This window comes from Apis florea, unplaced genomic scaffold (genome assembly GCF_048593485.1).
Source record: "Apis florea isolate Af1SG1 unplaced genomic scaffold, ASM4859348v1 contig_3571_pilon, whole genome shotgun sequence".
Taxonomy (NCBI): domain Eukaryota; kingdom Metazoa; phylum Arthropoda; class Insecta; order Hymenoptera; family Apidae; genus Apis; species Apis florea.
In genome coordinates, this window is record NW_028256783.1 from 150,775 (window position 1) to 211,722 (window position 60,948).

The following is a 60,948-nucleotide window of genomic DNA, read 5'->3' on the forward strand; positions in this document are numbered from 1 at the left end:
GTAATATAGTATATATAGTAATATAGCACATTCAAACATTTTAATATGTTCGTATATACTAAGATATATATAATGTTACATACTATTACATATATTAAGTGTGTATGTATATGTGTGTATGTAATACATAGTTTAAAAATTATATATATATAAACAATATATAATACATAGTTGTATATAATACATAGTTTAAAAATTATATATATAAACAATAACTTTTTTATTATTTCAAAACTCAACTGGAAAAAAGGATTTTAATTCTTTCATTAATGTTATGTTCTTTGAATATACTGTAATCATGACAATCTCATCTCAGAACTTAAATAATTCTGCATTTATTGTACTGTATCTAGATCTTTTCCAATAATGTTTTATTAATACTATAATTCTGTTGCTCTGTAAATTGCATGATATGTTTTTTAATAATAGATTTTCTTGGATTTAAAAAATTCTTCAAAATTTTATGAATTTTCTACATTATTTAAACCGTTATTTATGTTCTTTAATCATTTATTTAGTCAATTTTATATCAAATAATGAATATATTCAAATTTATGTAATCCAAATCTATGTAATTTGTTTTTAAAAAACATTTAGGTCGAAACTGTATATTTATCACAAACTATAGCAAATTCCATGATATTCGACTGTACGATATCGAATGTACGATTATTACACAATATTTGATTTAAAATAATAATTAAATCGTTGTATTACACTCAATCTGACATCGAAATGTGAATGAAATAAAAAGAAAATCTATCGAAATTCAAATAAGAGAAAATCAAAATCCATCTCTGTAAGATTTTGAATTAGAAAAAAAAATACACATTACATAAATATTTATAAATATTCATAAAAATTGCATGTATATACTATTGAAATTAAAAAAAATAAATTTTATATTTCTTCGATCAAATTTTTCCAAAAAAAATGCTATGAAATATGCCAATTTCAATATAATTTGAAGCATATATATATATATGCTATATATATATACACAAATTAATGCAGGTCAATAAATTTTGGTTAATAAATATCAGTTGACTATTATATATATACTCTATCACATTCACAATTTATTTTTTCTCTTAAATCATTTAATGAAGAAAAGTGATGGAAGAAATTACAATTGATTTACATATTGTTTCATAAACAATATAAAATACTCACATTTATTGCAAATTTTTTTCTTGTGAATATTTTTTACATTTTAAATATTTAGCACATATTAAAAACAAAATTCATTTCTGATTTTAAAATATTCTTCATGTTATTGTAAAATATAAATTGTTAAATTGTAAAGCAAAATATCTTTGGAATTTTTTTGAAAAGTTTTCTGTGTAAAAATTAAATTGGTATATTGATGAATTTTCTTTTTATTTCATTCACATTCGATTATTTTTAACATATACAAAAAACAAACTAATTATTTAATAATAAGGAATGGTTAAAATATTATAATCACTATTTCTATCCCCTATTTCACATGATTTCTTTCGCACCTTGTAAAATTGTATGCAATAAAACAAAATATTTATATAAATGTCTCACTTTATTAATCTATTTTACGAAAATAATTTTTTAATTTCACAAACTTATTTTTGGTAACGATTTCATTTCGAAGTAAAAATTAACGAATAATAATTGTAATGTAAAATAATGCCAATGTTAAAATTTGTATAAAATAAAGTTTTATAAAAAATATGAAAAAAAATATATAAAATTCATGTTAACACTACGAATGTATTTTTTCAACTGATCTACTGTTTCAGAATTTCTCGCGTGATCATTTATTTTGTTTCTCAATAAAAAAAGACAAAGAACAATACATGTACAATCACATCACACATTCTCATACGCATACTGTTCAATATTACACATATTCACACATCATTATAATTATTTGGTTGAGTTACAATTTTATTTTGCATAACGAATAGAATAAATTCTTTATTGTCTAATAAATATTAAGAAATAAATTTTGTAGAATAAGATATATTAATATCGAAATAATTTTTATAAAATAAAATATAATCAAAAATATAAGAAAGAAAATTGAACTCGTGCTCTCTGTTGTCAACATTTTCGTCAACAAATTTCTCATGTAATCTCTTACATTGTTTCTCTACTCATATACAAATTCGTATACACATACTTATACACATGCATTCGTACATTGTATCATTCCCATCGTAACATTTTTCAATATGTATGAAATAATTTTCCAATTTATTTTTAATTAATTAATTGTTTATAATCTTTTACATGATATTTTTGTAAAAATGTGATCTATATTCAAATTTATTATTATTTACATAACATTATAATTATATATTATAATTATTTACAAATAAACTAATTTATAACTTTTAAAAATTATTTATAATTATATTTATTTATTTTTTAACATGTTTAGAATTTACTTTTAATATATTTACAAAAAATGTAGTTTATAATTAACTTATATTTTACAAAAAAGCATTTTTTAAGAAAAAAGCATTTCACCTGAAATATTATTGGAAAAAAAACTTTTACGAAAAGAACTTATTGTATTTATATCATATATGAAAAGATAAACTTGTAAATATGATATCAATTATTCACGATCTCTTTATCAAATCCACTAGAAAGCAGAAGAGAATTATATGAAAGATATAATTAATGCGTGTATATTAGACTATACAAATACATAAAAATCGATCAAGTGGACCAATATTTGGCGAACAATAGTAGTATTTTTCGAAAAAGTGATATAAAATGATATAAAAAAGTATTCTTTTGATGAATTATGTTTTATTCAATATATTCAAAATTTATTGTAATTACAATATACAAAATAAAATAAGATACAATAAACTTCTATTAAAAGCAACTAGAAAATGGTTAATTGTTAATTCAAATGAGTGCACAAAATCTGGCATTTCTTCTGGTATTTATAAGAGTTTCTTACATTGGTTTACTTTTTAAGCTTTAGAAACAATTAAAAAATATTTAAAAAAAAAATCACTAAGAAAAATATCCAACGTGTAAAATATGCTCTTCAAAAGGAAATTATAGCGAAACTAAATACATTTGCAAAACTTGTTGTGTACCATTATACGTAAGTAATACAGTTTATCAAAAAAATTATTAAAATATATATTATATATAAGAAATATAAAGTTTTATTTAAATTCTTTCTGTATAAATAAAGTATATTGAAGTTTATTTAGATTATTTCATTTTCATATTGTGACATGAGATATCTTCTACATAAAATTGTCAATCAACAATATGATAAAAGATGAAAATCGAATATATAGATACAATAGAGTGGCCACATAGATCTTTAGCTCTTTATTCGTTAAATTTTTGTATCTAGACTCATTTAAAGAATGATATCAATGATAGAAATCAGTGATGAAAAGAAGATCTTTTTAATATATATTATTTTCTTTTTGATATATATTATTATCTAAAATACAAATGTAGTATCCAATGACTAATCCTTTCGCTTACTAATATGATTATGTAAGAAAATGTTTAAAAATTATATCATAATAAAAACGTCTTCGTCACATAAGATTTGAATATTATATGGCACAGTGTACGAAAAATTTGATTTATGATATGATATACGGACCAAGTAACAAATATAATTAATATAAATATATTTAAGATAATTAATTTAATTTTGCTTATCGTATACTTCTTGATACTATTTGCTTATCATGCGTTCGTAGAATTCCATTTCATCACTATTTCATTATTATTAAATATCCTATAAATTAAATAATTTTATTTTTTACTTTTTAAATCTTAAAATAAATATTCAAAATGTCATCTTTTTTCTTCTATATATAATGTTTTTTTTTCATAAAATTTTGTCTTTTTTTTTTTATTATTAAATTAATAATAATGTTTCTATCTTCATATTTATCAATTATTGTCATTTTCCAAAATATTTTCATTGTTAATTTGTATTTTGTATGCTAAATTTTTCAAATGTCTCCTCCATACACAAAAATCTAAAAGATTTAAATCTGGAAATCTCAATGGCAATTTTATTAATTCTTCATTTTATTAGTCTTCCTATCTGTTATTAAATTTATCATTCGAAAACTTCCTCACAGTGTCTCGTTGTGCATGAACCAATTAATTTTGCATTAAATTAACTTCATTAAAAAGAGACATGGAAACATCTTTCATGAAGAAATTTCATATATCTCTTCAGTTAGTGTGGCTACAAGAAATATGGTATCGATTTATTATATAATATTCAGCCATAGAATATATGTTCATAGAAAATTGTTTTTGAAAATTTCTTTATACTATATTCTTTATACAACACGCATTTTCATCTGCCCAGATATGGGTATTATATATATTAAATATCCTATCTCTTATATTCATTCGTAAATAATATTCGCTTACTAAAAGTTGCATTTTCAGTACATTTTCTTCGTATTTATAACTCTTGTATCTTCTGCCAATGTGGCAGAATAATCCTATCTCCTTTAATATTTCTCATATAGTATAACATATTGAATCCCTTGCCTTTTTTCTATTTCTCTTGTATTAGATTGTCTTCTACATTCCGAAGCATTGCTTCTTCTGTAATAGAAGTTCTCAATATCCTTGATTTTTCAGCAACATTCGCATCCTGTATAGGATTCATCATAAAAGTTTTATGCATTCGTAAACATTGCATAGAAGTATTCCTTAAAATGTTTCTTCGTCCGATGTTCTACGAAATGGATATATTCTTGGAATTCTATATATATTCTTTTAACTTCAAAATAGTTTTCGTTTATTTTTCCATAAATTTGGACCATATCGGTTATTTCTTCAGAAACATAATACGTATACGTAATGAATAATATGTATATTAATAATATTATGTAATATATTAATAATATATAAAAAAAAAAAACAAAAAGACACTAACACTAAGTTTTTATTATAACATTTTTTATTATTATTTACATTAACATTATCTCATTATTATTTTTCTTATATTTATTATACACTATTATAATATATATATATATATAAAAATAACATATTAAAGTCATAAGCATGAATAACTTTGGATATTGCACAAATATGATGCTAAAACTGATATTACTGTTCAAAGGACCATCTGCTACCGTAGGAATTGTATAATCGTATAGTCTTATGAACTTTGAATGAACGAATTATGTAACTTTAACTCTTTTCGGCTAACTGCATGATTCTAACTGTACGATGAAATCTGTCTCTGTCTTCTATGTCTGTTCTAACTCAACTCATCTTCTAGACTTTCTCTTTAGATACTCTCTCTCTCTAAAACTCTTTTCTTTAAACCATTTCTCTACACTGTCTCCCTAAAACTATTCTCTTTAAATAATCTTTTTAAACTGTCTTTCTAAACTATTCTCTTTAAACCATCTCTTTACACAGTTCCTGGATTGTTAGATATAAAATAACTTCGATACACCTCGAGAATAGCCAGATTGGCTAAGGCCTCGACAGTTCGGCGCACATTATTAAAAGTCACTACATATGGATCAGGACAAAATTGAATCCATGAAACGTTGCTTACTTGGTATTGACTGGTCACCAGAGATGACGTCTGGGACCTCTGTCCCAATAGTTAGAGGAACAAATGGGCTGAAGTCAAGGTCTTTGAACCTAAGTCTAACTGTAGTTTGGAAAGAAAGTCTAAAGGATGATTGAATTAGAACAAACATAGAAGATAGAAACAGATTTCATTGACGATACAGTTAGAATCGTGCAGTTAGCTGCAAAGTGTTAAAGTATCACTCATAAGATAAGATAAACGATTATATAATTCCTACGGTAGTAGGTGATCCCTCGAACAATAATATCAATATTAGGCACCACATTTGTGCAATATCCGTTCATGATTTTAACAAATAAATTATTTATAAATTAGTAATGCTTCTTTTTTATATTTTGATTTCATATCGACGCTTTTGAATTTGGATTTTAATAAAATAGTCTTTCATTTTTAAGACGATATGAGATAATATAAAAAAATGTAATCAAAAATTTATTGAAAAAAATATCTTAACAACGCGAGTTCGACATATTCTATTTTTTTTTTCATTTGTTATTTTATCAAACTTTCTTTTATCAGAATATAAACATTAACATAACATTCTACAAATTTATTCCTGAACATTTATTAGATAATAAAAAATTTATTATTGAATAATATATTGATAACGTAAGACATTTATACAGATATTTTATTTTATTATGTTAATTTTTAAAAGAAATAGTAAAATTAATAATAATAGTAACATTTTAACATTATAATGTTTTAACAATTATAATTATAATACTATATATTATCTATTGTATATATTAAAAATGATAATAAAAAAAAATTGAATGTGAAAAATGAAATAAAATGAAAAATTCATCAATACCAATTTAATTTTTGAAAACAAAAAATGGAAATAGTGTCTTAAATAGGAGTTACAAAATTTTTCAAATAAAATTGCTAAAGTATACTTTTGAAATAACATGAATAATAATTTTTGAGAATGAAATGAATTTCTTTTTAATAGATTACATATTTAAAAAATTCATATAAAAAAAAATTAATAATAAATATGAATATTTTATATCTTTTATGAATCAATGTGTAAATTAATTGCAATTTTCCATTATTTTTTTTCAATTCAATGATCTAAAAATAAAGAAAACTAAGTATGAATGAGATAATAGTTAGTTGATTTATTGATCAAAATTCACTAATCTATATTAATTAAGATAAATTAAAAAAAATTTTTTTTAATTTAAAATAATATGAGCAGTTTTTCTGAAAATATAAGATATTTATGTGGTGAAAAAAATTATTTAAATATGTAAGTTGTATAAAGAAAAATACATTTAATCTTTTAAATTTAAAATTCTATAGAGATAGCTCTTGATTTTTCTCTCTAAATTTTAATAAAGCAAATTGAATATAATACAATAATTTAATTATTAATTTAAATCCAATATTGTGCAACCATTATACGATCGATATCATAGAATTTGCTATAATTTATTCGAGAAAACAAATTATATAGATTTTGATTGCGTAATTAAAAATGATAAAATTCTTTATTTCTAAAATGATGAATATATTGAATTATTACATTTTTATGTATAATGTGTTAAATTATACTAAAATTCGAAAATAATCATTTGTATTTAAAATATCGACTATTTACCGAGAACCTCTGTTACACAAGCGACACTGTAATACACTACTGCCACGCATTTAATTCTGTGTTTTTCTTTCACTCTTTCTAATACAAACTTAAAAGATTTATAACTCATTAATTAAGCTTTATTGGATATATATTTGTATATGAATTTTTTTCATCGTTTTGATGTTGATGATCAATCTTTCAAACGTATCCCACATTTTTATTTATGAACACTCTTTTTATGTATACATGTGTGTGTGTGTGTATTTATTAGATAAAATGAGACGGTGAAAGAATGCTGAGTTATGCTTAACAATAGCAATGTTGCTTGCGTAACGGAATCCTTCAGTAAGTGGTTAATGTTTTAGATATATAAATGATTATTTTTGATTCTCAATATAATTTAATATGCAATATATGTAAAGATACAACCATTTAATATACGTTATCATTTAAAAAAAAAAAATTTTTTTTGATTACGCAAATTACGTAAATGATTACGTAAATTGAAAAAAAATAACGAAAAAAAGTGGAAAATTTCAATTGATTACACAATTACACATTGATCCATAAACGATATAAAACGCTCGCGTTTATTGCGAATTTTTTTCATGTGAATATCTTATAATATAAATATACAAATAATCCATACTAAAAAGAAATCCATTTTACTCTTTAAAATTATTATTAAAAAATATTATTATTAAAAATATATAATTTACATTATTTTTATATTTATATTTATTTATATTTATTATTATATGATTATATATTTGGAATTTTTTTTGAAAAATTTTATTTTTTTATTACTTAAGACGCATTTCCATTTTTCGTTTTTAAAAATTAAATTGATATTGATAAATTTCTCTTTTTATATTACTCGCATTCGATTTTTTTTTTATTATTTTTAACACATGCAAAAAAAATTATTAAAAGCTAATTATTTAATAGCATCGAATTGTTAAAATTTTGTAAACACTATTTCCATCCCCACTATTTCACACAATTTCTTTCACACCTTATAAAATTTAACGTAATGAAACAAATATTTGTATATGTGTCATCACTTTATTATCAATTAATATTATTCAAAAACAATAATAACCGTTGGAAAATAATTCTCTGCACAAACTTATTTTCAATAATAATTTTATTTAGAAAATTAACGAATAATAATTGTAATATGGAATAATTCTAATGATCAAAATTTGAATGAAATAAAATTTAATAAAAAATATGAAAAAAAATACACAAAACTCACCATTACAAACGTATTTCTTTAACTGATTTGTTGTTCCAGAATTTCTCACGTAATCGCTTTATTTTATTTTATACAAAAAGATAAAATAGATGCTCTCACACTTGTTACATACATTATTTTATTTTATTTTTACACATATTCATATTGTATCATACATTATTTGCTTTTATTACAATCTTAATTTGCGCAACAAATAGATAATAAAGAAAATAAATTCTTTATAATCTAATAAATATTAAAGAATAAAATATATTAATATCAAAAGGATTTTAATAAAAGATATGAAAAAGCCATTGTTAAGATATTTCTGTCAAATTTATCATATTTCCAAAATTTTTCGCGTAATCACTTACATTGTTTCTTTATTTTACTGCATTGAATTATAATTCTTTCAATATTTTTTTATAATTATATTTTATTGTATAACATAATTTTTCAATAAATTTATTATTAATTTTTTTATATGTGGTTTCGTATGAAAGTTATTTACAATTACTTTCAAGTTATTTCTTAACATGTTAAAAATTGACTTTTAACATACTTACAATTATAGTTAATTATAATAAATTTATTTTTTAAATATTTTGTAACGAACACTCATGATACTTTTATTTAGAATTTTTGGGGATTGAATAAAGTTAAGAAATAAAGTTTATAAAGTGTTATGTTAATGCTGAAATAATTTTCATGAAAGAAATTTTAATAAAATGAAAAAAAAATAGAATCTACCGAATTCGCATCGTCAAAACATTTTTTCAACAAATATTATCATATATTATTATATATTTTCATATACTATCTTATACTCCTTAAATAGAAACAAAAGATTATTTTATAATAAAAATGAAATAGCATCAGTATAAATGTAAAAGACAAACAAGAAAGATCACTATCAATCTCTACAATTTATCTGTATAATATAATTTATAATAAATAATATAATATAATATAATTCAAAATTTAATAATAATTTTTAAATATTTCATAATTTTTAATAATATAGTAATTTAGTGTATAGTTAATAAAAAAGTTTAAATATAGTGTTTTATTATTACACATATTTTTTTATTATATATTCGAATAAAAAATTGACATGATTCAAATTTACGGTAAGATGGATGGAAAATCATTTCGAAGCAAGGAGATTATATACACAGAAATTTGCTTCTCGGAGAGGCCCAAATAAAAAAACATTTCAAAGAGTGATCGAACGTCTAAGAACACATGGGATTTTTATAAAAAAAATTCTACTAATGCAGGAAAATTTACTTGTAAAAATTTAGTGTAATAAAAATGAAATATTTTAAAAAGAAGAATAACTACTGAATGTGAAAATATAAAAAATAATTCAAGACTAATGAGAAAAAATTTAAAAAAATTTTGTGAAAAGGATATCATTATCTATTGAAGAAAATGGACAACATTTTTTAAACATTTGATATAAAAATTAAAAAATAAGTATAAAAACAATTCAATTACTGTTAGTATTAATTTTTCATTATTTTTGTTTTATAATAAAAAATAAAATTATTTAATTTATAAGATATTTAATGATGGTAACGATGAAATCTACGAATCTAGGAATGCATGGTAAATAAAATTAAAACTAATTAATTATTTTAAATATTAATTATATGTTAACTCTTCTGTTATTTGATCCAAGGCAAATTAAATTTTGCACATACATTATACAATATTCGAATCTTATACTGATGAACCATTTTTATTATGATATAATTTTTAAACATTTTCAATTTTACATAATCATGTTAGCGAAAGAATTAATCGTTACCATTTATGGACACCGCATTTCTATTTCAAATAAAAATATGTATAAGATTTATTTTTCATCACTGATTTCTATCATTAATACTATTCTTCAAATAATTTCAGATACAGAAATTAAATAGATAAACATCTGGAAATCTATGTTGGCCACTTTATTGGATTTCCACGATCGATCCACTCTATTTTCACTTAATCTTTTCACTTAAAATTTTTCTGATGTTACTATAAAAATGGGCCGATGTTCATGCATAAACCACGCATTTTGTAATATATTTAAATTTACTTCGTCAAGTATAAGTATCAATTCTCTTCAAAATACAATAATTTAATGTATAATTAATAATAAAGTGTAAATATAGCGTTTGTGTTTTATTATTATACATATTTTTTATTATATATTCGAATGAAGAAATGGTTCGAAAAACCGACATGGTTCAAATTTATTAGTAAAGCGGATGGAAATCATTTTGAAGCAAGAAGATTATATGCAAAAAATTCCCTTCTCGAAGAGGCCCAAATGAAAAAACATTTCAAAGAGTGGTCAAACGTCTAGGAACGCATGGGATTTTTATAAAAAAATTCTACTAATGCAGAAAAGCTCAGAACTTCAAGAACTTTCTATAGAAGAAGCAATGCTTCGAGATATAGAAGAAAATCTTAATTCTAGTACCAAAGAAATAACAAGAAGAGAAGGAATTAATAATATCTCGGTATGGCGAATGTTGAAGAAAAATGATTTACATTCTTACAATGAACAGAAAGTGCAAGAGTTAATTCCAGCCGATTATGTGCAAAGATCGTTATTTTGTTCAGAAATACAAAGAAAATATAATGAAAATACAACTTTCATTAAACATATATTGTTTACGGATGAAGTCATATTCACAAGAAGTGGAATATTTAATACACATAATATCCATATATGGGTAATTGAAAACTCACATTCTATAATACATCAAAATTTTCAAAAGCAATTTTCGGTAAATGTATGACTGGATATATTAGACAATAAATTAATAGGCCTGTAATTCTTGCCGCCATGGTTAACTGGAGAAACATGCAAGATATCTCTTCTCGACGAAGTAAATTTAAATAAATTACGAAATGCATGGTTAATGCACCTGTCCATTTTCAGCAATGTGAGAAGAATTGTAAATAAAAAAAGAGTGAGCACTGAGATCCCCAGATTTAAATCCGTTACATTTTTGTATTTGAAGATAAATTTATGATCTGATATATTAAACAATAAATTAAAAGGACCACATTTCTTTCTGCCACTTAATTGGAGAAGCATATGCGAGATTTCTGAAAAAAAATTGATACTTTTTGATGAAAAATTAATAAATTTAAATAAATTACAAAATGTATGATTAATGGATCAGTTATGTAGCACTAATAAAATGACTACCGAGATTTCCTGATTTAAATCCATTATACTTTTGTATTTGGAGTTATTTCGAAAATTTAATGTATAAAAATGAAATATTTTAAAAAGAAGAATAACTACTGAATATGAAAATATAAAAAAACAATTCAAAGATAATGAGAAAAATTAAAAAGAATTTCATAAAAAGATATCATCATTATGTATCCAAGAAAATGGACAACATTTTGAACATTTGAACATTTGATATAAGATTTAAATAGTAAGTATAAAATGTTGAAAAAAATTCAATTACGTATTAATTTTCTATTCTTTTTGTTTTATAGTAAAAAATAAAATTTTTTAATTTATATTATATTAATAATAAATTATTAATTTATATATTTAATGATGATAACGATGAAATGGAATTCTACGAACGCATGGTAAGCAAATGATAGAAGAAATATATAATAAACAAAATCAAAACAAATTAATTATTTTAATTATATGTTAATCCTTTCCTTGCTTGATTCGTACGGTGTATGAGTAAGTTAAATTTTGCACGAGTTCGATGTTTTCTTTTTCATATCTTTTAAAAAAAATTTCATTTTATTAAAATCATTTCAATATATCTTCTTCTATAATTGATTCTTTAATATTTATTAGATAATAAAAAATTTATTATTGAATAATATATTGATAAAGTATGCATACAGATATTTTGTCTTATTGCATTAAATTTTAAAAGAAATAGGAATGAATAATGATAATAACATTTTAACAATTCAATGCTATTAAATAAATATTTTGTCTTTGCATTATTTGTATTAAAAATCGAATGTAAATGAAATGAAAAGAAAAATTCATCAATACCAATTTAATTTTTAAAAACGAAAAATGGAAATGCGTCTTAAGAAAAACTTACAAAATTTTTCAAAAAAAATTCCAAAAGTATATTTCATAATAACGTGAATAATACTAAACGAGAATAAGATGAATTTTCAGTATTTTGTTGTAATTTATTCGAGATAATCTTTTTTTAAAAATTACATAAATGTTAATGTGCATAATTAAAATTCTTTTTTTTTTTTAAATGATAATGTACATTAAATAGTTATATTTTTACGTATACTGCGTGTTAAATTACATTGAGAATCAAAAATAATCACTTATATATCTAAAACATTTATTACTTACCGAGAGACTCCATTACGCAAGCACAGACATTGCAATACGATACTGCTAAACATTCAACTCAGTGTTCTCATTTTTCAGCCATCTCATTATCTAATAAATTTAAAATGCTTATAACTCGTTAAATTATCAGACATATGCATACATGAAGTTTTTTTTATCTAGAATCCACCCTCCAAAGATGTCCCATTTTTATAAATATCCTGTGTGTGTGTGTGTATATATATATGAAAATTATATAAAACAATATAGATTTTTGAGAACCATTATGTAGAAATAATAGAAAAGGAATGATCATAGCAAAAATATATGAATATGATAGAACATTCTAGATAGAATATTCATTTATCCTAAATTGTAAATTTGTATGTGTAAATTATAAATTTCAAACATCTTTTTAAAAATTTGATAGTATCGTTCAATATTAGTATTTAGTTTCTTATTCAAATAATTTTAAAATTGAAATGAAAACATGGGAATTCGAATCTGCTTCATTCACAATAGTGAAAAAGATGTGTCTCAAAATAAAAAACATTCGCAATTAATATTAATTTTTAATTCAAACATTATGATCGGTAACAATTATTGTTATACAATGATTTTGTTTTTTAATAATTAGTTTTGCCAATAGTTGACGATTCGATAGAATATAATATCAATACATTTGTAAATAAATATATGTATATTTAAATATACATATGCGAAATAATAAATATTCATGTACATAAAATGAATTCTGAAATATGTTTAATACGTAAAATACTCGTATATACATTTATTTTTAATATGAGTTTAAAACTTTTAATTTTCAGTTTTTATCGATATAAAAAGATCACACATTTTTTTAATTTTATTTTTTTTCCTTTTTATTTTTACCTCGCAAAAGAATTATTTTTTATTCCATCAAGCAATAGAAACATATTTATGAATTTAAAATGAATTATAAAAATACGTGTATAAGTAGTACTAATGTATAAATATAAGTATATATGTATGTATATGTGTATATGCATATATTCACAAATTTTTAATTTATTTTATAAGCAGGAAAAAGCAAGAGACATTGACTTAATTATCAATAATCTTTTGAAAATATAAAAAAGAAAATTATACTTTGAAAATATTTATTTGATTGATCAAGATTTAACTTTATATAATAAATATAAAAAAGTATAACAGTTTTTTTATAATTACTACATTGTTACTAAGAGCCAAAAAAATGACAGCAATATTATTATTTTGGAAAGAATTAAATAAAAACATCTTTTACAAAAAGAAAAATTTTTTATTATAAGAAAGGATAAAAAAAAATATTTAAATAAAGATATTTTAAGTAACGTTAAAAAAAAAATATTTTATTATAGAATAGATTCAATATTTGATTTAATAATAGATATTAAATTATATAGATATTTCAAATTATAATTATAAAAGACATCATCTTCATGTTGCCTTTACATATAATCTAGATGGATTGATTTTTTTCTAAAATATCTTTCATAGAAAAATTCCAAAAAAACCAGACAATCATTTTTTTGTTTTATTTGCTGTTTTTTCATTATAAAAAATATAAAAAATATATTATTTTATAAAAATTATAAAAATAGCATATTATTTTTGCCCACATAAGTCTTCCTTATATATCCCTATAATATTTGTTCTCAAGACTTAAAATTAAATACAAAACTTCATAAAGATATTATATTTTCTCAATCAATACATTATAAAGACAATATTTTTATATTAGTTATATTATATTATCTATCAATTAAATTATTATTATTATCTATCAATTATATTATCTATCAAACTCTAACAAATAATTGATTCAATATGCATATTCATAAAAAAAATAAAAGAAAAAAAATTTACTCGAATAATTTAATTACATAAATTTAATTTAATCATATACAATTTGCATAAAATTATAAATTTTTAAAAAATTTAATTAATGCCAATTTCATAAAATTATTATTTTCATATATTATTCACATATATCATATATCATATATTATTTTCATCTTTTTTAATTTTATCAATTTTAGAGATTATATAAATTTAACAAGAAATAAATTTTAAACAATAAACATTTTGTTATCTATAAACATTAATTCTGTGAATAAAAACATGCATCTCCACATACAGACTCTACTATCTCAATGTTTAACTACAGATTGGATATTTTTCTAATAACTCTATATTATGTTTTATTTAAACTGTTTTTAAATGTTCATTCATCTGGCTTTAATCTATTTACTATAATTTAATTTTATCTAAAAATTGTATTTGACGATTCAACATTTTTATTTGAATATTTTTTGGCAAACTTTGCTTGTTTTTTTCCTATTGAATTTACTAATAAATTCTTTGAACGATACGTGTAAAATATCTTTTGTTAAAATAAAAAAAGAAAAAAAAATAAGAAAAGAAACACATAAATCTTATAAATACCAAATTCAGATTTAAAGTCTAATTTAATAATAAAGAATAAATCTATGTTGTATGCTCAAATTGGATGAAATCAAATACATTTTACGATGAAAAAATAAAAATGTATAATAGATTAAACAAACAAAATATTTTAGCTAACAAAAAAAATAAATATAAAAAAAATTAAAATTGCAACCATAAAATAATTAGAATATATGTTTTATAAGAAAAAAAAAAGAAAAATATATTATAAATTAAACAAAATAAATATATAATGAATTAAATATTTGATATACCCACAATCTTTTATAATAATACTGAGAATTGTGAAACGATTTTCTTTTATTGTTACTGAATAAAATTTATTGAGATTTATTGTCTGTTTATGCAAATTCCAATATATAAAATTCAAATATATAATGACTTCCAAAAATATTCTAATACTAATATACATTTAATTTGAAAGATCCATATTTTTTTTTAATTATGGAAGAAATCAATTTGTTTTTTTCGATAGAAATATTATTGTACTTTAAAAACTTCAGAAATATACAATTATAAATATTATAAATTATAAATATTAAATGATATCACAATTATTTTTCATGTTTTCACAAAAATATTTATACATTTTAAAAATATATATTAAAATGCTAATAATTAAAATAATAATTTTTTATAAAAGTTAAATATTGATTTTGATCTTCTTAATTCTGTAATATATTTTAGACGATATCTAAAGTGTTAAAAATTATTTCTTGTTAACAATACTACTAGAAAACTTTATATTTTAGAAAAAATTTATCATTTTTTTTTATGATTATGAATTGTTATTTTTTATTCATTCGATTACTATATTATTGTTGTTTTTTTTTTACTTATTCCATCTTACTATATTATTCTTTATCCATTTCAATCGTTGAAATAAAATTATTTATACAATTATATATAACTTGTTTTTTTTTACTTATTCCATCTTACTATATTATTCTTTATCCATTCCAATCGTTGGAATAAAATTATTTATACAATTATATATAACTTGTTGCCTTAATATGATAACTCAATGTATCAATTAAGAATGCAAGAAGATTAACAGATTCATTTTTTTTTTTTTAGTATTTATATATAATATTGTAACAATATATGTGATTTTACAATAAAATATAAATAATAAAAATAGAAATAAAAAATTTATTGATTTATTGTATGCAAAAAAATGAAAAAAGTCAGGAAACAAATAGATAGCTATTTCATGTTCATAGCTCAATTACTCGTACGTCATTTTTTGTTCTTGAAGCTTCTTTTTGAAACATATCTTTTTGTTCTTACGAGAGCATAAATGAGCAAAATTTAATAATTGAAGTTAAGAATAAAATTATTTCAATAATTTATTTTGATTGAACTGCGATTATGAAAATGAGACATACAAGCATAATTATTATGTAATTAATATTTATCAACTTGGCTCTGTTTTGTGGATTAAAACAAGAAATGAATACATTTTATCATTATAAATACAATTTTTATGGTATGTTTCTCTAATATTGGATGCGTGAGAAAAATAATTAAATGGTTATTAATTTTATTCATAAACATTATACAAATAAAATAAAATATCAATAAAATTTTTCTTGTCATTTTCCAAGCGGATCATTTGTAATTCATGATTTATTTTTATTCTTGTAATCATTAAAATACAATGCAATAATTAAAAAATTTGACTAAACTTTAAAATTTAAACTTAAAAACATTTTTGTGAAAATTTTGTTCAATATATCTTTGTTGATTCAAAGATGCAAAATATGCTTATGACAGCTTATACAACATTTTTTTCTGTATATAAACGATCATCAAAAATTTTTTGCATAAAAAATGTAATTTTTGTAAAAACTTTGTAAAATGTAAAAACTTTTAAATTTTAATTTCCTTATTTAATAATAAAGTATTAAATAAAATAGAATGAGCTAAAGAATTTATAATAATAAAACTAATGGCAAGATTTTTTATAATGAACATAGTTAAAGACTATTTAAAAAATTAATTTTTAAATATATTATATATACAAAGTTTATTTATGAATCCGAAAAATTAAATTAATTATATTAAAACTAATTCATGATAGAGACAAAAATATCCTGAGGAATGTTAACCGCGTAATATAGATACTAATAATAGTAGATTATTTAATAGTAAATAATTTATGACATTTCATATGTAAATTCTCAATATGGAGTGTAGAAACATATCTAACAAATAATGACAAATTGAATTAAATTTTTATTTGCAGTATAAACTCTTACTTTTTCTTTTTTTTTTCTTCAACTTCCAATAATGCCAGAAATATTTTCTGAAAATTGTATAAGTTGTTTATAAAAATGTCAGAGAAAAATTGCTAGGAAAAAGAAGAAATATATAAATTAATTTCACAATGATAAGAAGTTTTTTCTTGAATTTCAGAATCTTAGAAGTAAAAATTATCACAATAAATAAAATAAAAAGAAAATATATTTAAAAATCATTGTAAATTGTAGAATTTATTAAAACTGAAAATAAAATTAATTTAATTATAATTACTCACACACCCAATTCCATAAACAATTGATAAAAACCTAAATAAAGCAGAATGATGATGATAAAATAGATGATATATAAAAAATGTCCCACAATGTAGAAACATCTATTAATTGAATTCCTTAAGTAATTTGAAGTAATATTTTTCTTTGTTTCAAATTTTGAAACTTTTATTTTGTTAACGAATTATTAACAAAAAAAAAACACTGCTCAATCATGGAACACCAATGGAAAAATATGTTGAATATAACAAATATTTTTTATCGATAAAAAATTATATCAAATTATATCACAAACAATGAATAAATTATATATTATATATATTCAACACATTTTCTTCGACATATTGCTTGGATTTGTTCGTGTTCAACTAGTAACATGAACAATATTTTTTGTTAATAAGTTAATAAAACCGTAACGAAAGTTTTTGCAAAATATTACTTCAAATTATTTAAACTGAGAATAAATTAATTAAATTGAGAATATTTTTCTTTATGTAACACACTTAATAACTTAGTAATTCTTAATAACTTAATAAATCAAACTTACGTAAATACATGATATTAGAATTTTTATTTATTTATATACAACATTTATCAATTTTATTTAATACTTTTAAATATATTTGAATTGTATCATGTGAAGAAATAAAATAGTGTCTAAATTCATATATATAAATTCGTATATCTTTAGCAAATGTATTTTTCTCGAATTCTCGAAAGTATGTAGTGCATAAAATTTATTTCTTTGTGTTCTAAGAAATATTCTTATTACATATCTTTTTTCTTCTGTTGCGTTATAAGAAAATTATAATATGTATAGTACACATTATAAATTATAATAATTTTTTCTGCAGAAAGTTCTATTCTGGTTTTCTGAGTATATGAAACCGGCTAACAAAAGGTAATAATGCATTTTCTACATCCTAATTCTAGAGAAATAATAATTAAATATATCATTACATGATGGTTGTTCACAAGATATAATTTTAATAATACAAGATATAATTTTAATCAACAACAATGACATAAAATGTAAATTTTATACTTTATTATATTCGAGAAAATTTCAGCAGACAAATTTAATGAATTATTCGAAAAGAAAATTTAATAAAATTCAATAAAATGCAATTCTTAAATGTATTTCTATTTCTAAATTCTTTCATTAGATCCGATATCTACATAGAAAATTTTTATATATAATATTTATATATTTACATCTTGTATCAATAAGCTAATAGTATTATATTATTGAATCTTTTATAATTGTAATATTAATTAATATTTGAAAGTGCTTTTATGCTTTCCATGTAATGCTCTTACGTAATGAAGAAAAACCCAATATACTTCAAATAATTGTGAATGTTTCTTTCATTCGGATGTTTCCAGAACTTATAAAAGTCATAATAGCAACGATAGTACATTAAAATTAAATTCATAACTTTTCACATTTTTTTAAGAAACAACAATGCGAAATACAACTAATATAGAAAAGAAAAATGTAGAAATATAGCCATAGCAAAGAAAACAAAAAATAATTAAAAAATGACATTAGACATATCAGAAAATATAATAAAAATAATTAAAAAATCGATAGATGAAAATTTCAAATTTTTAGAAGATATTGTTGCTTCTAAAAATTTACAAAACAATGAAATATTTATTTCAATATCAAATTACGCATAATAATGTTTAAATAAATAAAGTCAAAACAATCTTTTCATTTTTTCCTAAGTGCTATATAAAAAATATTTATATAAGGTCTGGTGGAAAAATAAGAAACTATTACTAAAAAAATAAATTCGAAAACTAATAAATATAAAATTTTAATTTTAATCAATTTTTAATTTCTCAGATATTAAATACAAAAAAATTTCTAAAATTACTATAAACTAATCTAATCTAAATGTAAATAAATATTTATAAGTACAATTTTTAAATAATTGACTTAAACTTCGGCTAAAATTTGAAAGGAGAATAGACATAAGAGTTCAAAAGGAATGAAATCAAATTATCATTTTCAATTATCACTATTTTCTGAAAAATATTAATTTTGAAAGTTTTATTTTCAAATATATTCAATACTCTCAGTAATCATAACATATCGGATAATCGATTAATGAAAAATTTATTGTAATGTGTTCAATAACAAATAATTGAATTTTTCGGTCATCGAAATTAAAATGTAATATGTAAGTTATACTAAATAATATAAACAATATGAACATCTGGATAAACTATTCTATTTGACCGAATCATTTCTATAAAACTTCTTTTGGTATAGATACACAGATACTCATAAATATAATAATATAAATTACTTTCAAATTGCTTCTCTATAAATATAATACATAACTTCAATGACATTTATTCTATTGCTTGAAGGTTTGTTTTAGTTTCAGAATCTATGAAACTGATGAAGTGATTTTACTGACAAATATCGATATCCGTTATTTTTTAAACAATTGTAACTTTCCAACAATCGAAATAAATCATCGTCTTTTGAGCAATATTTTTCGATCATGGAATTACGTCATAACTTCTCTCGTTCTTAAAACGTAACGAAATTTTTGAGTCTCTATTTCTAGAATCCATTTTTTTTATTCATATCCATTTTTTTCGAATTTTCTTAAATCTACAGATTTTCCGAAGTGTTATCAGTATTTTACAGTAGTATATATATCATTAATATTGATTAACGATTTACTTTTGAAATAAAAACTTTTGTAAAAAATTTTTTGCCTATCGAAGAAACAAATTGATGTGATTTTTAATTTGCTCATTTTTATCTTTTTAGGACTAAGTAAAAAAATTGTTATTTTATCGTGTTATTATGTTATCGTATACATTCGTGATTATATTAAAAAATCCATATTCTAGTCACTTGTTATTACATATTTTAAAAAATATATAAATTTAAAAAAAAATATATTATTATAAATGTTATTATAAATGTGTTGATATACAGTCTTCTTTGGTTTTATTTATTTATTTATTTTTTTTGTTGATGAGATTCTTGGCATCAGCATTCTATATCGAATCCGTTGATTAAGATCTCATAAACAATAAAATATATACTAATTATTCTTAATAGTAAACATCCATTTAAAGAATATGAGAATAGCTGTTTTTATCGTTTTATTTTTTTAGAAATTATCTTTTTTGAAAACGCTTTACTTCATCTGAATATTTGTGCTCTCAATATAGCTATATTATTTAGTACATTTGCTAAATTTCATAAAAAATTTAATAAAATTAATTTCATATAATTATTACAAATTTCGTTCCTCCATTTTTGCAACTTACTTCAGTAATATATCACATTGTTACTATTTTTATCATATATTGGTAATAATTATTGTAACTAAAATTTAAAAATTGATCATTTTCAATTGATTATTTAATAATAATTCCTGCTACCGAAATAATTAAATAAAAAGTTTTTGTCTAACTTTTAACATTTTAACCGAAGTGTGTTAAAAAATTTATTCTTTGATCAAATCCAGATTATAAATGAATTTTTCAAAAAAATAAATAATAAATAAATAAATAACATTCAAGTAATAAGCAGAAAAAATTGTATAACAATGCATAATTCTATTTACAACACTTTATAGTTACTAAACACTATACAGTTTTTATTGATATAAAACAATAAGAACATTTTCTGTAAGATATACGCTACTTGGATTTATTCATGCTCGATCGGTAACATATAGTCAACACTATGTCACGGCTCGAGTAGAGGTTATGTGCTCCATGATTATGATTATAACTTATTAACAAAGCCATATTAAAAGTTTTTACAAAGCAAAATGTTTGAAATTACTTAAGGGTTTTTCAATTTGCAAATGTTCTGGAACACCATATATATTTAAAATAATCTTTGTAATATGCCTTGCACTCTTCATATGTACATACTATGTAGACAACTATGTATTAAAACTAGTTACACGCTTTCAACTCCTTTGTTTCTAAAAAAGATAGCAAACTATTTTTTATTTAAAAAATACCAACAAAAAAATGACTGATGCACGAATAATCTAAATTTTTAGATAATGAACAAATGATTCTCTATTAATTTTTTTAGAATATTACATTATTTCAATTCAATATTACATTTTTTCAATTCATATATATTTTTTACATCCTTACTTATCGAATATTTTATCGAAAAAAATTCAAATAAATCAAAATTTAATCATAATTGCAATTATTATATATTTTGATTTTTGTTCATTATATTTTACCATTATATGTTGTTTCCATTCATGAAACTTTTGATTCGTACATTACATTTACATTTACGAAAAACCTGAGATTAAAAATTGAATTAACGAAGTTTCTGGAGAGTAGAAAGAGATATATTTTGGAAAATTATTTAAAAATAACCATCTTTTTACACTGATACATTGGATATATGTGGCAAAATTTATGCCACGTTTTCTTTGTTTCACATAATACGAAAGTAATTTTTTAGAACAGGAGCACTTTCTGTTTCTTTAGCGATTTTTAATGCCCATAGATACAAGAACATGTTGGATATTGAATATAGGAAATAAAAGAATCCCAATTATAAATTAGCACATAAATTAACTTTTAATGATTGCATAATGAACTAACTCGTAATAAGTAAAAATTAAATACAAAAGTAACAGATATTTCAGTTTGAATTATTGATTTTCTATCATAGAACAAAAAAGATTCTTTGAGCGATTTAGAGTTATGGAAATTGAGTTGGAAACTCAAGAACTCTTCATTTTTTCTGTAATGCTAATAAACGCACTATTAGTAAAATATTTAAAATAAAATATGAAGCAATGAAGAAAAAGCCTTAATAACTTGATTAATATATCAATCGATAATCTGGGACCGATGATGTGAATTAGCAATTTATGTATAATTGCAGATATATAGTACCATTTATAATTAAATAAATATTAATATCTTGTTTTATGAAACATCTTTGAATTTTTCCTAACTAACTTAAAACTTAAAACCGATTTATATTATAATTATATTAAAACGAAACGATCCGATTCAATTCAATTCAAATATAATATTATTATTGAATACAGATAAGATTTGTACAAAGTATATTTGAAAAAACTATTTTGATTTTTGTTATTATTGTTATTCACAGTGAGGAATATTTAGAATAGTTGAATAATTCCGAAAAAAACATAGTCTGATATTTTTATTTTTTGAATAGGCGCGTCAAGAAACTAAGAACGTCAATTTTGTTTTTTCAAATGCAGTAATATGTTTTTTAATATACTGTTTGATACTTGACATTTATTAGGAAGATTTTTTGTATATATAAAAGATCTTATTATGTTTTATTAATTCAAGAGATTAAGAGATATTTAAGAATTTAAATTTTATAATTTCTATAAAAAACAAAGAACATGTGAACATGAAAATTGATATTCGTCTGTTTCTCGTCTATTGATTATGTTTACTTTTGAAGTATCAATTTTGGAGAATAATACAAAAATATATTTTAAAGAAATTTTATTTTTCAAAAAAAAGGAAAAATGTTTTCTTTATATATATATATATATTTTTTTTTTATTTATTTATTTCTCTTCAACACAATATATCTAAAAAAAATAAAGAAACAATTAATTTCCTTTTAATTTATTTGATAAATTTAATAGCGTATTTTCCTTAACATTCTTCAATCTTTTTTTAACATTTGTTTTTCTTTGTGTTTTTTGTTAGATTTATATAATTCCATATTCTGTATTTCATTTATTATTAAAATGATAATATTCAGTAATATAAATAAAATATAAAAAAAACCATAAAACAACAAAAAATTCAATTTCATTTTTTGCGTTATTCTTCGAAGCGGAATAATTTAACTACATTATAAAATTCGAATAAAAAGTATATTTCTTTAATGAACTTATGTATTATTTTTCAACTAATGCCATTTACAGTAACAAAGATTCGTATTATCTTTGACAGAATATCAATCGATCTATCATTAAATGATATCCGGTTAATAAAATTAATTATTCTCAGTGATTTAATATTAATTTTAATCAGATTTAATGATATGATATATGAATCACAAATATATGATATCAACAAATATATGATAACAAAAATTTTAATTGATCCACGAGATCGGAAATCACAGAACATATGATTGCGAAATCATATTCTCTAATTCAAAAGTTTAAGTTGAACATGGTAATAATATAATAAAATATTATATCCACTCCTTTCATAATATCAATAAAATAAATTTAAAATACGACCAAACTTGCATTTAAATCAATTAATAACTTAATTAATAACTGCTATAATTTATTTATAGAAGCACAATGAATCGACGTTGTAATATTCAACTATTCAAATGGTTAATTAGGATTTTTTTCTACATTAAACGTCTTGATCTTTCATTTTTTAGACGATTAAATACAATATTCAAAGATAATAAATCATCATTATGACCTTAACAATTTTTTTGAAATTTCTGCTCCATAGAGAAATTTCTGCATCCAAGACTTGAAGCATTATGTAATCAAAAAATAATAAAAATATGAGAAATGATCAAATTCTTTATAACATCCAAAGCCTTGGCATACATATCAATATGTATACATTAGATTATACTGATTTATCCACTAAGTCAAATGGAAAAATTTCGAATTCAGTGAAAATGAAAAATAGCATCTCAAAAAAAAAGATTTAAAAAATGAAGAAAATATTTCACTGCTCTAAAGAAGATAAAGTGATAATAAATATCACTTATAATTTCTATATTGAAAATAAAAATTGAAAAGTGACTTTAGATTTATTTATATTATTTATATATAAATAATAATTTTTCTTTTTATTAATCGCTATTCGAAAAAAAATATCTTTTCTATAAAATATCCAGCATCTACTACAGCATGGAAGAGCAAAATATAAGTGAATAAAGAGCGACAGTATATATAACAAATATTTAATAAAAAGATCAAATATTATTGCATGGAAGAGAAAATGCTTAAAAACAATTGATTATTATTAAAAGCAAAAGAAAAAAAAATATATATATATTAATGAAATATGGGTAGATAAAATTATATATTTTAATAAAAGTCGACAAATCAATTTTTAAAAAATATAAGTTTCTCGCATCGGTACATAATTATCCATACTGGAAAATTTATCAAACTGAATTAATTTTCAAAATAAATAGTAATTGCTATAAAATATTTGGAAAAATATATTTTAAAAAAAAATTAATCTCAAATATTCCACCGAAATTTATAATATTGATAAATCGTGCATCTTATCTTTTCATTTAAGTATAAGAATAAAATATTTTTGAAATATATCACAAAGAAACATGATTGATTGCTTTTTAAAAAATAATGTCCCCCATTCAGAAAATATGGAAATGGATAAAATTTAACAGAATGAAATGAAATTTCAGAAAAAACATTTAAAGTCAATGATATTAAAGTTATCATTCATGATAGCTAAATCTCATTAAGCTAGGATGGACGAAATTAAAAAAAGAAGGAAACAAAATCCTTCTACATTAGGCTACGAATTATATATATTAATGAATACAATAAAGTCAAAAAAATAGTTAAAAAAAATAAAGTTAAAAAAAATAATTGAAAGAATTAGTGCCAAGATATACAAAAAATTGAAAAATCATAAAAGTTTCGAAAAATTATTTGAGAAAAAGATTTATTATTAAATTTAGTAGTGCTAGAATTACTATTACGAAATAATAGAATAATGATATGAATGAAAATGAAACTAATTCAAGTGACAAAAATCATTTCAAAACGAAAGAATATTAAATATTTTTCTTATTTTTCTCGAGATAATTTAATAAAAATTTATTGATGAGAACATTTGATAAATTGATATAATAAGTTGGAATAATAATTTTTTGAAAATATATTGATATTTCATGTCTTAATGTTAAATACATTTGTGGATTATTGAATATTTTTATTATTTATTATTTATCTCTATTATTTTTTATCATTAGAATGTTTCTTGTTCTTTTCAAAATGAATATAGCATTAAGTTATTTGTTTGAAAGACGATTTGAATAATTTTCTTTTTATATTTTTAATCTCTTTTTATATTTCACAATGCGTGATTTATGTTTTTTTAACTGATTCCATTTCGAGATTTTTTCTATGTTTGTAATATATTATAAAACATTGTCATGGACAAAATTATTGATTTCAAAATTTTTATTTTTCTATCATGGTTGCTTATAACTCAAAGTTCAATTCCATAAGTCGATAAATAGATTTAATAATAGTTTTGTACACAATTTTATTCGAAGTTTATTCGAAGTTGAATTCAATTTTGAATTTCTGTTAAGTAGCTCATATTTCTTCTTTTTATTTTAATATATTCTATTTGTTTATGAATAGTATTTCCATATTATTTAGTTTAAAATATAATTTCGTTATTTAGAGAAAAATGTTTGTTTCTTTAACATAAAAATTATGTACTTAAATTTTTCTTCGTTCACTTTTATTTTCTTCTTTAAAAACAAAGTTTGTAAAATTTATAAGAATTATTGCAGAAACTGAAAAGCAGTTGTTACTAAAATAGTTGTTACTAAAATAGTAGTGTCATCAGTAAAAGTTAGGAAAAAAGTATACCATTATGTTGATATATCAGCAGTGAAAAAGTTATAAAGTATAGGTTTTAACACACTGCCTTGTGGAACTCCAACCTTTATTGAATATTGATTGGAATAACTGTTCTGAATTTTGACTACAAATTTTTTATTTAATAAATAAGATTTGATCAGATAATAACACAAGATTGGAAAATTATTATTTACAATTTTAAACAATAGATTTTTGTGCTAAATGACACCTTGTCAAAAATCATTTTCCAAGAATTACAACTGAATAATATAATTTTTTTCAAAGTAGATAATTCTATAACAATTCTGTAACACTTGTTAGATTACACTTATTAGAATGTTTATTACAGAATTCAAACTGATAATCAGATATGAGCTTTCCATAAGGTAACTGATTTCAATCCATTAAGTATTGTTCTTTTCATTCGACATGATTGGTAGCAATGAAATTGATATGAGACCGATGAATTCAAATCCTGTCCAAGTTTTGATAGTATTATTATTTAAACTAGTAACTCAGAAAATATTCTGAAGTACTGCATTAGTATGATTGTAATCAATTTTCTAACTTTAAAAGAAAATTCTTTTATAATTTTTCCAATGATCAGATTAAGAACAGGTATTTTTTTTTTAATTGTATGTTTGATATGAATCTTTTAACTTTTTTAATTACAACTGAGAATTCCAACGTTCTCTTCCATTATTGATTCTCTAGTTATTTCATCTGGTAAGTTTGAAATATCTTTTGTTGAATAAGAATGAAAAATTTTGAATAAGTTCTTCAAATATAGCTGCTTTTTCTTCACTGGACTTTTACTGCTTTTTTTGCTAATTGCTCTTCTAATTGCTGACATGGAAACTATTTGACTTTTCAGCCTTTTAATCGTTCTCCATAATAAATAATTAGAATTTTTCGATGAAGACAAAGATAAAATTTCTAATTATTAAATTCTTGTAAAATATTTTTTTTTATTTGTTATCTTAAATATTTTTTCGTTACATGGAGTTTTTTGTTTTTGGCAATTATTTTTGAGTTTTTTTTTTATTCTTTATTTTCTATTATGCAATTAGAATATATATTTATAGAATTGTTTAAACTATTTGGCAATTTTAAGATTATAAATAATTTCATTGGTCATTGATTGTAATATCTATTTGATTAGAAGTTTTTATGATTTTTGCAAGACATTATCTTGCCATTTCAGATTGTGTTTTATTTCTTAAATAATTTAGTCGTTATTGTAAATTGTTATGTGTAATTATTTATATTTCATAATAAACTCTAAACATGATTTAACGATCAAATGGATCTTATTTATGCCTTTAACAATAACAAAATGAAAAAGTTAAGTATCTTTTCCTTAACTGAGGGCTAGTAAGTAGACCTGTCAAAGAAGACTTGGTGTATTATCTACGAAATAGTACCTATTTCTAGGATTTTTAACTTTTGAATTCCAATTCTTCGCATTAAAATTATCTTTCCTTTTTTCTTTTTTTTTTTTTTTTTTTTTTTTTTGATGCACTTGGAGCATCAAGAGAAAAGAGAATCCATATGTAGTATTCCTTTATTATTTTATAAATATAATTATAAAAACAGTAGGTATTTAAATTCTTATTGTTGTTGTTGCTTGGAAATAGTTGTAATTATTTGGAAGATTGAGTATAGTAATTCTGTAAATGATGTTATATAAATATTATTTTTTATAATCATTGTATAAGACCTCTATGTACTTTATTTTGCATCATACATTATACATAGTATATATTGAAATTTTAATACAAAGTTTGTAAATTAAATTTTAATAATCAATATTATATCTAAATCACTCACAGTAATAAAAACTTTCAAGTTTTTGAATATGTTTAGCTAGCTTGTTGAGTTCCAAATTGTAAGAATTAGTTATGGCTATAAATTCACTATGGCTTTTATTTAACATGAATTTTGTGAGGTCTAAGATTCATTCATTTTATTATATTTATTGTTTCATTAAATTCATTTGTTTGTTGTACATATTTATAAGAGTTTTGAAGTTTTCGACAATTGAACTATTAGTTTTCAAAGTGAAATTATTTTGGATTTATTTTCATATGGGTAATAGCTAGCTGTTCATGTATATGATCTTATAATAACTTGGATTGAACAACAATTTTTATGGGAGTATTTGTGTTTGGCTAAGTACAGAATGACTTGCATTAAGAAAATAATTGTAATTGTTTTTCAGTACTATTATTAAAATTGTAATTTTAATCTTTATAACTAACAGATTGATTATCTTGATAGTTAAAACATCTAATCTAAACATCTAATTTGTTTGACGTTTAATTGGACAATTAAACATTAGATGATTTTTGATACATTTGATATAATATTTTGCTACAGTAGCTTTTGATATGGCCTAGCATCTGGTGCATTGCGAAATATTAGATTCTCTTTTAGATTTAAGTAGTTCAAACAAAACTTTGTGTGATTTTGTTTAGAAGTTTTCTTTCTTAAGATTCTATTATTAATAATATCGATTAATAATAGTGGTTTAAGTTATATATTTTGTGCAACATTTCGAATTTAATTATTGTCAATAGAAAGAATCTTGTACAAATTTAATAGAAAAATATCCATTAATCATTTATCAGTGTTTATATTTAATAAACAATTTATGCGATTGAATATGTGTTGTTCATCTTTTCAGTATTATGAGATATTAATATCTACAAAATTATTGATATTAATAGCCTCTATATTAGCATATCGAATGATTATATAGCATATGCAATGATTAATTTTTTATGCAAGTTATTATTGAGAACATATTAATGATCACTTTCCTTTGTTAAATTATCACGTTCCTTTGTTAAGTAAAAAGTCTTTTTAAAAATATCTTTGATGAAAATAGATCATCGTCTATCGAAAAATGATTACTGGCGATAGTTTTTGGTTCCTTATTTATACAAATAGCATGTGAATACATGAATATTAATAAATTCATTTTACGTAACATGTCTTGTCAATATGATAACTTTGAATATTAAATTTAAAATTTATTTCAAATTGTATTGTGTTATTTTTAAATGTAGAATTTATATTGAGAAAAAGAGAAAAATAAACAATATTTTTTACTATACTGATAAGCTTTAACTAATACTTGATACTGGAAATTATGTCAACAATTTGTGTTCGTTCACTCTCTTTGTTTTCGATCTTAATCTTTACTTAAGTCAGTATCACATGATCTAATTAATATGTACGTTTGTCTCCAGCTTTGCATAATATTTCTATAATTATTCGTTATTTCCTTTTTTTTTAATATAAGGAATTATTATAACTTTTCTATGAAAAACACTTTTTTGCATATATTGCATATATATTTTCCTAAATAGTTACACCAAGATTTCAAAATTATATTTTACGATCATTGTCATGTTATTCCTAATGTATCGTCTATTGTAATTATTCATTTTCTATTTTTTTTTTTATTTGTTTCACTTGTCACATTATATTTTTCTCTTTTAACTGCACTTCTTCCTTTTCTTCTATATTCTTCCATAATTTTATTCTTCTTTTTGTATATAGTATTGTTTAAGTATCTTATACAATATTTCTTCCATTGTTAATTCCTATACTCATTTATCTTATCATTATTCTTTATATCTTTCTCTTTCTTTGTTTATGAATTTCCAAATTTGATTCTCTGTTTTTACTATTTTTATTTCATTCAATATTTCTTTTTCTCTTCTCTTCCTTTTTTTCTTCTTTTCTCTCATATTCCTTTTTTTTTCAAAATGTAGATTTTTCCTTGATCACTTCTTTTTCTATATTTTGCTCACTTTATTTTTGTTTCTTGCAGTTTTTATTCTATCGCATTATTTTATCAATTTTTTCTTCTTCCATTTGATTTTTCTTTCAAAAAATTCTATTTATTTATTTGATTTATTTAATTGCCTTTTTCTTAGTTTTTTCCATTTTTTCTTTACTTCATTTCTGCATATTTTATATTCTCTTTTTCCTATATTCTTATATTATTCTTATTTTATCATTCTTGAATTATTCTTCTCTTCTCTTCCTTTCTTATCTACTTTCTCATTCATATATATATATATCTCTAATACCATTTTTTCCTTTTTTCCTCATTTAATAATCTTTAATATTCTTCTTTAAATTTTATATACATGTAATGTAAATGTATAATATACTGTCCAAACGTTTCATATGATTCCATTTGTATTTATTTTTCTCTTAGAAACCAAATTTTAAAAGACACATAGAAAAACATCTAAAATTGGTTCTCAGCAGTACCAGTGTAGCTAACAGAAATTATTTATCCTTTTTTTTTCTTTTTTTGTATTTTCTTTTCTTTTCTTTTATTTAATTAATATAGTTAATTTAATATGTCTTTCTTACATTCTTCTCTCTTCTATCTTTTTTAAATTTTTTTTTTTTGTTTTTCTTTCAGATTTTTTTATACTTTCAGCCAGACTTACATAATTCTATATTCTGTATTTCATTCGTTATAAAAAATTAATTGATATTATGGACAAAGATAGCAAAGCAACAAAAAATTCAATTTCATTCTTTGCATTATTCTTTAAAACAAAATAACTTAATTACATTATATAAATTTCGAAAACAATTCCTTGTTAACATAAAATTTAAAAGATTCATTTTAACATAAAATATATTAATGTTAAATTTTCAAATTAATTATTGATTTTTTACAACACAAGACTAATTGTGAGTATAGATATAATGATTTTTTATAATAATTCTGATGTGTATTTTCAAAAAATTATATTTTAAATCAGTTTTATTTGATCAATTCAAATAAAATCAAAAATAACAGAAAAATAATTGCAATATTTCAATATTCTCCAAGAATGTATATAACGAATTTTAATATTATATCCCTCATGTGTTACGAGGATATGTATTCGAACTTTTATCGAAACTTTATTTCATTATGAATATTCCAACTTTAAAATTTACATTTCAATAGCATTAATTCTACAATTAATGACACTATTTCATTTAATAATTTTTAATGAAATTATTCGAAATTATTTCGTAATGAAATTTTAGCACATTTCAAAACATTAATTGTTTTGTTAATTATTTAAAAAAAAAAATTAAAATTTTACTATATCTTAGTTATTTATTTCCATAAAAAAAAGAAACAATTATTTTTATATTTTATGAAAAATCGAAAAAAACCAATATAAAAATTTTAAAATTTTATAAATTAATAAGACATCCATTGAATTACTTATTTTTTAAAGAAAAAGTTAATTGCTGTAAAATTAATTAGAAATTATCTTCTTTTTTATCTTCTATTTTCAACAGAGGAATTAAATTGAAAAATATTAAAAATACTATTAACGTTGTTCACATTTTTGACTTACACAGGATCGACCAAAGGGTTTCGAGAAATATGCATTCTAGAAATTGACACGAAAACATTTAAAAGTTTTCAATAATATAAAAGATAAAAAAATTTTAAGTTATAATAACTATGTTTATTAATAATGTATATATTTATCCTTTCGGATTGTCAATTTTAAATTTAAGCTTAATCAGCGAAAATTTTTAATTTTGATAAATTTTTACATTTTTCAATACTTTTAAAACAAAACTAAACTCTTTAATTGATTTTATATCAATTAAATTCTTGATTTTTTGAATTTATTAAAATATTCTTTACAACTTTAAATTAATTTCTTAATTAAATTAAAATTAAATTAAATTGATTTTATTATTAATATTGATCTATCATTTCTTAATTTTAGAATCATTAATATAATCTATTTCAGATTCATTAATATATTTAAAATTGTTTTAAATCAAATTTCCATCTTTTTCTAAATTTTACATTCTTTGTATACATTTTTTGTATCTTAAAATGAACAAATTTTGCAAATTTATTAAGAATTTTATGCACTAAACAAATATATGATTATATATGAGTTTTATAATTAATTTTGTAATATACTCTCCATAAATAATTAAATGACCTTAACACTAAAATAAAAATTATTATCTATTTTGATTTTCATTAATCGTCACATTATTTTTAATAATCTAAAACTCCTATTTGGCCAAATATTATAAATCATTTAGGACATAGTTAATAATGAAATTATAAATATAAGTTTGATCAAATAATAGATAAAAATTTTATAAAAATATAGATAAAAAATAGAAGAAATTTATATTCAATTGAATAACATCAATTCAATGTCTTTGCCAATTATGAAAATTATGAATATATGTAATAAATAAAAGAAAGAAAGAAATTAATGAACATCGTTGAATTAGCGACTAATGAGAATTCATTCTAAGCGAACCAAATTATGGTTCATTTGTGCCTTTCTAAATGGCAATATTTAATATTCAAGATACGGTAAACCATCATCGCGACCTTAACATTTTGTCTTTCGAACCTAATTCAATAAATAAAGACTATTGAAAAACTTTAATACTAAAATTCTGAAATGAAAATTTGTATTGAAAATCAGATCTTTTATGAAAACTAACCCCAATTGATTATCAAAGTTAAAGAGGAAGCTCATTACTGATTATAATTATAAAAAGTATTAATGACAGCAAATAATACAACTGAATGTAATATAGTTTACATCATTGATTCATGATATTAGTATCAATTAATATTCAATAATAACTTCATTTTATTTATTTCCATTGATAAATTATATTACATAATGAGTTGAGAAAATTAATCAATGAGCGCTAGATAATTAAGAGAATTTACGAGATTTTAGAACTTTTTTCACCCAAACCATGCCAATCAAGACAATTAAGAAAAAAATTAGAAGTTGCGAAATTACTTTATAACAATTTTACTTGACTTAAAATTAAAATCGATATATTAATAACGGAAAGAAGTTATTAATTATTCACTCATTCTCGAATAGGAATTATTCGAGACATTTTGAATTAATAAATAAAATAGTCATATATCAAGAAAAGTAAAACAAAGCGCAGTAGTCATAAGTTCAAAAATTAATAGCCTATAGTCAAGATCAACTTTCAATGTCAAATTTTAAATTGCCACCTTTGAATTATACGATTGATTAAAATTCTGAGACACTTTTTTTTTATTATTTTATTATTTTTATTATTTTTATTTTCATAAAAGTGAATTCGTTCAGATGTTTAAAGTAAATTATAGATTAGAAATTATTGAAATTTCGATATAAAAAAAATAGTTCTTAAAATACATAACAATATTAGTTAATCTAAAACCGATTCAAAAACAATCAGATAGTGAGATTTTGATTGAATAATCGTTTAGTAAAATAGTGATTTAAGAGAATTCTTGTAAATTAGTATGTAAATTATATAAATTAGTTTATAACTAGATCTGATCATTTCTTTACTATCTAGGAAATTCAATATTCAGAAATTTAATACGAATCAAGGAGTAGAAGAAGTATCTCATTGTTTTCAAAAATGTCCAATTTCGTACAATTTTCAAAATTTTTAGAGAAAGTAAGTTAAAGTGCAAAATATTTGTTTAATATTACATTTTATTACTAAATAAGTAGTAGTGATAATCGATTTCAAAAGTGATATTATCTCATGTTATAAATTTCATTTTAGTTTATCTATAAAACAAATCATACATTGTAGTAATGTTTTAAAAAGGCCTAGATGAAAGGAAAAAGATCGTTTAAGAGATATTCATTTACTTCAATATTCATTGCTGTTAGCATAGTAATAGTATTTATATAAAATATATTTCTAACTGAATGAAATTTTCATCTTTTTAACATATATTTATTCAGTTATGAATTGAGAAATAACATCGAGTGATATTATTGAATTGAAATTGTTATGTCATTTATTATTTTTTGTGAAAAAAAAATAAATCTACGATAAATATTCTTTATGCCTAAAAAATGAAAAATATTCTTTATGGCCATGAAAATGACATAATTATAAATGCTGTGTTATTAATTATCACGAAAGTCAAAACGATCCAATAATTCCAATTTTTTTTTTATCTTTCAGATAATTACATACTATTTAAAACTGAAAAAAATCTCACGGAATAAAGACAAAAAAGATAAAATACTTTACTAGGATCGTTTATCCCCTCTTTTAATACTTTATTGATACTTTAAACATCATATACTACAAAGAAATGTTTATATATATAGAATATGGGGAAAAAAGTTTTTATATTATATTGATAGATGATCTGCTAATGCATTAAAATTTAGATACAAATCATAGTTTTGATAGACTTTATTGTCCTTTCTTGTCATGAAATCAGATTAATATATGCGCCCATATTGACAAATAATACGCTAGAAACAAAAATGCATGTAAAAATAGACATTTCTTCCCATATTAACCAATCAAACTTATATTCCTTCCGCGAGACTTTTTTCCAGCAGTGAACAGTATTTAAAATTTTATTATGAACTATTACAGTAGATAGTAGTTCAACTCCTCTGGCCAAGTTCAACTCCTAGCAATAGTTATGAATCGGTAATTTTCTCTCTTTCTTTCATATCACAGTTTATAAAAGATGTTTCTAATATCATCAGAGATTTAACATATGTAGCGCGAAATATTCGATATTTTCTTTCAAACAGTATTTGTATAAGTAATAAGTTATGTGACTCGCAATAGTCTTTTTATTTAAAGCCAGATTTAATCAATTTAATTTCTACCATGTCATCGTTGTGTCGTTTAATCGAAGAAAAAATCTCAGTGTTCATATATACTCACATTTCAGTAAACATATTCTAAATAGTTGACAAGACATTGAATATCATTGACAATATAGATGCTGCAATCCCTAATATGACATATGATGAAAAATTGTTATGCATTTGTCAGGTTTTCAAGCCAACTTAGACCTGAACTGGCTTCTTTGGCATTCAATGTTTTAAGAAAAGATAGTGTCTACTTTTTTATGATCTGAACAGTATTAACATTCGATATTGGAGGATCTAAACATTAACATCTAAGCATTAACATTCGACCATGCCATATTTTTAAGAGTTTTTTTGTGCTTGTTGTATATGACTTTTTACTTACGATATTAATGAATAGAATGATATTCATATTTAAAAAATTGGGCTATTTTGATTCACCAACTGAATACCGTCCAATTTCAATTATTCATCGACGATGAAGCACCAAAGCTTCAGTTGTCCAAGTTGGTAAAATGATAATAGCAGATCTAAGGCAACATATAATAAAAATATCGCTTTTACTATCCAAAAAGTGTGCACAAAAATGCATAAACATTGTTTTCCTAAGGCAAATGCTTTTGATTTTGTTAATCATCATGCTATTGCGAACATCTTAGCAAAAATCTGAGAATACCAATAATACTAATTAATTTCATACATAACTCTGCCTGAAAATGTTCTTCATGATTGAACGTGATATCAAATTCTCTGTTTTTGATATTGTTTTCTGTCTCGTGATAGACAATATTTTATAACTCTTCTTGATTTCAAGTCAACGAATGTTATTTAAATGTACTAGTGTATGCGAGTGACATGCAAATGAATCCTCCTTTTTTGTTTTCTCAAGTGAGATATGCAAAATATGTTATGTATGGTAAATAACTATTCAAAAGCATATGAAATTGTCGATCAAAGTCTAAAAGTGTTCTGTGTTATTCTTGATTCAGTATGGTCAAAAAAATAACTATCATTTCTATTTAAACAGGATTTTCTTTTCATAAATTATCACTTTATTGAAATAAAATTGATAGAACTTGATAGAACCAAAAAAAAAAAAAAAAAGATATTAGATATTTTTCTTTATCTAGACAGAAAAGGCGATTTATCTTATAAGGATATTTTCTGTTTCTCTGTTTCTACCTCTTTTTGGCTGGAATATGCCATATTCAAAAAAACTGAAAACTTTTATATTTAATAATTCACAACCAAAAGCGAATTAAACTTGTTTTAAAAATGTTGCTGACTGATTTATGTATTCATTTCCAGCGATAGAAATGTCATATTAAATGGATGAAATGCTTTTTAATTATGTTGTTGTGCATGTTTTTCTCTTTTTAATATTGAAAACTAAAAACTGAAAATCTAGCTAACTAAAGTTTTGTTTCTCAAATTTCTCTTTAATTTTACATATTTTTTTTAAATTTTTTATTATGTTTTGTTTTTAATGGTAAATTTAATAGTTTAGATTTAATAGTAAATCGATAACGAATAGAAAATTATTATGACATAAGAAATAGTCGAGGAATGTGAAAAAAAAATGTTAATCAGTATTTAAATGATCTATTGGATCTAATGGATCGTCAAAATTTTTAAATAAAAATTCTGCGAGATAATTCGTGAATGTCACAAGGATCACAATAAGGAATAATTACACTTGCTCTTATATTCTTTCATAAGCTTTTTGTATTTTGTAAATTTCAATTTCAAAATCTATAAAATTAAATTAGCTGAATGATTTACTATTCGATAATTAAATAGTATTATACATAAAAAAAAATTGAAGTGAGTTTAAAAATTTACTTTAAAAAAATATTAAAAAATCAAAGGTCATCAATTTGAAGATTTTTCAATCATTTGTGATAAAAAAAAAAATTTTAATCGGCTAATAATGAAAATAATTGTTAATGATTCACTTTGTAAATAACACCCAAACTTTATATATATATATATATATAAAATTTTCTGAAGCTTTCACAGAGATTAAAAGAGAATAAAATTATTTCATAGACAAGTAAAATTATTTAAAATTTTAGAATCCAAAATGAGAATTAAAAATAATTGCATTGAGGAAAATCTTGATAACAAAATATCAAAATTTTATAATATATCAGTGGAAACATATTCATGTTCATTTTGGAATTCTTTTAATGCACCATATCGTCATATTCTTATGATAAGAAAATATAATAATTTAGACATATTTTCAAAAACTTGTTTTCATATAAAATATACTATTTCAATTGAAAATGCACTAAGTATGGATACCGATGATGTAAATATAGATATCGATGATTGAAGATGAAACTTTTACTGATGATTTTGATTGTCTCAACAAAATATTATCGGATAGGGAAAATTTAATACGGCATTGGCGATAATTAAAAATATATATTGCAGATATTTTATGTAATTATGGAGCGCAAATCTTCAATAAATATGTAGAGAAATTAAAAGTAATAGAAAGAAATGCAAATGGAATTTCTCTTTTTGAACATGAGAATAATGAGCTTAGTAAAATTGAACTGGAAGAACCTGAAAAAACAAATTCGGTCTAATAACGAGCCATCTTCAAATAAAAACTTAAAATTCAAAACTAAAATTAAATCCAAAGGACGTCTGAAGAGGAAAACTAAAGACCACTTTTTACAAAAAAAAATATTTTGTTCATATGTACTTTAATTATTCCTGAGTATAATATATTCTCCTTAATTTCAGTTAATCATTTAATTTTTGGGAAACAATTAGCAATAACATTACATAAGGACAATTTTTTTTAAGATTTTCAAGATCATTCTAATTATAAATTGTTCATTAATTATAGACATATATTTATTTATTTCTTATTTTATTTCTTTTTTATTTCTTTCTCTCTATATTTATAATCCATATAATTCATATAATCCATTATATAATCCATACTAATAAACTGTTAACTTACAATCATTTTTCTTTAATTTAATTTCGTTTTTCTTACAATATAAATATTTATAGATTGTATCATATGAAATGTCTGATTTTTAGCAATAGTTTTAATATTAAATTTTTTTAATCGAAATAAACACTATTACAATCTACGTATTTTTCTCCAATTCATTATAAATTAATTCCATTTTTATAAAAATTTGATGACTTAATATTAATAAATTTTATATTTTAATTTTATAATGTTTTATATATTGTTTGTAAAACATGTAATCAAACATTATCATGAAACAAAATTGGATCCTTTCAATTATCAATATTTTCAATTGATCAATATTTTTATTTCATCAATTATTTTACCAGCAATTTTTTGATGCATTACTTCAATTGTAACATATTTTTTCTTGTATTTGGTTTTAGATAATGAAATGGATAATGAATTACTAATCATTGACTAAACTATTATTTTCTTTGAATAAAACTGTTTTGAACATATGTCATAGAAATTCATTTGTATTTCATTGAACAGAACTTTATCTATTATTATATAAAATCCATTTTAATTGGAAAATGCATTCCAAGAACGAATTTCATTAATAATTCATTATAAATTAGCATAAATCTTAAGCTAATCCTCAGATTCTCGTGAAATACTATGCTATTGTCTCGTTACAATTCTAATTTGATCATGAGAAAAATAATTCCACCAAATTAACAATTGAAGACGCAACAATCAAATTATCTAGAAATTAAAAAATAAATTTTTTTTATTCTTTTTTTATGGAATATGCTATAGCATCAAGAATTTATATCTGCGTTTTTTGTATTGCGAATTGCAATTGATATATATATACACGATATTTATAATGTAACTGCTCATTATCAAATACTTTAATCTTTCTAAAAATTATTTTTAAAATAGATCATAATTTTTATATATTAATATATAGTTTTATTTTATATATATATAAATCTTATATATAAAATAATATATATAAAAAAAAATTATATATAAAATAAATATAATTGATAGTACTATTTCAAATAATAAGCTATTGTATAGAAAATAGAGAGACTATTGCTTTAGAATCATTGCTTGTATAATTCGATACTCCTTTTGACAAAAGATAGCGAAAATATTTAAGTATAATTAATTTAGGTAAAAAATTAAATTTCTATAATTTTGATTTGTTTCTTATAAAAATATGTTCATCATATTTTTATATAATGTATTACTGTAATAAAAATGAAATATAAAATCATTACAGTTAAAATGATTTTAAATTACATAATAAATCTACATAAATAAATCTTTCCTGTGACATATCGCATATATCGTTTCAATAATTGACAAAAGCCAATCCTAAATTGATATCGCTTATGCAGATACTATATATAATTATAAAAAATTTCAATATAATGTCAAAATTTTTTGATTGAAAATGAAATTTATTTTGTTGATTATATAATTTGTTAAAAACTAAAAGCTAAAATAATGTTATAGACAATTTCCAGAATTTAAAAAATATAATTTAAATTTTTTTCTACAAGAAACTACAAACTTAAGTCAGAAATATACTCGATAATAACTTTAAATGTTGCACAAAAAAACCATTTAAAAATAAAACTGTTTAATTATTTATTTACAAGGAGATCTACTTACTTTGAAGTTGATAAAGAAATTTCAGTGATGATTGATTTTTGTAATTTTACTATTGTGAATTGGTTTTTTTTTTGGTTAGTTCGGTGAAAATGCAACTAAATCAAGAAGTGAGAGAGAATCAATTATCGCGATTAAAAAATGATTTCCAAAGATAAACTTTAGTATATAATTATATCAGTAATTATATAAAGAAACTATCAAATGATCTTGCGTTTCTAAATTGCAAAATATTTGGTGTGTACTAATACATATGATTTATAAGAAAACAATTACATCTGAGTTTTTTAAATATTGTAAAATATATCTGTTTGTAAATAATGATTAAGAAATTGTAAAATTGAAAGATTATTAAAAGTTACAAATTTAAATTTACAAATCAGTTCTAACTGCTTTTCTTGATATGCCATCCATTTTGATGTCACTGGCAAATTTAACATAAGCTAATGAAACTGTATATTTTTAATGACTAAATATATAATTAATGATTGATTTATGAATAATTAATACAATAATTTAAATAAATAGAACTAATATATAATAATATAAAAATATACTAATTTTAATTTCTATGATAAATTTCTATATCTACAATGTTTTTCCATAGTTAACAATCCCATTCTTCATTATCAGATGATTATCAATATATGATTTGATTAATTGCTTTTTACAATTAAAATTTATTATTTTATAGAAAGGATGCAAAGTTTCGTTGTTAATTGTTTATATAATACAGTTTTTATAATGACAAAATTTTATTTTCTATTACTATCAAATCGTTTTTCTCCAGAGGTGTTCCTCTTACATTTCTATTAATTGACAAAGATATTTTTTCCTCTAGCTTTTCCAGAAATGCTGGAATATTTGTTGTATCAATCAATCACTTTGATATCACTATCTATGGTATCGCGATCAATCCATCATCAATCAAGAAATAGCCTACAGTCAACGAGTTTAATATAATTAAAGATATAGAGTTAAAAATCATTAGATTGGATGACAGAAGACTAAGATGGAAGTTCGTTGTCATGCTATTGATTTTAAGAATATAATGAGATTAATATGACGGATTTTTCTCATTTAGAAAGAAAAAGAATTATTTGCGTCACATACCCTAATTTTTTATATTCTATCTTAAAAGATATTAAATTTGCAATTTGCAGTTAATTTTCTTTCTAATAATTTTTCAATAATCGTTTTTCGCCTAATTGACGTATATTATCTCAAAATCATACATTGATTAGTATAATAGTAATGTCTATTTATCATCTGTCATGTGTTTTCTAAAAAAAATTATAAAAGATGCATTTATCTTTGCTTTTTCTATTTTGTTAATTATTTATCTAAATAATTGTATTCATTGTGTGGTGAATAGACAACATCTTGTAAAAAAACATTTAAATACAAGTCTCCATTTATCATTAACTATAATAATTCAAGCCGTAAACAAGATCAAATCCAATGCAAAAAATGATAGAATATTTCGACAACTTTGCCAGGACAATAATGAATATTTTATTTACTTTTGCACACAGAAATCCGGTGGCTGTCAAAGGTTATAGGCTGGCTTGTTTTGTACTATTATATGATAGTGTCATATAATTTTTTGAAAAGAATAATGAGACCAATCTGTGTCAACAGTTGAAAACAGTAAAAAATGTCTTTTATTTGACAGATATTTTCAAGAGATTCAATGATGTCAATTTGTAGCTTCAAGGAGCTAATAAAATTCTTATAGATTGCCAAAGTATTGTGTCATTATTTATTAATAAACTTTAACTACTTCTTTATTATTATCTAAATTATCATCTAATTATAATAATTATATATCTATAAAAGATAATGTAACTCCAGAGAATATGAGAGATTCAATAGCCACCTTAACGAATATAAATTGGACATGGAAAAACGATTTGAAGATATTTTGAAATTCGTTTGTTCCTTACAAAAATTGTACCAGATATGCAGTATTTCGTTTCTCAGCCTTAGGAATCTCATTAATAATTTAATTAATTAAATATAATTTTATCAGACTTCATGTTTCTATGTATGCAAAGTACAAATAAAAAGATAAATTTAACTAAGTTGTTTTATAAAAATTTATACTGTCAAACTTAGCGAAAGTCCGACATAAAATATTTGGTAAGTAATTATTATTAATTATATGCTTTAACTTGTTATAACTCTGCTTTATAAATTTTATAAAGTAAAGTTATTTCCCTACTTTATAAATCACCATTACTATGGAATTAGTGAACGGTTGGAAAATTTTATTACTAAGGCACAAAAATGATTATCTGAATACACGGATGAAACTATTATTGCAAAGAACTCATAAAAAGAATGAGAGTCTGATTGGTTAGAATAGAAAAGAAACACTTGTTTTCATACGTATTTTTGTTTCTAACATGTTTATCAATATGGACACACATATTAATTCAACTGTGTGACAAAGAAGAACAACTTGTTAGATGACTTTATAATTAATGAATATTATAATTAATAAATATTAAAATTACATTTTGTATTATCTGTAAAATTTATCTGTAATCCTATTCGTAATTTCGAAGAGAAATCTTCTGTAATATATGATATTACGATTAAACATACGATTTCTAAAGATAAGAATAAGCAATTTTAAAGAAACACATCTCTTGCCTCTGTATCACTACTTATTTCAATTGACGTGCTATTTGACAATTGTTACAATCATGAAAAATATGCTTATGAACGAGAGTTAACAAATGTTCTTTCCATTATTGTATTATTTTTCTCGAAAAAATATTATTATTTTTCGAAAATGTCTTATGATATTCCATCGATTTAATTTTGTTAATGCAGGAAAATTGCTTCTACTCAGGAGTACCAGTTGTTATTTCGCTGTAGTATGATCTAGAATATCTATAGCATCCGGAATATCCGAGCATACTGTAAACTTGTGGTCATGTCTCGCAGGAACGGAGATCTTGCCTCACTCGACGGACCGCAAAGATGACAACCTCTATAAATAGATCTTTAACCAAGCTATATGGTGCGTGGCAATGGGGGCACTTCCCAGTCGAGAGCACTGGAGAGTGAGTGCATCGATCATTAGCGGCCAACTCGGGTGCATTAGCCCTCCTTCCATCCGAGAATTCAGCTCTGTCTGGATATGGCAGCTTTGCCCGGGTTAATATCAACACTGAACGCATTCGTGGGAACAAATATGAAAAGTGATAAAAACAACAACAACCAACCAAGAGGATACATGGAAGGAGAATACGAGAAATGAGAAGAAAATAACGATTAAAGAGATGTGCTCGTCTAAATCAACCCAGCCGAACTGTAAATGGACGCGTATTAAAAACGTTGCGGAATATGATACATTCTCCGTGCTCGTCATTAGTCTTTAATGATAACAGAAAGGATAATGACAAATTGACAATCCACTTCCGATCGATCATCCGACGCAAGAGGAAGAGGAATAGACTTATAAGGAAAAATGCAATCAGTAATCGGAAAGAAAAATAAAAGACAATTTCTGGATGTGACTCCGTCGGTGTCAGAGGCTGGAGATGAATCGGGCAATGTTGAATGCACCACTGTGTATTCAGAGTATTCAGTGTATTCAGTAACGGCTGTATCACTGCTGTTTAAGTCGAACAAATCACTATCAGAAGAAAAGGCCATCCGCCGAGAAATAATGCATTTAGCAACAACAAACATTGGGGCATGCATACTAGAATCGATTAAAAATGGAGATGATAACCTCCATATCTAAGAAGTTACAGGGCATATGTCTAGCATCTCTGCGCGTAGCCACAACGAAGGTAATCAAACGAATTTCAACAAGATTGGCTGGAGGAGACTAATGACTAGCTTAGGAATAAACTTAGGCATCTTTGAGAAGAAATAGCAATATTCCATGGTCGATTGGATGTGAATCAAATTATATAGGAATGATAAAAGAAAATTCGCGAAAAAAGAAATGATCAGTCAAAAGGAGACACCTCTATTCCTTCCTCCTCCTTTCTACATAACATAATATCAACGAGAAAAATAAAAAGAGAAGGCAACAAAAAAAAACAGTTCCAGAAAAAGATCTTCGGATTAAAAACCGAAAAATACATTGATGATTGAAAGGAACTCTAAACAGAAAGAAACTTCTAACCCCACGCAAAAACGAGAAAATTTGATTTAATCGCTTATTTCGTTCCTATTATCCTAAGCGAAACTCAAGAATATTCTCAAGTATTGATCCTGGCCAAGACACAAATTAACTAGGTAGAAATGAAGAAAATAAAACCCAATCATAAACAGTGGGATCATTTTGGAAATCCTGGGCTAGGAGAGCTCAACTAAGACTAACATATTAGCTGCCTGACTCACACAGTCTAGAATCAGGACCAGAAAAAACGGCAGAACTACTACTAACTGCTCTTAATAATTCAGTCATGATCTAAGACATTATCGGTGGCAATGGCCGAAAGCTGCCCCACAGAGAACCACAGAGGTGAAATTAGAATGAACAACGAATTCCGGATTAGGCACTATTTTGCTCAAGTGTCGTCTTGCAACGGCCAAAATAATTGCCACGACAGATTACAAGTTGGATGGATTATGACAAATATGTAGAGATAAAAAAAGAACAAAAGACAGTTGCCATGAAAGCAAGTATGTGCACAGTCGGTATGGACTGTAGTGACTATTGCTACAACTTGCTACAACAGCTACAACTTGGAGCACAAAGTGAACTGTGTCGCTCCGCCATACTATACTGCCGATGAGAGTCAACTTGTCAATCATAAGATAGGAAGCGAAGGATATTATCTACCGGGGAAGGATATTATCTACCGCCAAAACAAAGAATCCAATCATCGAGTAAGAAAGCGAAGGATATGCCTGGGAACTCAAGCAAAAGAATAGCGGATTCAAATCTCAGAGCCGTCAATACGAAATAATCATTTGCCGATTTCACAGTCCTGCACAAACTTCAATCATGTTCAAAAGGCGCAAGATTTATTTGATATAGAGTCTTGGATAGCCCCAACTGGTTTGGTAATAGGGATGATGACTTGATTGCGCTAATATGAACTACCAATCTGCTAGATCGCGCGCGAAACTGACTGTGAAATGGGTTTTATCGTTGCCAATATTTATATCCCTCTTTACTGGAGTTTTATGTCGTTCGAGGAATATCTTGAGAGACTACATGGAATAATTCTTAGATACAGGGCCCGGCCTATCCTTGTATTGGGAGATTTTAACGCCAAATCGGCCATGTATTCTCCAGTGGCAAATACTAGAGCTTCGGTTCTTGCGAATTGAGCAGTGGGGTTGGACCTTCGCCTATTTAACCAGGAAATGACCAACATGTGCGTTCGATTGAGAGAAAATCCATTGTCGATTTCTCCTAAGCGAGTCCTATAGCTGTGTTTGGTCTTGGGTTGGAGAGTTATGGAATGAAGACATTCTCCAATTATATTCCATGTAAAAAAAATACAGAATCATTACTGATCTTATATACTGAACTTTTTTTTCTAGATACAGAACGATATAAATCGAACAGATATAAATCTGGAAATTTATATGACCATTGGATTTTATTAGACTTCTGCGATTTGTTAATTTCAAATTTTTCTTATGTTGTTACAAAAAATATATTGATACCTTATCGTACAAAAAAGAGTATCATTCTTCTTCAGTCAGATGTGCTGGCAAGAAATATAGCAAGAAATTATCTAATACAATCATGCGTTTCTCAATCATATATTCATCGAAAATTGTCTTTGAAAATTCCTTTCTATTAGTATGAATTTTCATTTGTCTATATGTAGATATTATCTATATTAAATATTTTATTCTTTTTTCTGAACATGGATTCGTAAATAATTTATTATACATGTATATAATTCGTAAATAATTCTTCAAAAATTGCATCATCTTCTATATATTTTCTTATTTTTGTAAAAAGAGTGATTTTTTTTATTGGAGTTAATTTTTAAATTTTTTATTCATGCAATTTATTTTTTTATCAATATTTGTTATGATCAATTTTTCTATCTTCTCCTTATTTTTTTCTTGCCAAAATTTGAATCATTTTCTATATTTCTATAGCAATTCTATAGTAAGAATTCTTGATGTTCTCGGTTTTCTTGCATTAATCACTGAAATGTCTGGCAAAAGTGTGTTTTTTTATTCCAAATATACAAGATTTTTATGCTTCATATCAAATATTTCTATTTATATAAATTTCAACAATATTCTTTTTATAAATAGTAACATGTATAAATAAATAAATATACATAAAATATAATATATATATATATAAAAAATATAAAAATTAATAATTGTAAGAATTTGTTATAATAGTAAATAAGTAAAGTAGTAATAATTAACTGTAAATAATTGTAAATATATTAAAAAATAAATACATATAAATAATCCTTAAAAATTATAAGTAATTGTAATTAAATAATTAATAACTGTAAATTATTATAAATATGAATATTTTTACAAAAAATACTGTATGAAAAAATCTCGTTAAATAATAAAAAATAATAAATAAATAATTAAAATTAAATTAAAATTAAAATTAAAATTATTTTTTATAAAAAAATTATTATGATGCAACATACAAATATCTTTATGGCATTGAACAGTATGTATATATTATATATAGATAAATAAAGTAATTGCAGGAAGAAATCCTGGAATGGCAGTTGAGAAAACTTTTGTAATGATAATGCGGATCTTATATATACTTTTTCACGTTTTTTATTACATTGCACATTTTATTTATTTCTTATTTCCTTCAAGTCGGTTATTTACATATTATTTCATATTATAATTATAATAATTGATTTATTTTTCAAAATAAAATTGTTATTAACAATAAATTTATAAAAAATTATTTTCAAATAATAAATAGATTAATGAAATAGAACATATATATATAAGATACGAAAAAAATTTTCTGAGATGATGGGGATGAAATTCCATATACCATCAATTTCATGCTATTATAAATTCGTTTGTCTTTTATGTCTCTCCTTTTTTATGCATTAAAAATAAGAATAGTAAGAAGAATTCAATCTGAATATATAAACAAAAGATAGAAATATTTTATGTAAGAATCACAAAATAAAATTAAATGGTCTTTTCAAAATTCTGAAAATGATAATGTAAAAAGATATATGTAATGTGTATGTAAAAGGTAAATTACAATAAATAAATATAGATTATTTGCAAACTCTAATGAACCTAATTTCAAGCTCGATTGAAATCTTTTACTTCGTTTTAAATAAAAATCTGTATAATCAAATTTTTTACAAAACTCTTCTGTAATGAGTTTATGAACTTACATTAGTAGAGCTTGCAACAAAGCAGATAATATTCCTATTGCTAAATTTATTCTTATTATACAGATCTCAACTAGAAGCTCAGAAGTTGATCTAATTAGAAATTAATCCATCATAAACAAATAATAGAATAGAATAGAAAATATATAATATAATAGAAAATAGTTAGAAATCAAGTCATAACAAGCCTACTTGTAATATAAACTGTTAAATCCCATAGTGAGTGATCTTTTGAAAAAGTTCAATTCAAGAACTTTTTTTCATTTAAAATCAATTTAAAGTTTAACATATGACATACATATATATGTGCATACCTTTATGATGTGTTCTTATCGCAGATAATTGAAATAACATTAAAATTATTTTATTATTTCATACCTCAAAAGAATTAATATTAGAAATTAAAATTATTAAATTAAAATTATCGGTTTCGCATTTCAAAATAATTATTATACAGATTGAAATAATCTTAAAATAATCTGGAATATAATCTTTATATTCGTTTTGATTTTAATTCTATAGAATCAATAATATATTATTTTTATAACGATTATATAGTCCAATCATTTTGTTCTGTTGAACAAAAACTATTAGCATAATATTTATTTCTATTATCTATTTTATATAGCATTTATTTCTATACTTCTGTACTTCTTAAAATTACATTTACTTCTGTACTTATTAAAATTATATGTTTCTAAAATTCAATTATTATATTTAATATATATATATTTAAGATATAGATATGGAAAAAGTGGAATTAGAATGGTATTATTAGATTTTTTTATTCTGCTATAAAATATATCTTTTGAGAGGATAAACTCTAGATCAAAATAATAAAAAAAATTTATATATATATATATATTTCTGATAAAACTTAATTAACAAATTATAAGCATTTTAAGTTTGTATTAGATAGAATGAGAGTAAGAACACTAGTTAAATACTCAGCAATACTATATTGCAATATCATTTGCATAACGGAGTCTTTCAATGAAAGTAAATACATTGATTTCTTTTATATACAAATGAATATTTCTGAATTTTAAAGTAATATACAATGTATTACATAACTTCTTATTTAACAAAAATTAATCTCAAATAAATTCAATAAATTCCAAAATGTTGATACTATACATCACTTTATTTAAATTCATAAATCATTGTATAAACATTTTTAAATCTGTGGCTAAATCATTATATGACAATAATGTATAACATATACACTGTTCTATTTGTGGAAATCCATAGTAATATATCAAAATAAGATTCCAGATTAAAAAGATTAAATATATTATTCTAGAAATAAACTTGCTTATTTTCACATATACAAAAAAACCACTAATAATATTTGAATCAATTTGAAATTCAGATTAATGTGTCAAAAATTCAATTCTTATCCCTATCTTATTTGATTTCAATGTTTATTTCGATATGAGATTATTAAACAAAAAAAAAATAATCGAGTCAAAATTTTTATTTTAATTATATGATTATTACAATTTATATTCATTAAAAAAAAAATAGAAAAAACATCTCTGAACTCAAAAGAGCAACAATTTTCCCAAAATATTTTATATATAAATCTCCAAATCGAACCATTTTTATTAATATATATATTATTAGTGCTTTTTGCACTTTGTGGATAATTTAGTTTCATTGTAAAATTAAACAATAAATATAAATATATTAAAAATATCATGAAATATCGCAAAAAAGTTGTATATAACGAATTGTCCGAAATATGATTTAAAAAATTACAAGAAAATGTGATGAAGAAACAAAAATATGTAATTTACGATATTTTCTGTAACAGACCGCTATGCAAGCTTACGTTTATACTGATCTATCAAAAAGAACAACATATATAATAAGAAAAGAAGATTTAAAACGTAAAGAATATCAGTAGTTATCACCCCTAAAGAAAATGTGATTTCATAACAGAGACAAAAAATTTTATTATCGTCAGAAAAAGATAAGATAGTAACAAAAATATGAATAAATAATAAATTAAGAAATATTATTTATAAATTTTGATGATATTGAAAAAAAAAATGTATCCAAAATTATTAGCGGCTAATAATATTTTTAAAAAATATGAACTTCAAATAAAAAAAATATAGTATCAATAGAAAGATATTAATCGAAAAACTAAATAAACAAAAAACCAAATTGTTATCTGGAGAGAAAAATATCTAAAAGCAATTCACATTATAAAGACATTATAAAGAACAAAATAGAAACATTGTATATATTGAATAATGAATAGACAATGATAATAAATGTTAGCAAAGCAAAAAAATGGTTAGGATTTTGAAAAATACAAGTTCTTCTTATTTCTCAGATTTATAATAATGCATGTTGGTGAGAAAAAATGTATTTATCAAAGAAACGCAATCATTCTTCAAAGCAGTACATAGAAAATTATCATGAATTTGACAAATTTTGAAAAATGGATTGCAAAAAAATTATTACGTCACATTCCACAAAATTCAATTTATCATGATAGATAATGCTCTATATCATACGAAATAAATTGATAAAGCATTTTCTAAGCATAGTAAAAAGAAATGATTATGTAGCTAATAGAAAATAGAGTAACAAAAATATGAATATAAATTATTAAAACTTATACAAAAATATAAAAAAAAAAAAACAAAAAAATATTTAAAATAAATGAGATTATTAAAATTATAAGGACATATATTGAGACATAGTCTATTAAGTTAGCCTGGACTAAAATAAAGTCTCTTTAATTTATTCGAAAAAATAATAATATACTATTATATTCTCATTTAATGATTTGACAAAATTAATGTACAAAGTATTCGAAATTATACAACAGATAATTGGAAAAAATTTTGCAGTCATATAAAGAAAATAGAAAATCAATTTTGGAAAAAAGATAGACTAATGAAATTGAAGAAATAGGTATTTCAATTACGGATTCAAATTCGAATAGCAACAGTATTAACAGCAATTCAAGTTTCTGAAATACTACGATACAATAAAAGATATGAAAATTATATTTATTAATGCAATTAATTTATCTCAGAATTAGATCTAAATAGAAAACTAATTAAATAATTAATATTAATTTTGATAATAATTAATCAATAGGAAAATTAATTAAGAAATAAATTAAAGTAAAATAATAATATTGTTAATATATTGCATTAAAATATAATATTTATAATTAATGTGTAATATACTATCATATATATACAGAGTATCCCAAAATATTGAAACATCCGTAAATATAGAAATTCCTAAAGTAAAAACCTTCGTTTTGTTAACGAATTATTAACAAAAAAATATTGATCAATCACAAAACGCATAATCTAGTCGAGCTATATATAAACTACATACGACATTCAAACAATATATCTCGAAGAAAATGTGTTGAATATTATATTTATTTATTCATTTATTCATTATTCTTCATATAATTCGATATAATTTTTTATCGATAAAAAAATATTTGTTATTCAACATAATTTCTATGTTACAGATTTGTTCATGATCGATAGCACCTAGCCAATTAATTAGTAGATGTAACAAATTCAACAAATTATAAAAATATGTGTAATATGTCAATTGTATATTTGGAATATTGCTAGAACCAATAAGATCTACATATCTTTTGGATATCAACTTACTAGCAATAAGTTTCGCAATTTCTCGAGATTTATAATATCTCGAAATCACTAATATCTTTTATATCAAAATTCTGAAAGAAAGAAATATCAATATATATTGCAAGCTAATCACATGTTAATCATACGTGTCTGATATGCAAGGATAAACACATTTTGCAACATTGCGCAAAATTAACGATTATGGCATTAACGAAATACATGAAACAATTAACCCCTTAACCTAGAATATCAAGTGAGAGACATAGTATGTCGGTCAAACATAAACAACACATGTGAAAGATGTAGTACAATCGGACTATACGTGATAAACATTATTCATTTTCTTGGCCGTTATTCGAACGTGCAAATATATATTTTCTTGAAAAATATTAGAAAGGTACCCTTAAAAATGTCGTCAAAAAGAATATTAAGCCGATGACAGTTCTGCTAAGTTTTTCATAGATATTTTAAATAGTGATAGTAATAATAGTGATATTTTACTTTCTCTACGAAAACGTTGTAAACTTAGTTATAGAGAATGATACCGACCATAGTAATCATTAACAATCAGAGCTTATGGCTTTGAAAAAAAGAAGCTACTGAACTAAAAATCTGGAACTATTCCTGGCATTATTCTCTTCAAGATAATAAATCTTTCTTGTTCAACGATCACTTGGTAGTAATTATTTATTAAACATCTTGCAAAATAAAATTGTATCTTATATATATGCATTTACATGTCAAAAGACATATTTGCTCAATTTCGAACGCTCAGTCAAACCATGAAATGGCTCGATTGACTGACATTGTTTATGGCACGCGTTATTGGAACTTAAATCCAAAGGAAGAAGTTAACTCACAGATCTGTTTCAATTGATGTAAACAATTGTATATATTACGGTTTATATTGCAAAAAATGCAGCAAAAAACACGATAACAGAGCATTCAGAAGATAAAAATAGTATGGAAAAGATATCAAGTATTAACAAACTATACGAACGCATGCGAGGCTTCCATATTAAATTATATTGTTTACGATAATAGTATACATTCTAGATAAACATGGCTTGTTTCGAACAAGAATTTTTATAACAAATTGAAATCTCCTGCGAAACATGATTCATACAATGATTCCTGATCTAGATCAAAGCTTATCCAATTCATTTTAGCATTCTTGCTACGTAAATATAGCATTAATATTGTAATAATAAAACACATATGGAAAATATATCAAATATTTCGCTTAATGAAAATTTTCTCGCATGGTATTCGGCATACACGTAGATTATTATTATGCTTATACTTTGCTGATCTCGATTCCTAATAACAGTCGTGTTAATCTCTCGATAACCTTTATATTAGAAATTATTGTACAGCACAAAATAAACGATTAGTTTAAAAATTCAACTCAAATTGATGACTTGATGAATTTTAAGTGAAACTCTAAAATGGGTAAACGAATGTAGACGAGCATGAATTTGGTCAAATGCAACTTCGATTTTGTTCGAGAGAAGAAATTAATCATTTTCAATTCACGAGTTCATTCCAAGAGAACGAATATGATGTAATAACTTCACTGAATCTGATATCGCAAAGTTCTATTTCTTTCCAGAAATAACGATTTATAATGATGCATTGGCCATCAAGAGAACACTCCTTGAAAATGGGTTTTTCTTTAAATCCATTATAGAATGTATATCTGAAACTAGACAAATAAATAATATTTAATTGTAACTCCTTCAGTAGGATACATACCTTTTTTCGCGATATTTTTCCCACTGTCAATTCCATTAGATTCATTGCCAGGACTAGAGTAAAAATTTGGCACTAATCGAAGTGATAAATTTTTCATTTCTTCGTAATCGTAACAAAGAAAATATTAAAATAGTAGAATTTAATTATTATTCCAAAGAAATGGAATTCTTAGAGAAAAACAAGTCTGTAAATCGATAGAATCAATTAATATATTTATAAATATATTTATAAAATATATCGATGAATTCGAACTGATCAGAGTGATACATATATCGATTATAATTTACGATCAGATGCTCTTATCTCATTTATTCGTTGCACTCATAATAAAATATCAATATGTTAGATTATTGCATGTCAACTGTCAAGGAATTCTTGCCTTGTTAAAAGAAAGAAATTAAATTTTATTTGATGTGTTACAAAAAATGCATTAGTTGCTTTCAAGTAAATCCAATTAGTATTGGTTATCGAATGGAATTAGGATCTTTTTTTATCTGATGTGAAATATGATTACACAGACCTTTTTCTAATATAAAAAAAAAAAATGTTCGTGTCAAAAGCCTTAAAGATTTATATCTGTTTTATATATATTTTTGTTTCGCCATTTATATACATTATATACATTAAACTTTACGAACAATAAAATTATGAGAAAAAAATGATTATTGAAATTATATGAAATATATAATTAAAAATATAATTCATTACTTAAATAATAAATTTGAATATTTCTATTTATTTAAAAAAAATTTATCATTCGATGAATCTCTAATGAAATATAAAAATTATCTATCTTATGAATCCATCAAAAAGAACATATTTAAATAATATTTTATAAACTATATATTTACAACTATGAATCGAAATCGATCGAAAATACATCAAATTTAAAATATATATAGAATAAGATAATTTGGATAATAACTGATAAATGAGAAAATGTTGAATAATGAATTTCAATGCACATCAATAATTAGTCATAAACATATCCTTTTCTTAGATAATTGGTATTCATCACTAAAACTATTTCTACAATTACAAAAAAAAAATCTTATCGAGATCTTATATCTTAATATTCTAATTATAAAATAGGAAAACAAAAAAGATATATATATATTTTTTCAACTATAAATGCTAAACTTGAAATAATCGCAAATAAAACAGAAATCGTGAAAAAATAATAAAGATCAAAAGAGAATTATTTCAAAATATAATTTTGAATTGTAATAAAAATGACTGAAATAGATTTAAAAAATAATTATTTGAATTTTCTTATTTCATAACAAGAAAATTTATTAAAAGTTACAAAATAATATTTCTTTATGCGATGGATATGACATTTTTTAATGTTTTTGTTTTATTTTGTAAAATATAATATACAAATATCTAAAACCATTTATTTTTAAAATATAATTATTGCTGTGAACGTGAACGAAAAGACATCTATAGATAATGCCATTATGCGAAAACAATGAGAAGATTTTTCAAAAAATTTTCCTTTTCCAAGAAGTAAAAGAAAATACAAACTATGAAACTCAATAAACGCAATGAAACTATAATAATTATAATATTTTAGAATGTAACAAATTTCTACATCATATATTCTGCACTGTTTTGAAAGATATGAATAAAAATATGAATAAAAATGTTTTATTATCAATTATCATTGTTACTAAATATTTTTAATATATATTATTAATCTATATTTAAATAACATGATTGTATATATTTTTTGTATGTAATATATTTAAAATTTTTTTAAAAACGATTTCAAGTAACAGATACTTAATTTCCAATTATTTTGGATACATGAGCATCATTAAATTAATTTTCAATGATTGTAGTTGTTTATCTATTGGTCGATAACTCCACGTCTATGATTAAAATTAACGATTCTAATACCTTCGAATATTCTAAATTTCATTCTCAATTTTTCTTTGTATTAATTAAATACCTTTATAAACATGAAAAAGCATGATATAGAATGTTTATCACTCTCGTTTTTTTACAACTCTCGTATAGAAACAGACTCGATAGTTTAATTGTGTACTGCATGCATCTTTACTAATTCAATAATTCAAGAAATCTATATAACTCGACAATGATTCGAGATCTTGAATAATTCAGAATGCTTTTTTGATCTTCTCTTGAAATAGTTTGAAACATTACAAAATATCTTAAAAATTGCATTTTTTCTGCATCGAATGTGTATTTGACTGCATGCTATTTTCTTAGCACCACTTATTCTGTAATTATCTTTTAATTGAAATAAGATCAGTTGGAATCTAAAAAACAGATTGCCTTGATAATGATTTAAATGAAGCATTGTTGTTTATTTACATATATGACTTATTACATATAATGAGTCGATGTTGCAATTATCAATCAAAAAAAAAAATTTTTTTAATATATCGTGGAACAATAGCATATAAAATACGATTCTTTTCGCTTATCGTACGTTAATAATTCACGATAATTCAGTGAAATGTTACAAGATATTTCTTACAACTTTGCGAAATTGTTTGAGATCTTATAACCATTAATAATGATGGTATCATCGTGGTCATCGATAGCAAATTAGCTCGACGCGATATATCTCTTCGTCTAGAATTCAGAACATTAAGATCTTTGTATCCATTCTAGGATGCGATAAGAACATCATCTATATATTATCTGTATCTCTGATACGATAAAAACATCAATACGTATACGTATACGTATTCTAGATTCTGGAATAACAAATTCATAAATCTTTGGAATATTTGAAAAGCATTTCTCTACCTAAAAGATATTATGAAATTATGAAATAAAGAGGTCAAACGAAATGATCATTAGTCTGTTTAATAACCATTTCTAAAATCACTACAATATCATAAGCTTCTTCTTAGGTACCATACATATATAGTGTATATATGAAAAAAATATGAAAATATTCGTTCAAGCATCATTTTCCTTTGCAACTTTCATTATGGTCTTGTTAACAAAAAACCAATCACAAAGTACGTAGCCTATAATAGTATATTGACCATGTTATTTACTTGAGCAAATAGACAAGATTTATTTTCATTTTTTTTTTTGTTTTTTATATTGTTGCTTGTAAAAGAAGGAGAAATATATACATACAGAAATGAGAGCATAACAAATCCTGTGAATTGATTTCGTGATCAATCCATTTCATTTTCAAACTGAAAAATATTATACAGTTTCACCAAGTTCAATTTATGTTACTATCCTATTAATACGCGTAATAATTATGCAAAATAATTCCAATATCAAATAGATATTTATTTAGCAAAATAAGATCTTATCCTAAAATAACATACAGGAAAAGATATATTCTTTTATGATCCTATACTCGATATACTCCATGAAAAGATTTCTGGCACAATATGCACCTTGAATTCGAAGAATCCTTCAAAATTTCCGCTAGCTAATTTATACATTCATAACATTGATCCTCTTTCTTATTGGATGCAAACCAAATCAGGCTTGCGTTTGTCCTCGATCATGTGAAACACAGATTCCGTATAAATCGTCTAACCAACCTTTCAAAGTTTTTAGGTTATCTCGACTACCGTGAATATAAATGCCTGAATGATCCATCTCAAACAAGTATGCCATCGCAATCTTCGTTTGAAATCGAAATAAATGTGGACATAGATACGCTAAATGAAATCGAGAAAATCGATCCTAATTTATCGCGATGACAGCAATGATTCCCACAATTCAGTGATACTGAAGTAGACCAGATTTGACTATTATTTATTCCATAGATACTTCGAAGAAGAATAGGGCGCCATCTCGAATCAGAGTCCGAATATAATCTATAATCTCGTGTTTCAATAATCATAGTTATAGTTGGCAACTTCGACTGTTCCAGATAAACATTGTCGCATCAAATCTGAAACTGTGCAGAAATATTAATCTTGCCAATTCGGAATGAAGCTTGCGTTACAAAATCGAAAGCTCTTAACATTCTAAGTTTGGCGCAATATCAAAATATATTAAAATAGTTTTGTAAGGAAAAAAATCTCCTAGAAAACACCTCAACAGCATGAGTCGATACCAAGATTTAAGACATGTTCTGTTTATAAAGAGAAAAATTTATCTTTACTTTCTTTGACAAAAAAAATTTTTTGATTTTTTTGAGCAGAATCAAGGACAAAACGGAAAACTGTTGAATTGATAGCTCAATTCTTTGTCCTTGGATTACTTCCAAGATTGTCTATCGAACAAAAAAATATTGGTAATTATCCCCTTGCCTGATGTCATATCTAATACTGAAGAACCCTTTTCAAACATCGTGTATTTCAAACATCGTGTCGTCGTTTTCATATGCGAGTTATATGTTATTAATTGGTGAGCACTTCCACTCTTGTCAACTCCTCGCAATAGTGATTTCGCCATATAAAACTCATATAATTGTTATCAATGCTGCCTTAGATCACTTCGGCTGAGCGAAACTTTGATGCAAAAATTTTATGAAAATGTTGAACAATCACCGATAAAATTAAAATTGGCCGAAATTCGATAGTAAATAAAAGTAGTACGATATTGAAGAAGAGATTGAAGTGGCAATAAGATAAATGACACTTCTTTGTAAGAAAATTGCATGTCAAAAGTAAGCCAATTTAAACTTCTTAGATGTTAGATTGGTTGACTTCAAAGATTTTATCTTCTTGACATCAGGAACTGCAACAGCACTCATATTATTAATAATATGTAATACATCTTACAAATAATGCAATGCTTGGCTTTGTTAGAAATCTATCTACATTTTGCCTAATACAGTAATAGCAGAGATAAGAATTTCATTTTCTTCTTGTGGAAAGATATTACAGAATTATTTTAAGCTATTTTTAAAACAGAGAGTAGAAACATACCGAGCCCTATGAAAGTTGAAGTGGAAATTTCTGCAAAGTAAATAAAATTTTCATCTCAAGCCAAAATGGAAAGCATCATGTCTAGAGATGGTTGGCTACATAACGATGATATTAAACGGCGCGATTGCAAATAATCTCTTTAGAATTTCTGAAAAAATTTTATAAATATTCAAATCTCGTGGTTCATCCAATAATTTTTTTTAAAAACTGGAAAAGATTACGATTAAACTTGATCAATTATGAAACGATGAAGTTTTCAAATAATAAAAATAAATTGAACAAGTAGAGAAACAAGAATGAAACGTATTCTTCTATAAATTCTATAAATTCAAAAGAAAACTTCGAAAAAAAAACCAGAATAGAAATCTGAAACAGAATGATTACAATTTGAGACAATCGATATGGATCTGAAATGGCTTGAACGATGAAAAATAGTCGACGACGATAGAGGAAGAACAATTTGAATTCTCTAAAAGAGAAAATTTTGTAACATTTCAATGGAAAATAGCCAAAGCAAGTGTAAGATTGGGTATAAGAGAGTATTATCTACTATTTGGCAAATAAAATATTAATAATCTTCATAGTCGAATTATGAATAAAATAATAATATAAAAATAATTATTAGTTGGAACTAACAGAGAAACTAATAGAAAACAAAACAATACAATTAAATAAACAAAATACAATTAAAAAAATTAAAAAGAAAAGTCAAATTTCGAACTAGCTTGAAAAATTTTTGCTAATATTTTTAAATATCAATGGAAAATAATATAGAATGGCTCATAACCTATAAATAGATTTATAATTTTTATAATTTTTTTGTTTTTAATATAATTTATTTTTTTAAGAATTATAATTAATAGTCTGAAATTATCAAAAATTTATCCATAATTTATTAAATTTTTAATAAATCTGCCAAGATAATTTTAAAATGAGCGCCTTCTTTCAACAAATACAAAATTGACGAACGAGTATATCTTTTATAATATCTCTAAAAATGATTCAATTAATCTCTAGTGAATTTCCGCATGAGAAAAATATATAACTTACATTTTCTTTTAAATTAGCCAGAAGCATGTCACGATAAGATACTTGGCTTTGGCAATCTGATCATATAATGTACTATCTAATGTCAATGAGACTAATGTAATATACCACGTGTGTTCCTGATGTGAAAATTTGTTACTGAAAATTATACCACTTTTGGTAATAAAAAGAGTACTTCGATAAAACCAAATCTAAATCTATGACGTCCTCTTATTTCTACTACTATCAAATTACATTAACATATACATATATAGTATATAAATAAAGTATACACGACATATGATACTACAGGAAATATTCTTAGAATAATTATGCTTTGCATTTGATAGAATTTCATTTATCAGACAACTACAAAGAACTAATAATAATAGTTCATTTCTAATATCTAGCCTAAATTGTTATAATGCTTAGAGAATTAACTTATACCAATGAATAACAATTTTTTATATTTATTTCACAATAATATATCTTGATCTTGATTACAAATAGATCTAAACAAGCCTGGCAATTGACGATTTACGAATCGTATACAATATCTTCCCATTTTTAAGCCACTCCACATTTTTGTGAAGTGGAAAGAGAAGAGATTGGGAAGTTAAAAATCTATATTGTGTATTATATATATATATATATATTTGCAAGGCAAAATATAATAGAAGAATATGAATGGGAGAACCGGTATACTAGTAGGGATCAAAAAACGATGACGAAGAAGAAATTACTTGGCTTAATAGATTGAAAAATTATGATATTTGTGACGTAAATTTATTAATCTTTTGATAAGACAATATTTATCGATTGATTTGATCCTTAATTTTAGAGTCATATATCATTGCATAAATTCAAATAAATTTTTAATTGTTTTTTTTTTATTTCTGAAGAATGTAAGTGTAGTAAATATTGTTGATCTTGTATATTAATTAATTGTTTATTATTTAAAATCAACTGATATAAAAAAAAATCTTTCCGCCTGACTAATACAATTAATTCATCAAGAAATTTTAGTGATATTTCGAGTGTGAAAGCTTTTATTAATATATTGTCTATATATATTAGTCAGTTTCGAATATTACAAAAATTATGGATATAAATTTTTTTTATCTTTGCTCATTGTTTTAAACATTGAACGGTAAAAAATGAAGCTGAAGTAATATTGTATTTAATAAATTTTGATAAATTTATCCATCATATCATTTATTAATAAATCTTTCCTGGATACATTTTTATTTTTAATTTGGCGCAACATTTTTTTCCATATTTACAATTAGCACGAATATATATAGGCAGGAATAATAATAATAATAAACTAAATAATATAGAATATAATTATCTATTCCTGTATGTTAAATTTAAATATTCCTGTAAAAAAAGACTAAATATTATTTGAAGAGTTTTGTATGCGATGTAACTAATATGTTTCATAAATTATGAAATCTTTTGAATGCTAAAGATTTAGTGTCGCCAACTCTTATTTTATAACTATATGTTCTAATTGTTTCATGTTATGTTCCGTTTGAAGTGATTTTTATACACTATTTTCTCATGAATATGAATATTTGAAATTATGTTGAAATATTCTTGATAATTCAGAATTACTAAATAATTGTTTATTTAATAATGATGTGATTTGTTTGTAACTATTTCTATAGTTGTATTGATATTATCGATTAAAATTTGCGTTAATCTCTTCTTCATCCTAATTGTGTGTTTTGTATAATAATTGCATTGTTGTGAATTTAATAATTAATTATTAAATTTAATAATTTAATAATTTTAGCCGAAATTTAATAATTAATAAAATAACGTATATTATAAAAAGAGCATTCATCTTGTTAGATTTATAGAAATCTTTGTTTGGTAATCTTATATTTCATGAAATTTGGAAATTATTTGGAGACGCTGCTATCAAACATGATGCTAACAATCGATAATTAATAATGTATTGCAATGAATATGAATAAATTGAATGAATTAATAAATATTTGTGATCAGATTATTGTTGAATTTTATTTTAATTTTTTTTTTTTTTACAAAATGATGTAAAAATGATTGTATTTAGATATAATAAACCAGAAAAAGAAATATCTATTTTATGTGTATATAATTATAATTTATTAGCATGTTGAGAAGTTTGTTTGCGAACTGTTATCAAGAAAAATGTAGTATATATGTGGTACATTCATGTTTCTCGTTGTGTCTATCTATGATTTTAATTTAAAAAATTTTCCAAGATAAGATTTCCCAACATTTCGAAATTACATAAGATAACAATATCGTTTTGATTTTCTTTGGATATGGAAAGATTAAATTGATTAATCAGTCATTATATTTTTTTCATTTCAATGAAGAAATATATCTTTTACGAGAATGAAAGAAATATAGAATGGATAATAATAATAACAGAGAAAAAGAAATAAAACAAATAGGAAATCATTAAAATTTTTAGTTTTCAATTTTTGAAAATAATTAAGAAAAAAGAAAAAAATTTATTGATTTTAAAACTTATAAAAAATCTTTTATTTTATTTTTATTTAATTAAAAAAGAAGAAGAAACGAA

General features: G+C 22.8%; 1 protein-coding gene and 1 long non-coding RNA gene across 2 annotated transcripts; one reads left to right on the forward strand and one right to left on the reverse strand.

The window, feature by feature from the left end:
• The first annotated feature begins 5,526 nt into the window (after positions 1-5,526).
• LOC147656617 (uncharacterized) lies at positions 5,527-42,614 on the forward strand. Its single transcript, XM_086914074.1, has 4 exons — positions 5,527-5,645; positions 9,566-9,722; positions 10,833-11,219; positions 42,570-42,614. Exons 1-4 carry the CDS (start codon positions 5,527-5,529, stop codon positions 42,612-42,614), a joined length of 708 nt encoding a protein of 235 aa, XP_086770200.1.
• Positions 42,615-51,573: 8,959 nt separating this feature from the next.
• LOC147656618 (uncharacterized) lies at positions 51,574-52,645 on the reverse strand. The gene is made up of 2 exons (XR_015294085.1): positions 52,462-52,645; positions 51,574-52,411 (listed from the first exon to the last, which is right to left on the reverse strand). It is a non-coding gene; the product is annotated as an uncharacterized LOC147656618 (long non-coding RNA).
• Positions 52,646-60,948: the final 8,303 nt, after the last annotated feature.

Coding starts and splice junctions, on each gene's coding strand:
- LOC147656617 (XM_086914074.1), top strand. CDS start 5,527: ATGGATCAGGACAAAATTGAATCCATGAAACGTTGCTTACTTGGTATT. Junction 5,646..9,565: donor ACAAATGGGCTGAAGTCAAG/GTCTTTGAACCT, acceptor ATTTACGGTAAG/ATGGATGGAAAATCATTTCG. Junction 11,220..42,569: donor ATTTTCAAAAGCAATTTTCG/GTAAATGTATGA, acceptor TTGTTAATGCAG/GAAAATTGCTTCTACTCAGG.